We start from the raw sequence: 54,199 nt of genomic DNA on the forward strand, positions 1-54,199 counted from the left end.
CATATGTGTCGTTTGTCTGCACATGTTAAACCAGCTAAGGTCTCAGCTCACTAAAGTACACCAGAGCGCGCACTACGCACACAAAAATCTTAATCCCCCCCTCCCTTCACATGCGGTGCGCATCACGCTTCAAGGTCACGTTAAAGCCCAGCCCCAAAATTTAGATTAGATTGCTAACATCAAAGAGTTAAAATCAGTGTGTAGTTTCCACTCACTGTCTCGCTCACTATTTAACTTAAAACGGCAAAGCCTCTCTGCAAAGCGCAAAGCTCACTCACTAACTCACTGTTCTTTTTTTATTCATTTGTTAAATCTCACTCTAAGACGCACACGCAGATTCAAATCACGAATATAGAGAGAGAAACAAACAAGACAAAAGAAACATAAGAAGGAAGAAAGAAAGAACCAAAAGCATCTATTTCTGTCTCTCTCTCTTTTTTCCGAACTTTCTCTCTCTAGAACCACCATTTTCGAGGTCGCGTTTTCTGGCTCTTTATATGTGGTGTGGAATCCGGGTTTTGTTGTGTGCGCGTGCGATTTGGAATCTGGTGGTGTGAGCATTTGGATGTGAGAGAGGAGAGTTTTTTGGATTCTCGGTTAGATCGGCGATGGCGGAGGTTTCCGGCGACGGTGCGACGCCGGCGACGCTGTCGGTGTCGGGATCGTTCAAGGAGGGGAAAGGCTCGTCGCGGCGGCGCGGCGCTGTGAGGCCGCCGAGTATGGACGCCGACGAGTTCATGAACCTGTTGCACGGCTCGGATCCGGTGAAGGTGGAGCTCAATCGCCTCGAGAATGAAGTTCGAGGTGCGAAAATGCAGCTCGATCCGAATTGTTCTTCAGCTTAATTTTTTGTTTTTCTTTTGGGTTTTTTGTTTTTTCGTTATTATATGTTTATCACCGTGTGCGTGTGTTTGCGCGCGCAGATAAGGATAGGGAATTATCGGAAGCGCAGGCTGAGATCAAAGCCTTGAGGCTCTCTGAACGACTCAGAGAAAAGGCCGTTGAAGAGGTCACCTCTAATTTTTCAATTATTGTTAACTATTGCTGTTCTTTCTAGTCATTGATTGGGGGTGTTGTTTTCTTTCTTTCTTTCTTTCTTTTTTAAATTGTTATTTATTATGCTATTTAGCTAAAATTATTACTAATTAATTAGTGCCAATTGCACGTTGGTCGTGGTGTTGGGGTTAACCCAGGTCTTGTTTTCTTTACTGGTGTGAACACATTATTGACATATTAGAATCTAGAAAGTAATTATGTGTGATTACTATGTTTGAACTTCAAGTTATGTATGTATGAATGTATGTATAGCTAATACTTTTGAAAGAAAGTGTCTATGTTAAATTTAGTGCTCTGGCTCTTATGTCATTGTGATAAGCTCTTACTTGTGTTGACCAAATGTGGAAAATCCATTTCTCAATAACGAGTTATTCTGACTGTAGGATAAAGTACTTCCTCCCCTGATAGATGCTTGGATTACACTTCCCTACCTTCTCTTTTGAAAAAACTACATTCTCCTTTCTTGAGAGATTCATGTGTGCTACACTTTAGTCCATTTCAATGTGAACGAGCTTCTTAAGGATGCCTTTTCTCTCTGTGACTCTTAGCATCATTGACATCTAGTTTTGAATCCCTATTAATATTATCACCTATGGGATATTAGAAGATGAAATGAAGATTCCAGGTGAAGTTTCAATGTCAATTGTAGTAGTATTTTAATTTAAAAGTTAGAACATCATTTCTTCTTCTAAAGTCCTTTAATCAATATTAGGATGTTCTAAACTAGTGTTGTACTACATAATACTAAAAGTTGAAGATAGAGGAATAATGGCTCAGGGAAGCTCATTTATAGTTTTTTTACTTTTACTAAGAGGTTTGTTCACATTAAGATGGACTAAAGTGTAGAATATCTCATGTCTTAGGAGAGGGGTGTGTACTTCTTAAAGTTAGAAGCGAGAACAGCTTTACCCTTGGTATTAATGAGTGAGATAGAAATTAATGAGTCATAATATTATTTTGAATATTTCAAATAAAGTATAATTGAGTAAAATGTTATTTTTCCTTAAAATTGAATCTATCTAATGGCTTACTATTGTGCAACTATCGTCAATGACAGCTAAAAAGAACAGTGGCAGAACCACTTATCAAAAAAAGGAAACTTCTCTCTTTTTTTCTCTCTTGGTTACATGGCATTTTGTAATTGTACACACTCTTAATCTAGTTTTGTGTTGACTTCTTGGTAAAATAGATTTTGATTTTAATGTTTTTGTTCGATACCATAAATGAAGTCTTGAGATTTAATAGTTTTGTTGTCTAATATTTATACTTTATATTTTAGAGTCATTATGTTGCTTATTATATGGCTTGTACTCAGATGCAGCCATTGCATTTTTACCTACTGAACTGCTAGATACTTTAATTTATCCTTTGATTCCTTTCGTTCTTGTATTTCCTTTCTTTTCTTAATAATATTTCTTTTATAAAATAGTAGTTAGATTTTGGTTGCTGGTGGTATTTTGAAGTGGGTTTTGTATGAAGCTTTTCCCTCTACCATGCTCTGATTTATTCATGTTTCATTTGCTTTTTCACATTTTCTTCATATTGCTGGATGCTTTATGTCAACTTGAAATGCAGCTTACTTTTCTGCCTTTTGCTTGTATTTAGCTGACTGAAGAACTGTCAAAAGTTGAAGGAAAGCTAAAACTAACAGAATCTCTTCTAGAAAGCAAGGTATTGCTTGTAGGCTTGGTTGACTTTAGTAATGGGTCATTTTCCTAGGTTACATGGTATGCTTAGTGAATTGAATATTTCTGGCAGAATCTTGAAATAAAGAAAATCAACGATGAAAAGAAAGCATCAATGGCAGCTCAATTTGCAGCTGAAGCCACTCTACGAAGGGTCCATGCTGCTCAAAAAGATGATGACATGCCTCCAATAGAAGCAATTCTTGCTCCTTTGGAGGCTGAACTCAAGCTTGCTCGGCAAGAGGTATATTCTTGTTTTTGGAGTTCATATTGTAATCCCCTGGAGAAAGAATTGATGGAAGGACTGAAGCTGGCTTATAACAAATGATTTTTTATTTTATTACCTTCCATTTATTCCTTGCAGATTGCTAAACTACAAGATGATAACAAAGCTTTAGATCGCCTTACCAAATCTAAAGAAGCTGCATTGCTTGAAGCTGAGAGGACTGTTCAGTTTGCTTTGGCTAAGGCGTCCATGGTGGATGACCTCCAAAACAAAAATCAAGAGCTAATTAAACAGATTGAGATTTGCCAGGTATTGCAATCTTGTATAACTTTTCTCTCTCCTCTCCTGGTACATCAGAACCATGATATTTAACTTATACCTTCTTTCTTTGACATCAACTTTCTCAGGAAGAAAACAAAATTTTGGACAAAATGCACAGACAGAAGGTAGCAGAGGTTGAAAAGCTCACCCAAACTGTGAGGGAGCTAGAAGAGACTGTCCTTGCGGGTGGTGCAGCTGCAAATGCTGTGAGAGATTATCAGAGGAAAGTTCAAGAAATGAATGTAATGCGATAAAGTCTTCAGCAATTTTGAAGTCCCAGTTGCTTTATTATTGGTTATATTCTCCTCTAGTTAATATTGTATTTATTTTTTCATGGTTTATTGATATTCTTTAGGAAGAAAGAAAAACTCTAGACAGGGAATTGGCCCGTGCCAAAGTAACAGCAAATAGAGTTGCCGTTGTGGTTGCAAATGAATGGAAAGACGCTAATGATAAAGTGATGCCTGTCAAGCAATGGCTTGAAGAACGTCGATTCTTGCAGGTAGTATTATTATTTTACTCTGCTAATTCATTTGGATTTAGTGGTTGAGTCTTCTACGTTCTTTACCCTTTTTCTTGTGATTCTTTGATGAAAATTTGCTTGCATTTGGCTTTGCTTTCCATTTATTATTTATTAAATCATTATAGGGAGAAATGCAGCAACTTCGGGACAAGCTTGCTATAGTTGAGCGTGCTGCAAAATCTGAAGGACAGTTGAAAGTAATAATCTGGTTCATATATATTAACTTATGTGATTAGTTCTTTCATTATTCAAGGTAAACTTTTAAAAAATTTCAGGAAAAATATCAATTACGACTTAAAGTGCTAGAGGAGAGTTTGAAAGGAAATTCTAACAGTAATAATCGAAGCACCTCAGATGGAAGAAGTGTGAGCAACGGTCCTTCTCGTCGTCAATCCCTAGGGGGAGCTGATAACTTCTCAAAACTAACCTCTAATGGGTTTTTGTCTAAAAGAACACTATCCTCCCAACTGAGGTCATCCCTATCCTCTAGCACAGTTTTGAAGCATGCTAAAGGAACATCTAAATCTTTTGATGGTGGTACAAGAACACTGGAAAGGAGTAAAATTCTACTGAATGGAACACCTCCTAGTTACACATTCAACCAATCACTTGAAGAAACCAAAGAGAGAGAGGCAAATGATAATTGGAAAGGAAATTCAGATGATAAGCCAAATGACTTCCCAACAGTGGATGCAGAAGATAATAGTGTTCCAAGTGTTTTGTACGACCTGCTTCAGAAAGAGGTCATAGCCTTGAGGAAAGCTGGTCATGAGAAAGATCAAAGCTTAAAAGATAAAGACGATGCTATTGAGGTAAGTGTTGAGTTTATTAACTGTGTTTGTATATAATCCTTGCCTTCTTATTTACAAATGATAGTTCTTGCTAATTGTTTCCAATGATCATTATCTGTCAGATGTTAGCAAAGAAGGTAGATACACTAACCAAAGCCATGGAAGTAGAGGCAAAGAAGATGAGAAGGGAAGTAGCTGCTATGGAGAAGGAGGTAACTGCTATGCGTGTGGAGAAAGAACAAGAGAACAGAGCAAAGCGGTTCAGTAATGTAAAGGGCCCAGTAAACAGTGCCAAACATCAGCTAATTTCTGGGAGGTAATTCTTATTTTTGGGGCTTCCTTCTTTCCTTAATATGCAGTTACTGGCTTTCTTGCTCATTTCATTTGCTTTCTTCTACAAATGGTTTGAGGCTGGGAATTTTAACCATTGTAGAGATTTAATCTGTTACTAGTTTTACTGTTACTTTCAAGGGATATTTTTCCATGGATATAGGTTCAGTTTGGGTAAACTTCTAAAGAAGTTCTTATAGGAGAAGAAACTAGTATAAAAAATGAATAAAACTTCTTTCATAAGTTAGAAACAACTTATGTTTTTTGATTTTTTGAGAAGTTCTTTCATTTAACTTATCTAAAATTTGAAGAGATAACTTGTTTTTAACTTATGAAAGTTCTATTCATTTTTTATATTGATTTTTTTGTCCTACAAGAACTTTTCTAGAAGTTTACCCAAACTGCGCCTTAAATTATTTCATTTTCCTGGATCATGGGCTCCAAATGTGCTTTGGTTTCTGGGTTTTCTCTACTAATTACCACTACAAATCTATGAGCCTGAAAGAAAATGGTTCATTTTTTTTTTCTTTTTTGTATTTTTAGCCTGGGCCTCCTATTTTGGTAATTGAAAATGAATGGGAAAGCCCTTGGCAAATGCAACCAAGTTTTGTGTATTGCAGTTTTTCATCAACATTGAAATTCCATAAAATCCTCTTGGTCATGCATGGTGAGTCTCCTCTCCCCATGACCACATATAACCAAGAAAGAAAAATGGGTTAATTTAATTATTGCAAAGCTGGGTGCTCTTAGGTCTAGTATCTTTCCTGATTTCTTGTCATCTTCAAACAGTCTAGATTTTGACATTCATCAATACATTTTGGCAACATGTTGGTCAATCTACTTGAATCTGAATATTGATATATATATATATATATATATATATATCCATGTGTAATCTTTAGTTATGACTAATGAGTTTTGGGAACTCATTGTTGAACATATAATTTGCCTCCAAAGAGGGTTTGTATTGAATAGGTATGTGGGTTGGCCTGCATAAGCTCATGGTTAAATGTGTCAGTCTGTGTAGACCCACATGTAAATGAGCCTATATTTAATATGGCCTGCATAGGTCCATGGTTAAACGGGTTGGTTGTTGGCTGGCCCGCATAGATATAGTTTTTAATTTTTACTTTTTAAATAATTAAAAAATTTTAAAATTCATTTTATGTTTTATATATTAAAATGTATTTTTTAAAATTTTTAGCAGGTTAATGGGTTGGTCTGCATACTTGCAAGCCTAGGTGGGCTTTGGCCCACATACCCAGCAGTTGATGTTTGTTTAGTTTTCTTGACTAGTTCAATTAGTTAGAACGTTCACATATTTAAAACAAGAGTATGATGGATTGAGAATATGACATGTTTGAATGTTTCTGTTATTTGGACTTCTCAATTAACAAAGACAAAATCTTCTAGTATGGTATATCAATTCAATCCTTTTCCCTTTTGTTTTCTTTTGTCTACCCTTTTCTTTTTCTCTTTTCCTGATTTCCCTTCATAATTTGGGATGACTAATGGTGTCTCATTTGCACTGAAATGTGGCATTGAGTGGATGGACAGCACCCCGTGAGTGGGCATATGGGCTGCAGTCTGCAGACCTGTCCACGTAATCTGTGGTCCACAGGTATGGAGCAAACTAATTATAGTCTGAATAATTGCGGGTCTATGTGGGTTGATCCACACAACCTATGGGTTAATGGGTTTGGTCTGCTGGTTCACAAGTAAGTCTGTTTATCATCATAAAATATGTTTTTTTATAATTTTATTATCCACTTTTAAAGTTAAAATGAAAATCATTTTTGGAAGATCCGCAGGCTACATGGTAGCCAATAAACTTTGCTAGCTTAGAAAAGAAAATGGTATGTGGATCGGTCCATGGTGCCTTTTAAACGCTAAACTGTTCAAATGCAAGCAGATTGGTCCATTTAACTGCAGGCTTTAGTGAACCAGGTTGGGTTAGTCCACATACCCAACCCCCCCTGCTCTTAATCACTTACAAGAAAGGATAAATGGATCAGTTTTACTTTTGCAGTGCAGACTTGCAGAGTCCTCTCAGTATCTTTCTGATTTCTTATATTGAGCTGTCTAGATTTTGACATTCATCAGTACATTTTGGCAACATGTTGGTCAATCTACTTGAATCTAAGTATTGATATTAGTATTTCTATATCATGTTGGTCTGCATGTAAAATCATTTGGGCAGACCTGCAGGCCCTTCGACCTGGTAGCAAATAAACTTCACAAAAAGAAAAAAAAGAAAAGAAAAGAAGAAAGAGGTATGCGACTCGGTTGAGTTCTGCATACCCAAACCCCACTCCCCATAATCACATATAAACAAGAGGGAAGTAAGGATTAGTTTTATTATTGCAATGCTTGATCTTTTTATGTCAAGTATCTTTCCTGATTTCTTATCTTCGAACTGTCTAGATTTTGGCATTCATCAGTGCTTTTTGGTGACATGATGGAAAATATACTTGATTCTAATTATTGATGTTAGTATCTGTGTCCTTGTATAATCTTTATTTATGATTAGTGAGTTTTCAGAAACATGGTCAAATCTACTTGAATCTGAATGTTGATGTTAGTATTTTTATATTCTTGTGAAATATGAGTGATTTGTGCACATGGGTTTGGACCACAAAAATATGGTCTATCTAATTTAGAGATGGGTCAGTCTGCAAAAAACCCTGGGTTAAATGGGTTTGGAGCATGGTTTTATGGGTCAATCCATTTACTTGCATAAAAATTAATATACTTTTTTAATGGTTTTATTAAAACCATTTTTTATAGTTTTATTAGCTGACTTCATCCAATAATAGGATATAACTTGGTTGTTGGTTGTTGTTATTAGCCATTTTTATAGTTAAACGATAAGCAATCATTTGGGGCTGATGCGTGCACCATTTGGACTTGTTAGCAAATGCAGAACTTTACAGACAAAAGAAAAAAGTAGTTGAGCAGACTGGTCCATTGAAATGTGGGCTTAAATGGGTCACCTGTTTAAATGAGGGCTTATACACATTGGTATGTTTTATTGCGGGTTCGAGTGGACTGTGTCTGTCCCCCTAGACATAATCACTAAAAAGCAATGAGGAAAAATGGATTGATTCGACTTATGTCAAGTATCTCCTGACTCTTATCTTTGAACTGTCTAGATTTTGGCATTCATAAATACTATTTTGGCATCATGGTGGTATTGAATATTGATTTTAGTATATCTATATTATTATGTAATCTTTTACTTTTGACACTAGTTTTCAACACTGTTGAACCTAGAATCCGCCTCTAACGGTTTTGTGTTACTCCTTTTGTTTTCTTGACTAGTTAAATTAATTAGAAGCTTAGAATGTTCAAATTTTTATAAATGTGAAATTTTTGTTACTTGGTGAATATTGACTAAATTTTCCCGTGTGATGCACTACTGCTTTTGCTTTCTTTTGTCTGCCATTTTTTGCCCTGATTTCTCCCTCTTAATTTGGGATGCCTAACGGAGTCTCTCATTTACCCAGAAATGTGACACGGCGTGGATTAACACGCAGCACCCAATGACAATTAGTCTATTACAGTGGCGCTTGGGAGTAATCTTTCATAGGCATCATTCTTCTGCCCTTCTCTGTTTTTTTTCTCCTTCTTATCCAATTGATTCTATGATTGTAACTGGCATGCCGTGGACCAGTGTTACTGATGTCGGCCATGGATTGGGGATAAGAAAACAATCGCAGGAATCGGTATGCATCTGACCATTATGTTCTCTGCTTAGAGAGAGATCGGCTAAGTAAGCAGGCGATGGAAGACAATTAACTTGGACTAACTTTCACTCTTTCAGCTTTGCTGAGTGGTTGTGTGGTTGTATAGCTAGCTTTATCCCCCCGCCCCTTAATCCTTTTTGCAATTTGTATTTGTAATACACAGATAGTGTGATTGTGTTGGTTCAGGTTTGTTAATATACTAGTTTGTTAAAGAAATGAATCTACGAAAGTATAAAATCTAGACCATGCCTCGATATAATATCATCTTGCACAAGGATAACAAGTACAAGGAACAAACATTAAGTATTCATGTTTGGTCGAATTGTTTTTACCATCATTCGGACGTACGGTAAAATTACCCAATATATAAACACAAACTTCAACATTTTGAGATGCCATCACATGTACCCAGTCTTTCTCAATTGGAGCACGTATCTTAACAACTTGAAAAAACAATTAATAAAATAAATACACAACTTTTGATTTTAATGAACGCAAAAATATTTGGATCATTGTCAATGAAAACAAATTCAATAGACTCGGAGATATTCGGATCCATAAATGTTGGAACCTTTCAAACATGAATAACTCGCACTTATTTAACTTGAAGAAAGTAATAACAAAGACGTGCATATTTTTGAACGAAAATACATAACTATTTATAACAAAACATTACACTGTCTTTTATGCATTCAAAAAAAATAAAATTTGAATTTAACCAATTTGGAGGGAAATTAGATTAGATCGGATGGATAGCTCTTGCAGATATAGAGTGATATCACGTAATATTTGCGGACACAAGTCACAAACGATTTAACAATACTACTTTATTAACCACAAATATGTGAAAGAAGATAATAACATTATATAAACAGTAGATGATGCAATTCCAATGATATAATTAGAAAATGATGCGTATAATCATTACAAAAAAGAAGAAACCCCAAGAATGAATTAAACTTTGCAAGAGAAAAAAGGACAATTGCGGCGCAAAAAGGTAGGAAATATGATACATATAAAAAAGCAAGCAAATATGAAAAGACAAAGAAAGAAAGAGTTTAAATAAGACTGATAACCTACTTTAGGAAAAAGTACAAAAATCAATTGAAGAAATTAATCTTACACATTATACCTTATCCTTGGTTTCACATGTATCACATCTCAAGTTATTTTGACGTGTAATATTGGAAACTAAAGAAGATTATCGGTTTTAGATGGAAAAGATAAAATCAAAACCTCAAAAATGAAGACACTAAACAAATTCGAATGCCCCTTTCAACTATACTTAAGATACTAAAGTACTCAATTACATAAGTTGTTTAATTGTCAAGCCCACTCCTTTTAATGTAGATTAAATTAATTTTTTTTTTCTATTCAATGAGGTTAAAAAGTCTAGAAAAAGTAAAGACTAGCCACTAATTCTAGTAATATAAACACCTAAAATGTCTAAACTTAACGAGAGTAATAACAAAGGAGGACTCTTATCAAAATAGGAGGCATACTCAAAGATTCTAAGCCCATTTTGACAACTTGCAATGTATTACAATGACAAGAATATCAACACACTTATTTCTCTCTCTTAAAATATGTTTAAACCTAATAAATTTTAGAAGACTTATAATTGCAATAATTAGATGAAAGAGTAGATGATTACAAATTCGAATAATTAACATTAAGTACAAGGCATCCTTAGAGTCTTTCTATCCAAATTAAATGAATATTATTTTAGATCACTTAATGCAGTCCATAGAATATTCTCCACAGTTAAACGACTAAGGGGAGAAAAAAAATTAAATCCCGTGCAGAACTAGCTATAACTTGACCATGAATATCTCTTATTAGATCCCCAAATCTAGCACTTTCATGAGCCTTAGAAACCGCATCATCCACATTAAGTTTTAGATGACCTAGAGGGGGAGGGGGGAGGGGAACTATCTATCCTGAATTCGGTTATCTAGAAGATCCTTAGCCGCTTTTGTCTTGCCCCTGAAATAATGATTCAAACACTCAAAATCATAGCAAATATTATGATTTAAGGAACTAGGAGAAACATATGAAAGCTAAAAAATGGGCTTTTTTTTACATAAATGCAGCTTTTTTAACATTAAATTATACATGTGCCCCTTTTTTTTTCCTTTACATAAATGTCGTAAAACATATATACAGAAGTTGATTACACATGACTTCTACATTCCATTTTTGCCTTTGAAGAAGTTGACTTCAATGGACTTCCATTCTTCAAAGAAGTCGACTTTAATCGACTTTGCGTTGGATCCAAACAAGTCGATTGTAATCGACTTTTATACTGCAAGAAAAACGGCTAAAATCGACTTCTCTTGACGTTATTGGAGACGATTTTAAATGACTACCATATACCTTTAGACCAGAAAGAAGCAAGAAGAAAGTGAAGTGAATAGAGAGAGAAAGGAGGCCAGAGAGAGTGATTAGAGAACAACAGAGATAGTGAAGACAACAGAAATGACGGAAGATGGATAACAATTTATATCGACTTAATTTTGTTGATCATATTGGAAGCAAGCTGTTAACACTGGTAAAATAATTTTTAAATATATTTAGTTAATTTATAATTAGTTATTTTTGTATTTAATTTAATGTATTATTGATTCTGTTATTATATGTAGAAATATGTGCAAATGTTAATACTTATTATCTTTTGAATTAATTATAATTGTTTGTTATAATTATTATATTGAGGAATGTAAATAAAATTCTATTAAATATTTATAATTATTATGATAATTTAGTTTTGTATTATAGTAATTTATAATTATAATAATTTTGATATAATATTTTTATTTAAATCTTATATATATTATTTTGTTATTGTACATGAAGCTTGAATTTTAAAAAGTAGGCATTATAATATGATGGTTCATCTAGATTCAAGAATGGAACCATTTCTTAGGCAGACTAGTTTTTGGCATGTTGCACAGATGATTTCAGTATTTGATTATGATAGGACACTCATACGTGCACTTGTAGAACGTTGGAGGCCTGAGACACATACATTTCATTTTTCATACGGAGAATGTACGATCACTTTGGAGGATGTTGTGTTTCAACTAAGCTTACGTGTGGATGGAATCCCTGTGAGTGATTTCATTGGAGTGTGGGAGAAATTTTATGATTGAAATATATGGGTATTGTGTGAAGATTTACTTGGAGTAATTCCTGATGAGAGTAACATCAAAGAATTTTTTGTAAATTTACAGTGGTTTATTGGAGCATTACCTCACAATACTGATGGGCAAACTATTATCTGTTACACTAGAGCGTACATAATGATGATATTTGGTTGGGTATTGTTTCCAGATAAATCAGGATTTAGGGTTCATATGAAGTGACTACCTCTTTTAACTGATTTTACTAAGATTCCAAACTATAGTTGGGGTTCTGCTATTCTAGCATCCCTTAATCGTGAGCTTTGTCGTGCGATGAAATACAATGTCACCGAGATTGTAAGTTGTTTGCCTCTTTTACAGTCTTGGGCATGGTATAGAATACCTTAGTGAGCCCCTAGGCACCATTATCCTCTCATTTTTTCACTAGCATTGAGGTACAAATTAATTTCATCAATATATTATTTTTTTTGTTATTTATATATGTTAATTTTGCAAGTAAAAACTAATTATGCCCATTTCAGGTGGAAAAGTTATAGGCCATCGACGAGATTAGATACGGATAAATTATTGCGATATAGGAGGATCATTGATTCAATTGACATTATTGGGGTTAGTTCAAATAGGGTGTATGTTACTAAATTATTTTGTTTTAAATAATTATATTTTTGGTCTAATATTTGTTATTTATTATTTCAGTTTAGGTGGACGCCTTATAACAACAATGAGGCGAGGAACATTACACATCTTTTCGTGTATGATGAGGTTGATGTTTGGGCATCTGTGACTGCTCTTATATAGTTTACCATGATTGAGTGACACCTTGTTGATCGCGTAGTTCAACAATTTAGTGGAGCACAACACATACCAATCAGCCCGATAAATATTGATCGGTTGCATGCTAAGGATGGGAGGGGTGATCTAGATATATGGTGGTCTGATTATCATGTGACATGACATGCTAAATGGGAGGCACATAGGGACCGACGAGTTCCATATCTTCTAGCTAATGATGATCGTCCCTCTATCGAGTACTTTCAGTGGTACTTGTCAGTCACTAATAGATTTTTGTTGTTGGATGGAGGCCCACAGGATGCAGAGCTTAGGGACTTACCTGATGGTGTACCACTACATGCCCCCCAGCACCTGGCATAACACACCCTGATGACGTTCCAGATAGACACTCTTTCATGCGTCGTTTGCGTGCAGGTACATGTGCTAGTAGACGTTAGTACCGTGATGAGGTGCATATACGAACCAACCTCCCAGCATACAATGTAGAATTTGATACAAATCCAACTGTACAACATACCTCACACTACGTATAACGCCCGACACCTACATACCCCAGCCACCACTTCATGTCAGGACCTAGCCAACAACAGTACATAGTTGTTCCTTCTCATTACCAGTTCATGTCGGACCCTAGCCAACCATGTATGACTCTAGCTAACATTTTATGGCAGGCCCTAGTCATCAATTCATGTCAGATTCTGAGGTTACTCCTAGTCTTATGCAACATTTTGTCACAGGTCTAGCTTAGGATGATATTGCACGACATATATCTTTTAACCCACCTTTCATGTAAGATGTTGAGGTTATGACTTGGATAAATTCGACGGGTACAAGCAGATCTGTGCCACCACCAGATAATTTATATCGACCATCATCAACACAAATCCGAACTCCCTCCTTTAATGGTTCACTGGAGGAGGAGGAGCATCACACACTTGTCCAACAGCTGGAAGCGAATGATTAGAACATGCACGACCAAAGTCAGCAGGAGGAGAAACATGCACACTGCAGACCTGTACGACATATTGTATATCGTCGTTGTGCAACAGGGAGTCACCTTGTTGGACCCAGACGCAATAGGTGTGGCCCATAGTCACATATGTTGCATGGTAATCTACATATTTTATGGACTATGTACTTTAAAATTTAATTTTCTCTACTTTAGAATTTTAATTTTTTATACTTTAGAATTTTAATTTCAAGTACTTTGGAATTTGAATTTTATGCAGTTTAAAATTTAAATTATATGTCCTTTAAAATATTATTTTTATATTGATATTATTTAATAATTTATAAAATTATTATACAAAAATATTAACAAATTTAATTAAAATTATATATATTTTAATTTGGGTAAGAAATCTAAATAAATTATAAAATATTTACAAATTTAATTAAATTATATATTTTTTAATTTGAGTAAGAATTCTAAATAAATTATATGGGCATGATATGCATAACACGTGAAAAATGCAATGTAAAAGTCGATTATAATCGACTCTCCTTTAACACATAAGTTGATTATAATCGACTTTCTCATTGCATTGCAAAAAACAATTATAATCGACTTCTATATTCGTGTGTAAAATCTATTTTAATCGATTTTTATGCAATTCAATTCACGATATTTATGTAAAATTTTTTTTTGAGACATATACATAATTTAATATTTAAAATGTTTTATTTCTATAAATCCCCATAAAAAATGACATTATTTCTTTCCTTCCAAAGATACCATATTATAGTACCAAACAACATGTTCCAATAGGGAAAACTATTGAATTTAGGATTAGATAAATTATTAAAAAGCCAATCAAATAGACCCAAACTAAAAAAGGAAGCCTAGTTTTTAGGTAAGATAAAGTAGTCTAAGACTTTTTTGGTAAACTAACAATTTCTAAGGACATGTATAACAGATTCAGGGGCTACATCACACCTAGAATAGAGGGGGGAACTATCCATGCCTCTCTTGCATCATTCTTCATTAGTTAACAACCTGCTATGAGACACCTTCCATAAAAAAAAAAACAATTATGGGAGGCCAATCCCACTTTTAGACTATTTTGAAAATATTCTTAGTAAAGTCAAATTACTAATAAGGAATATTAAACAAATTATAAGTCGTTTTAATTGAAAATAATCCATTGTTCGAGAGATTCCAAAAAATAAGGTCCCAACCTTTGCTCAGATTAGGGGGCTTGACTTGGACAATGGAGTCACAAATGGGTGTAGGGAAAAATTTTCTGATCTTAAACCAGTCCCAACTCTCCTGAACAGAGAAGAGAGCCACAAGAATATCCAGTTTCTTCGTTGGGACAGGACACAAGGCAAACTTAGACCTAGACATATGGAACCTAGTTGTCCCCTCAAAATTTGACTGATAATCCATCACTAATCACCCATCCCAACCCTTGAGAAAAGGTATCCCAAACGGTAGTTATATTCCTTCACAAATGGGAGGACTTCATATTATTGCCTAAATTAGGCTTCTTACTAAGGTTAAATGTATACTTTTTGTACATGACCTGGACCAATAACTCATTTGGAGATTTAACCAATCTCCAAAGTAATTTTATCATATAAGATTTATTAAGCAAAGAAAGGTCTCTAAAACCTAGACCCCATCACTTTTAGGCTTACATATTTTGTCTAAACTAAGTAGATGACATTTTCTTTTCTCTAAAGAGCCTTAAATGAAATTTTTGCATATACTATTAATTTCCTTACACATAAAGCTAGGAATGAACATAGATGCATTATATAAGAAGGGATGGTCATAAGGCAAGACTAAGCCAGGGTGACTCTCCCAGTTAGGGATAAAGTATTCATCTTGCATAAAGTAAGTTTTTTTTCCCTAATTTTATCAATAATGAAAGCAAACTATTTGCTTTCTAGTTTTTTTTATTACTGATAGGGATACTTATGTAATTATCAAACTTTGTAGAAAATTTAATTCCTAAACAATTGCTAATTTTCTAAGTAATAATAGGATTAATATTGTTAGAGAAGAATAGGAAGGATTTATGATTATTAATTGAGAGACCCGAAGCAAGACAAAATTCATTAAGGACACTATGAATAATACTAGCTTGATGCTGGTTAGCCTTGGCCACTAAAATTATATTATCCTAAAAGAATAAATAAAAGGTATTAGGGCCAAGATTACTGAAAGAAAAGGGAATCCAATTTGGACCAATAGTCCTATCCTAATTAAATGGGGCAATCTTTCTATGCATAAAATAAAAATATAGAGGGAAATGGAATCCCCTTGCCTAATACCTCTAGTTGGTTTGAAAGGCTGTGTGTTACTATTATTCCAATTGACAGACATAGAAACAGAAGATATACACTAATGAAACAGACATAGAAACAAAGGATATACACTAATGATTAAGATTCAATAATTCAAATTTTAGCCCAATTTTTTTTTAAGGGAATTAACAATAAAATCCCATCTAAGCCTATCATATAATTTTCTAAATTAATTTTAATTATCATGTAACCACTTCTTCCCTTTAACTAGGCAAAAGAATGCAAGAGTTCTTGAAGGATAAGGGCATTATCAATGCCCTGTCTCTTTGGAATAAAGCTTGTTTGGTTGGCAGACATCAGGTGAGGTAATGATCCCCTAATCCTGTTGGCTAACAACTTAATAGCAATTTTATAGCTTGCATTACACAAAGAAATAGGTATAAAATTTTTAATGTATTCAAGGTTCTAAGACTTAGGAATTAGGGTAATGGTAGTTTCATTCACTACAACTATATTTTTATGGTTATTGAAAATGTATAAGACAAAATTAAAAATAGAAGGGACCAACATAATCCACTAGCTTTTAAAGGAAATAACATGTAGTCCATCAGGAACAAGAGATTTGCTAAACAAAGAGGCTCTCACTTCCTCCATGGACAGGCTAAAATAAAGTCTATCTTTATCACGATCCCTAAGAGGAGGGAAGGAAGTTATGTTGTTCATATTAGAGGCATAGGTATTAGGATTAGAGTATAAATTTTAAAGAAGTTCGAGGCCATAGATTTTAATTTTAAAGGGTCACTTTTATCATTTTGTAGGGCTTCTATCAAATTCTTTTGTTTGTGAATTACATCAGCCTTATAAAAAAAACTATTATTTCTATCCCCTAACATAATCCAAGTAGATCTAAAATGATGGTACTATAAGATTTTTTATTGGTTCAGAATTTGCTGATAATCTATCCAGAGAGAGGACATCAGGTTAGTGAGAAAAGGGTTGTCACCAAAGGCTAATTTATTGGAAATACCCTAAATTCTATTCAAAATGCATTTTTTTCTTAGTAAAAATATTCTAAAAAACAAACATATTCCACTCAAAAATATTAGTTTTAAACCTAGCTACATTGTCATTCCAAGGACTAGAAGAAATTCAAGAATTCACGACTTGGTTAGAGAAATCCTCCTCTTAAGCAATCCAAGGAGCAAGAAATTTAAAAGACCTGCCACCCTCTTTAAAATTATCCTTATCTTTAATTTTGAGCTAGAGGGCAAGGTGGTCATATTTTAATAAAAGGATATGTATAAGGGAACTAGCTTGAAATAAAAGATGCCAAGATTCATTTACTATAACCTTATCAATCCTTTCTTTCATATTTCCTTTCTGCCAGTGAAAGGGTTGCCTTTAGCCCCCATGTTTTGGGGACCACAAACATTCAGGCAGTTGGCAAACTCCTGATTATGATTAAGGTTGATCAAACTTCCTTCCATCTTCTCTATTTTAAACAAAATTGAAGTACTCAGCTACACACCAAGGGATATATGTGTTAAGATGAGAGAAAATAAGAAGGCATAAGAGGAATTCCGTGTGTTTCAACTACACCACGATATGTATATTTATATTAATAATCATAATCATGACTACAAAATCAAGGACAAATATATGGTTACCTAATTACTATACTTACATGGATACTATTTCCCTAAATAACACACACACATATACATCTACTAGTTAATCATTTGAATTGACAAAATTTGTGGCGATAACTCTAGATAAGTTCTTTTTATGAAGGAAGTGACAATCAATCTCAATATACTTCATTTATTTATGAAAGACTAGATTTAAGACAATGTGTAAGGCTACCTGATTATCACAAATGAGTGTCATTTGTGTATCTTCTCTAAATTTTAACTCTTTAAGTAGTTGTTTCAACCATATAAGTGGTTGATGCCATGGATCGATATTTAGCTTTTGCATTAGATAGAGAAATCACATTTTGCTTCTTGCTCTTCCAAGAAATTAAATTACCTTCAATCAAAACACGATAGCCAGATAGCCAAAAATGGATCTTCTATTATGAGAGCCTGCATAACCTGCATCAGAATATCTAAAAATCTTATCATGACCCTTGTCCTCATATAAGAGAACTTTTCCTGGAACACCTTTGATATACTTCAAGATGCAAATCAATGTATCTTAATGTCTTTCATAGGGAGTGTTGAGGAACTAACTTACAAAAGAGATGTCGGGTCAAGTAACTGTGAGGTAATTTAGTTTACCGACCAATCTTCTACTTTTCTGGATCAACAAGAGCACCCCCTGACTTGGTAGAAGTTTAAAATTAGGATCCATAGAAGTATTCACAAAATTGGCCCCCATCAAACATGTTTCTTCAAATATATCCAATGCATACTTCCTTTGAGAAATTGCGATACTATGCTTGGATTGTGCCACCTCTATTTCCAAGAAATATCAAAGTTTATCAAGGTCTTTTATCAAAAAATGGTGACATAAGTGGTTCTTCAACTATTTAATGCCATGATAGTCACTACCAGTGATAACAATATCATCCACATAAGCAATCAAGTAAATGCACATGTGGCTGAGTGGTGATAAAAGACTAAGGGATCAACTTCACTCCATATCATTCTAAATTGTTGGACAATGATGCTGAATCCTTTGAACCAAACTCTTGGAGACTATTTAAGACCATATAAGAATTTTTGAAGACAACAACCAAATCTTGAAGACTCCTTTTGAGCAACAAAACCAGGAGGTTGCTCCATATAAACTTCCACAACAAGGTTGCCATGAAGAAATGTATTCTTAATGTCAAGTTGAGGAAGGTTTCAGTGGCAAATGACAGCCATGGACAAGATCAAGCGCACAGAAGTCATTTTAGTGATTGGGGAAAAAGTGTCACCATAATCTAAGCCAAAGATTTGAGTATATTCTTTTTGCCATCAGACGAGCTTTAAGTGATCCACTTGACCATCAAAACTCACTTTGATAGTGTATATCCACCTACAACTAGCAACATATTTAATTGAAGGAAGAGGAATGAGGTCCCAAGTGCCATTGTTGTGAAGTGCACACATTTCATCAACCGTTGCTTGACGCCAAGCGGTGTGTAAGAGAGTGTCTTCTATATTCTTAGCAATAGAAAATAAAGACAACGAAGAAAGACACATATATTAGGAAGAAGGTAGATAAAGATATGATAAAGCAGCAAAATGAGGAGAAAGGTTACTAGCAGAACATGTACAGTTTTGAAGTGCAATGGGAGATCAATGTTGATTGATAAGGTCGAAGAAGACACATGTGTTGGAGCTGACAGAGAGTCACACGGTATGTCGACAGTGAGAAAAGAAAGATCTGGTGGTTGATGATGTGATAGGAATCTCCTAGATGGAATTCTAGAATAGGACCTTTCTAGGTTGAGAAACGCACAAGGGTTGAAGAATTTCGTTGATGAACTCGTAATTGTATCTCAAGTTGTAGAACTCTAAATTGAAGATCAAAACAGGGTGAATCCTCACTTTTTTGGAAGCAGTTTTGACCTAAGAATCATTGAAAAAGGAGTTGCAAAATGGAATTTATGATCAAGACATGTTTTTGGATGAAAATTGAGAAGTTTAGGGTTTTGAAGGAAAGGTGGTGGTGATGATGGGTGGCGCCACTTTTAGGGAGAAAGATAAGCCGCAACGACGCCACAAGGGGATGGAAAGCCCTTGTTAAGTCTAAGAATTGGTTCAGCCAAGAACCTAGGAGAATCACTCTCACACAAAATTTTTGATTGATAATCCAAGCCCTTTTTATTGATGTAAATGTGAATACATATAGGGACTACCACTTAGCAGTCACAGAACCCTAAATGTTATTATGGGCCAACCAGCTTAATTAAAACATAGTAAAAATTAAAAGAAAAACAAAAAAAAATTATTAGGCTAAATTCGTATGCTCATAAGGTAGCCTACTTAAACTTATGACAAATTTTATTTAGTAGCATACAATGCTTTTTCCTTAAAAATAATAAAAAATAAAAATACTAGCAATCCTTCTAGCATCGAGGGTCTTCAATTGGAACAATGCAATGAACCAATTTAGGCTCCAAGTTTTCCAATTTATGGGCAGCTTTAAGAATTGTTGCTACCACTTGCTTTAAAGCCTCCTTAGGCTTCTCACTTCTTGCTCTAGTCATAGGTTCCCTAAGTCCTTCAAGTGCATTGTTTCTTGTCCCTAACCGTGTCCTCATCATATGGTACACCTGTAATAGACGTAGAAGAGGGTCATCTAGAGGAGATGTGACCTCTGGTGGGTGAAAAACAACTAGAACTAGTAGTGAAGGTATGAAAGGCTTTGGTCCTGACTCAGACATTGTAGAAGAACTAAAGAAGGGAATAAACTCAAAGAAAGTTACATTAGCATATATAAAATAATGCTTAAGAGTTGGAGAATAACACTTATAACTTTTTTTAGAATGACTACAACTAAGAAAAACACATTTGTGGGCACGAGGAGAGAGTTTGTCATTACTTGGACTAAGATTGGGCAAAGCATGTGAACCTAAACACACAAGAGGTATAGGTTTCAAGGGATATTTAGGAAACAAGATAAAGTGTGATACGTGGTTAGGAAGAATAAAAGAAGGCAATTGATTGATGAGGTAACAAGTTGTCAAGACGACATCTCCCCAAAAATGATGTAGGACACAACTATGTAAGAGTAGAGTGCGAGTAGTTTCAATAAGGACTCTATTTTTCTTTCAGCAACCACATTTTGTTGAGGAGTATGAGCATAATAAGTTTGATGAAATATACCATTAGAGGCCATGAAATTTTGAAAAAAATATAACAATTACTCATTAGCATTATCACTATGCAAAGTGTTAAGAGGAGACCAAATTGAACTTTAATTTCATTAAAAAACTTTGAAAAATAGAAAATAATTCAAAACAATCTTTTATTAAAAATAACCATGTACAATGAGAATAATCATAATAAAAGTAACAAAATACCTAAAACCTAAAGTAGAAACATTACAACTAGGACCCCAAATATCATAATTAATCAAACTAAAAGGACACACGACTTACTTGGAAATGAACTACGAATATGTTTTCGTAGTTGACATGACTCACAAGAAAGTGTAGATCACTGAGAGAGACTTGGCACCAATAGTTGTAATTTTTTAAGACTCAGATGTCCCAACCTAGCATGCGAAGAATAAGGGAATCCATTGCCGAACTAGCATGTGTATAGGGTTATAGTTGATAAAGTCTATGAGACTCAAAACCGGTGCCAATCATCTACCTTGTCATTTGGTCTTGGAGAAAAACATAATCTTTGGTAAAAGAAACAATAGAATTAAATGTGTTTGTGAGATAACTTATATATATGAGATTAAAAGGAGACCCATGAATATATAAGACATTGTCAATAGATAATGATGGAAGAGGAGAAATAGTGTCGACACCCTGAGATTATGTTTGAGATTCGTTGGCCATAGTAACAGAAGGTAAGTACCTAAATGTAGAGAGGAAAGAAAAGAGGGATTTTTTATTGATAATATAATCAGTGACACCTAAATCAAGCACCCATGAACTAAGAGATGAGTAATGAGAAATACCAACAAAAGAATTACCCGCTGAATAATTTAAGTAGTAGAACTAGAGGCGTAACGATCCCTATACCAACAAAGGAAATCATTGAAGAATGTGGATGAGATGTTGGGAGTGGAAGTAAACTCAGTAGAGGCAGATTGTAGAGCAGATTCGAGAGGAGTCGTGCTAGGCCTGTAATTTATTATTGAGTAATTTATAATATTTTGTACTTATTAAATATAATTAAAAGATTATTTAGTATTAAAATAGATTTAGATAGAGATTGAAATTAATTTTAAAAAAAAGTGAACAGTATTGGTGAATAGTGCAAAATGAGTGAATAGTGGTGGTGTGAACAGTAATTCTGGCGTGAACAGTGCCAACTTTTTTTTTTTCTATAAATAGGGGTCCTTGCACGAAATTTTCACTTCTTCACACTTCTCAAAGGTTCCAAAGCCATATATCACAATTTTCTCTCATACTAAACTCTCATAAGATTTCTCTCTAGATCTGTGATTCTGCATCCATTCTAAGAATTTTGAAGCAAGTTTCTATAAGTTTGAAGTTAGATTCACCATTTGTTTCTCTTATTCTTCTCTTTTTCATAGAAGTTCATGATATTCTTAGGAAAGACTCTGTTCTAAAGCCAAATCTTCAATGAATCTTGTTTTAAAACAAGTAATATGCAGTAGATCTAGTGTGAATCACTGTTCTACGGTAAGGAGAGCTTACTTTAGTCTATGAACTATGTTTTGAACGGTTTGATATGCTATTAAAGAAATGTTTAAGTTGGTTTTGTTAGATCTCTTTGATAAAAGCTGAGATATAAAGGATTTAATACTTGAAAGTTATTTTTCTATGCTATAACTGTTAATAACTGATTTAATAACACTGAGATTTGACTGATTTATTATAAACTTATCTTAGCTGAGCTATTGAAATGATTTTAGCTGTGCTGCATCATGCTAAGATATATGTCTTGCATCATTATAGAGCCGAGTTACACGTTTAAGTGGGTAGACGTGTAACGATAGAACATGCTGAGCTGTGCTGTGTTGTTTGGATCCAGATACCAATATGGGTTGCTCTCGAATTGGCTCAGTTCCTTCTGGATTACTTAGGCTGTGAAACCAGTTGTACATTAGATGGGCTAAGAATGCATGGGGCTGTTGCTGTAAGTAATATTTTGCTCTCTATATATATGATTTTATTTTATTTTTGTAAGCTCACTCTTGCATTTCAGTCTATACTGTTGTGTAGTATGTACTGCGATAATCATATGGTGGTACGTGAGTAGATGTAGCAGGTGTTGCATCTAATTCACAAGCTGAGGGGCCAATAGAGAAATGTTAGAAGCTGGAGTCAAGTAATTTTGCATTAAAGTCCTTTTTTCTTATGTTTTGAGATCTCATATAGAGGGAGCTATGTAGTATAATTTGTGCATTTTGAGTAGTATGAACTAAATGTAATATTATATTGTTCTATTGGATATTTGTTGTAAGAAACTTTATTTTATTTTGAATGAGAAGTGAATTTTATATTTATATTCTCCATTATTTATCTATCTTAAATAAGTAAGTGATATAGAAATAATGTTCTCGGTTCTTTATAAAAAGGGGTCGTGACAAGCCGACTACACTACATTGGCTGTTCTAGGTTGAAGCTTCTAGTTTGGGAGGAGCTTGTGCTATCATGGGTTAGTGTAGAAAAGAGAGAAATGAAACTAAAAAGTGGCAAAATAGGGCAAACAACAGTAGCTGAAACCCAAACAAAGAAAATGACCACAGGTCCAAAACCAGCTTGAAAAGGTAAGTCTAGTCGGTAAAGAAGAAGGCCAAAAGTTTGTTGAACGCGCTGTCATGTGTAGTAGAGGTGGCAATGTAGAGAGAAAGTTGTTGGAGAAGGAAGTGGTGTGGAACACCCTCATTTTGTAATTTATTATTATTATAATTAATGTTAGTTGTTTGTGCATGTTATTTGAAATTAGAAGCGTTTGATTGATGTGAACTGTAGGAAATCTCGCTGTAGCGAGAATAAGGCGGTGAAAATGGAACCTTCTGGAGCCCTCTCGCTGTAGTGAGGAGCTCTCGCTGTAGCTAGAATGACAGACAGCAAAGGAAGAAAAATTTTGATTTTTTCGCTGTAGTGAGAACCTCTCGTTGTAGCGAAAAAGTCGCGAGTTTGAGAGATATTTAAAGAACTCTCGCCCTAAAATCTTCATTTTCAACCAAATCACATATCCCTCTCCATCCTCTTCGTTCTCTCCCTTCTCAGAGAAAACCTCCAATAACTCTGGATCTTCTTTAGATTTGAGCTCAAACATCCGTTCTTCTCAGATCTAAGTAAGTTTCTAGAGCTCATCCCTTGAATCTCCTTCCTATTTCTCTTTTCTCTTTTTCATAATAGAAATATATCTTGTGATGTTAAGAATGACTCTAATCCTTGGGTAGTATGTTAGATCGAGACGTGAAGTTTACTTTAAAGCACACGAAGAACATAGTTTTTTAGATCTATTTTCAGGTAAGGGGAGTTGATCCCAAATCTTAACTTCGGTATTTTGTTTTGGGTAATAGAACCCTAATGATTCTTTAAATTGTATTACTAAAAATGAAATTTTGGGTATGAGGAACCAATAATTTAATTCAAAGATCATTTAGATAAGACTTTATAGTGAAAAGATAAGTAACTAAGCTTTTGGATAATTTTTAAGATTTTACTATTATTTATGTATGGCCAAGTGATATTGAACTTTAGGATAGACCACTTTGTTATTACTGAGAAAGTGTGTATGTTGGGTTGTACACCTCTGACCTCTGGCACATTGTATTGATTTGTGTGGTATGAAATTATTTGAGAATCTTTTGTGCTAGATGAATATTTGTTGATGACTGAGATATGTTGAAATGGATAAAATTAGGTTACTGATGAAAAGTATTATATTATTCTCAAAAGAAGAAAGAGTTTTATATATAAAAGTAAATGATATGACATGATGAAGGAATTATAAGAGATGTGATTGTAATATGTGAGCCAAATGGATTGATGGTTGTTATTATGATACAGGTGTTGTGGTACATCGAAAGGTATACTCATAATACATGTATTGTAATATATAAAGTTGTGTAATCAAAACTCACGTATTATGACACATTGATCTCTGAGAAGGGTATAAAGAAGAATGAGAATGAAAATGAAATGAGAAATGTTGAGAAAGAGAAATAGAATAAGTATAGATAGTTACAGAGATACACTGAGGGTGTGGAAGACAGGGGCAATTGAGAAATCTAGAGGAAATGAGGGTGGTGGATGTCTTCCCATGATTGCGCAAGAATTAATGAAAATAGAGAGAAAAGACACCACATGCCTCACACTTATTTCATGACCTAAACCCTTGACTACACCTTTGCTAAAAGGGGCCGGACTGACACACGTGTGTATTCGTGTTGCTGTCGCTAACTAGCATCTATCTATGCTATGAAGTTCTCAAGGAATCCAAGGGTCAATGAATGTGAAAGTGTGACGAATATGATATAGTATAAAAATTGTATGATTATAGTATATGTATCGTAGCAGATCGATTTATGATGTTATGATATGTGTGTTGTAGTACATCGATGTGTATGACTGGGACACATGTATTGTGACATATTAATTGAAATGATATAATACACGTATAATAACATACAGGTCAATATAGAAATGTATGTATCATGAGTGACTTGTTGTATATGCTTTGATTATGGTTGTCTTATTGTATGTGCTTGGATATGATAATAAATTTGAAGAAAATATTAGGCAATAAATTTAGTTCTTTTAAGATAATTTATAATAAAAAAGACTTAGTGGAGCGGGAAATACTCACCCTTATTATCAGGTAATAAAAGAAAGGAGATAGAGGTGGTTGATCTGTTCTAGGGTTATACTCGTCAAAGATTGTGGGAAAGAAACTGCTCAGATGTAATTAAATTAAATGTAATAGATGTATAAATCTCTTGACGCATTTTATTTCATTGATGGACAAATTTGAATTTGAAAAATGTTATAAATTTGTTAAATTTATTAATTGGTATTCCCATATTGTACCATTTTGACAAAGTTATACAAATTATTACCATTATATATATATATATATATATATATATTTTAATAATGTAAATTATTTAAAGGAATCATTTAAAGAAAAGAAGGATGTTACATGGTACATTTGTGCGCGTGGGAGCTCCATTTTTGACGTGATGACCAAGTTGTGTTACGCATGGTGGGGAACATTGGTGGTGGTGAGAAGTTAGTAGAAAAAGCACATTGGAAAATTCACCGGCGGTGTGAATAGTGGCAGCCAGTGAGAGAAACTGCTGGAAACAAAAACTAAAAACTAGAGATATACACAATTTCTGGAAATTTTTTTTTACACTTATGAACAGTGGGCCTACAGGGAAAGGACAAATTAGGGTTTCCTTGTTATTAGGCTCTTAATACCATGTTAAAATGAAAGAAAACAAGAAGGCATGAGAGAAATTTTGTGTCTCAACTACACCATGGGATGTATATTTATATTAATAACAGTAATCATAATCATGACTAGAAAATTAAGGATAAACATCCGATTACCTAAATACTCTAAATACATTGATACTATTTTCTTAAATAACACGCACACACACACACACACACACACACACACACACATATATATATATATATATATATATATATATATATTTAACACTGAATGAACTAAATTCTATTTGTTCATTTTAGTAGTTCACTCTTTGTCTTTCTTGAGGGCTAGCATAAACAGAGGATAGAATCCAATTATTTTGTCCTTGGTTACTAATTTTTAAATGAATAAAATATCTAGATTTTTTTAAGAACAACTGTAATGCCCCAAATTTTTGTAATAATATTTTGATGTATTAATATAAGGGTATATGTGGATTTTCATGTGTTTGTATGTTTGATTTATGTATATGATGATGTGTATATATGTGTAATGATGTGGACATGTATGAATATGCGAATATGATTGTGAATAGGTCTGTATAGTGTGGTTGAAATGTGATGTAGATTGTGACTGAGCTAAAATTGATTGAATATATATATATATATATATATATATATATATATATATGGGCTAAGTGTAGGTATTGCAGGGTATTTTCACTGTAGCCAGGAGATTCTCGCTCTAGCGAGAAGACCCTAGACGAAGAGCATGAAACTGTGTCGTTCTCGCTGTAGCGAAAGAATTTTTGCTATAGCGAGAAGACACTGGGAGAAAAGGGATGAAACTGTTGCTTTCTCGCTGTAGCAAGAGTTTCCTTGTTGGAGCAAGAGGACGATAGTGGAGGGTACATTTCTAGGTGCAGTCTCGCTGTAGCAAGATTTTGCAGAAACCAGAATGCAATTTCTTCTTGTCTAAGAAAGGATTATCCATACTAATAACTATATTAGTTTGTCAATTTGTATCATGTTTTCCTTGATTTAGATTTTATTATGTGATTTTTTTTACCAAACAATCATAGGATAAGAGATTAAGACCACAGAGTCATTTGCATGGCAATAGAATGGTATATAGCACATGAAAAGAGTAAATTTCTTAAAAAGCACACTCTTTGACGTACACTTTAATTTATTGAGTCACATATAAAATTTCCTATAGTGAAGTGTATGGCTAAATTGTTTATCAAAATGAGAATAATTAATGTTCAATCAATGTGTATGCATTAAATAACATGTTAGGAAAACCCCATTTACTAAAATCAATTTAGATTCATAACAATTGTAGTAAATAGGCACCATTAAACACTTGTTTAAAAATTTTTGGAAGACAAACCTCTCTAGGAAACTCTTTCAACTAATCATCATGAAATGTTGAACTATTAATAAAACATTGATACTAACATCCTGCAATTTTAAAACCATGGGTAAATGCACCATAATGGGGTAAAATTAAAATAGAAAATAGTTTATTGTATCAAAAGCATTTACAGGGCCAACAAAAGATGCATACTTGTATCAATTTAATGAGGACATATTGGTAGCTAAAGGCCAATCATAGAAACAACTACAATTAGATTAAAAAAACTAAGGATTATGAAGACATTAAACAACATTCATGAACTCAAATATGCATAAAATATATCAATTTTCAACATGAAGAAAATAAGTTTATATTTTATAACTTATTGGGTTATTTAAGTTAGCACAACACGCTGTCCCAAATGATTCTACATAGAGAAAAAAGAAAAATATTACCAACACCGACATGCTCTCTAATATGCAAATCACCGCAACACTTCAAAGTCAAATAATAACCAAACTCACTGCTATAATTCCCTTTTTAGATAAGCTATAACAATAATGTGAGGCACCAAAGTTTAACTTTTAATGAACTAATGGATCAGTAGAAGATAAAAGCTCATGAACGAGTGTACACATGTCAAAGCATTTATGAATACCTAGTAACCTATGAAGCCCAGATACGTGAAAACACTCAAAGTACCCATGTCGAACATGTATTCAATACTGATATGTGTTCGATACATCTAGATACATATCCCAAAAGTATCTATAATTTACTATAATTTAATTTATTTTTAAAAATTAATTTCAAACCTGAAATGACTTAGATATGACTAGGATACAACTTTGAATCATCCTATATGGCTTTGATACAACTCCAATTCGCCTTGGCTCAAAATAGTAATAACTTGAGTAAATTTATTATTGAAACAGGGAGTTTCAATCTTTCTTCTCCTATTTTCCCATTTCTCTTACTCTTTCTTATCCCATTTCCACATTTCTCTCATTCTTCAGGAGATAGGGTTGCCCCGACCAAAACCTCGCCCAAAATAAAAAACCAGCTAGGGCGCTTCTTTGAGCTGCAATTCTCTTGGGAAAATGAGAACTATTGAGGAAGCAAGGTGATTCAAAGTGTTTCGAGAGGTCGATTTTGATCGAGCAAGTTCCTGAGGTGTCGATTCTCCAATTCGTGATAGTGGGTGACGAGATTTATGTTTTGATAGTGATAATGAGTGTGTTTGATGGCAGTCAGAGTAACGTCGGCAAACTCAAGAACTGTCTTCGTCACTGCTAGGGCTTCATTACAGTAACAATTCTGAACTTTGTTCTTTTCTCTGGACTTCAGCAATAGTTTTAAACGTTGTTACTCTATTGCAATTACGGTAAATCTCATAAACTTACTTTTTTTCTATTCATTTTACAACAACAAAGTAAAAATATTATTCTTGCATTTTTCAATAGCTGTGTTTGTTGACAAAAAATGAGTTCTGATGCTGAGTCTAATTTTAGCATTCCAAGTAACTTTGATTCATTAGAACTTTAAGATAATCAAACTCCACTTTGGGCATTTGTCACTATAAGAGATAAGTTAGGAGATGGAGGAGGCAATAAGCTATGGAGTTGTAATTTTTGTGAGAAAGTGGTCAAAAGTTCATACTTAAAAGTAAAAGCACATTTACTTAGAATATCCGGTGCTGTTGTTGCTCTTTGTCCTAAGGTCACTGTTGAGTACTTGACTAATTTGAAAAGAATTTCTGAAGAAGCTGAGAATAAAATTAAGCCTAAACTATCCTACTACCTTTAGCTCCAACAACCTTATCCCAGAAAAGAAGAAAAATGTAACACCTTAATTTTAATTTCAATTTAATAATAATTTCGCAAATTAGAATAACCAAATTTTCATAAAATACTTCGAAACAAGGAAAATGTTACAAATTAATATCAAATGATTACTACAAGACTAGTTTAGTTACAACAATTTTAAAATAAAATCTAAGTCCTATAGCAGTGCATCCATCCCTTCACTGAATCTGGTGCTGATCGTCTTGATTACCTGAAAAATGAATGTAAGGGTGAGTACTCTACACTACCTAAAAACACACAATTAACGTAGAGTCTCACCACCAGAACATTTCTAATATATTAAACAAACATAATCACAAGCAGCATTATCACACAGCTCATGTCAATTTAATATCGATGCACTCACAGCATCGACAACATTTCACATTCATAAGTACAATACATAAATCCATGTATATGCACGCTAGCCACACTCACTGTGGCACTGTGATTACAAATTTCTGCTATGAATGGTCGCCAGTTACCCCCGCCTCACGAATATCACGTGGGCAATCATGGGTCACTCAACAAAGATAGTAGTCAGAGGTCTAGTCAGGAAGAGAGTGTGTGACCCGTGATGCACCCGTTCCGTAGTCGGTGTCACCACCGTTCTCTCTTCCCCAAGGTATTTCTACCGTCCTCATCTCCCACATCCCTAGTGTATCGCTGAACCATTCATAGCACATTACAACGGCGCTAACACGCCCATTTACACATATTCCATTCACGCATGCAGTAATCATGCTTACACATAGCACACAACCCACATTCCATTTCACAGCATACAACACGTAGCCTACAATTATCGTTCATATTACACGGCCCTTGGACCCATATTTTCACAATATTCATTCAAATATACGACACAAATGCCCATACTCATTCCATCACACAACATTCACATACAATCTACATCCATCAATTTCAGATCAATACACATAATGTTCATATATCACGGCACGTGGCCCATATTACATTTCTCAGCAATTTCCAACCCACTAACTTAGCCACAACGCAATATTCAGCAAAATATCAACAATTCATGCACAAAAGAGTAGGATAGAGTCCCCCTTACCTTGGATCGAAGTCCCACACTCGAATTCAACCACGAACATGCTCCCTACACAGATTGTGGCCTAAAACACATGGAAGAACTCCATGAGAACCCAAGGAAACCCAGAAACAGAGAAAAGGGGATGAGAAATGGAACTCTGACCATTAAAACTCACCTCCAAGCGTTCTCCACTTGAATTCAACTTTCAATCAAGCTCCTGAACGGCTTTGAAGGTAATTAATCGGTAGAATAGGGCTTTGGATATGAGAGGATCCAAGGGAGAGTAGAGATAACATGAATGTTTTATTCAACTAGCTTATCATTTCATCTTGCTAGAAATTGCCAACCATAACCTTAGTGATTTCCTTCCTCCTAGTTATAGTGCTTTAAGAAATAGTCTTTTACAACAAGATAGATCTCATATTGAAAGGTTGCTCCAACCTATAAAATCTTTATGGCTTATAAAAAAAGTTACATTCGTTTCTGATGGATGGACAAATGTTCAAAGAAGACCATTGATAAATTTCGTGGCTGTAAGTGAATGAGGGCTAATATTTTTAAATACTGTTGATGGTTCTAAGGAGTACAAGGACAAACACTATATGGCCAAAAAAATATAGGATGTAATTAATGAAGAAGGGCCAAAAAATGCTATTCAAATCATAACCAATAATGCTCCTGTTTGTAAGGCAGTTGAGATGTTAATTGAAGTTGAATTTCATCATGTGTTTTGGACTCCTTGTGTCGTTCATACTTTGCATCTAGTATTGAAAAACATATGTGCAGCTAGAAATATTGATGCAAATGAAAATGTTTTCAGTGAGTGTCATTAGATCACTCTCCTAGTTAATGATGCATCTATTATCAAGACTTTCATAATGACTCACTCTTTGAGATTGACTATTTTTAATGAGTTTTCATCTTTTAAATTACTTTCTGTTGTTGAAACCTGTTTTACATCAATGGTTATCATGCTAAAAAGATTGAAGTTGTTAAAACATGCTTTGCAAAATATGGTCATTAGTGACCAATAGAATAGTTATAGAGAAGATGATGTTGGTAAAGGTGCCTATGTGAAAGAACTTGTTTTAAATGATATATGATGAGAAATTAGACTATATTCTTTCTTTCATAGATCCTATATATACTATACTTAGAAAATGTGACACAAATGCTTCCACTCTTCATTTGGACTATGAAATGTGGGATTCTATGATTGAAAAAGTCAAGACAATCATATAGGCATGAGAAAAAGGAAACAAATAAGGTTTTCAATTTTTTAATATAATATACTGAATTTTAGGTGGAGCAAGAGTTGTACTCCACCTCATTGTTTGGCCCATTCATTGAACTAAGGTAAATTTTATTTTAGTTTCTATCTCTTGAAAAATAAAAGTCATACTATACCAAATTTTTAATCAAATAGAGTTCATCCACATCAAGATGATGACGTTTCGAGAGAATGGAACAAATGTTTGAAGATGTATTTTCCTAATGCTGAGGAAAGAAAAAATGTTTTTGTTGAATTCTCCAATTTCTTATCTTGTGTAGATGACTTTGCTCCTTTTGATTCGATTGAAGATAGGTGGACATTGGACCTGAAATCTTGGTGACTAATGCATGGATCTTCTACCCATTTACTTCAAAAGCTTGCCTTAAAGCGTCTTGTACAACCTTGTTCCTTATCTTGCTGTGAGAGAAATTGGAGTATGTACTTGTTCATTCATTCTTTAAAGAGAAACAAAATGGATCCAAAAAGAACTGAGGATTTGGTTTATGTGCATTCCAACCTTCATCTTTTGTCTAGGAAAGAAGGAAAGTATACTAAAGGAGAAACAAGGATGTGGAATATTAATGGAGATGTACATGATTCACTTGATGATGGTGCTGGATTTCTTGAATTGGTTGAATTGTCTCTTGATGAACTAGACTTAGAAGTTATGCTTTTTGTAGACAATAGGGATGAAGGAAATGAGTACGACAATATTAGAATTAAATAGTATAAAGGGAGGACATTCTTTTTATGATAGTTCTATATTTCTTTTGGATAGAACTACCAATTCTTTTGTAGAATTCTAACTTGAATAGGGAAGTAAAGTATGTAATTTTAGGATGTGTTTATAATAGGAGAAATATTTTGACTTAGTTACTTAAATAAAGAAAAGATACGATCACATGTATTTTTTTTGGTTAAAATATGATCATTGATATGTAAATAGAACACATTAATATAAATTAATTATCAATATCTCTTTATAAATATTTTGTATATGTATAAAATATGTTATTTATTTAAACTCATGTTAACATATCTAAGACATTGTATCATAAATTTTAAATTTTTCCCGTATTCCCATATCTATATCATATCATATTTGTGTCGTACTAAGTATTTAGGCTTCATATCACACCTTGTGATATTTATTATGTTTCCACATCTTAAACTTTTTAGAGACTCGTTCTAATCTTGAAAATTGGGCCTCTCTGTCCCTAAATTTTAAAAATAAAATAAAGTCACATTTTTAATATTTCAAAATATCATAATATGATTGTATTTTACAAAATAAGGAATAGAAAAGTTAAACTACTTTATTACTTTTAATAATGACATCCAAACATAATATCAAACTAAAACAACCTTCACTTAAAAAGAGATGCCCTTCTAACACTTTTTGAAGCAAATTCATCAACCAAGTCTTTATATTGTACTTTCTCCAAAAAATCATTTTCGATTGCAATCATCGTTAATCCATTAAGTCTTTTTTGCAACATTGTAGAATGCAAATAGGATTTCAATATCTTCAACTTTGAAAAACTTCTCTAAGCATATGCAAAGTATTAGGGATAGCCAACAAGTAAAGCAATTTTGATAGGCTTGTATATTTGCAGAGGGCCAGCAGGCCTTAGCTGATCTACGGTCCTGTTTCCATTCCCACAACAAATTGATTCCTTTTGGGGGGCTAGTTTTAAATTCTACATCCAAGTACCAAATATATGAGCATAATAATTCAAAATTAATGATAAGTTTGAAATGAAAATGGTGCAACTAAATTAGAGGTTATATGTATGATTTTAAGAAATATTTTATGTTTTCATTCTGTTTTTGTCATCTAAGATTTGTCTAGGAAATATTAAAAATTACTTTCTTTTTTTTCACTATTTCCTATACAAATTTTATAAATAAGAAAACAGAATAAATGCAAGGTGGCAGTTTTGTAATTAAAAAAAAAAAAAAACATTTCTAGAAACCAAATAAACACTTATTGACTCAGTGAGACACCATCTGTTAGTGATATGCATATAAAATGTAAATCAACACATGAAAACAAACATCCTAGTTGCACTAATCAAAGAATAATAAACTAATCAAAGCATTTTACTTAACACAAATATAATATGAATACACTTTGTAAATACAAATTCATGATAAAAAATCACTGTTACAAGACTCTAGAAATATTATAGAAAGGAATAAAGCCTTCAATGTTGAAATGAACAGTGCAAGCCTAAAACAGAGAAAGAGACAAGCAAGTGCATACATTTTAGAGAGATGGCATATAAAATAATTTTTATCATTTCTTTAGGCAAAGCACAGTTGAATTCATTTAGGAAAAGCATATGATATCATTTCTTTTTGCCACCATGTTCATCTTACATGTAAAAACATCATTCTTTTTTCTAATTGTTCTTCTAAATTATGTTATAAAATAGAGTGAGCATCGTAAATTCCGGTTGAGTGATTGACCAGGTTGTGGCAGTGACTTATGTATTTTCTATCAATCTTTTGTTCATTTTTTACCTGCACTCTCCAAAAGAAAATACGGCATATATGCAGCAAAAACAAAGGCTGAAAACATAATCAAAATTTGATAATGCAAATTACCCAAAAAAAAATGAAATATATTCCATTGGGTAGAGTACCATTGAACAAAAAGCATGCATTGAGAGTGTATAAGAATTTATTAATCGACAGATGAAAATCAACAGTTCCTATCATATCATTTACAATCATATTAAAAGCTACCAGAGCTTGACTCTTGAGATGACAACATGCTTAAAAAGTATATCACATCACAAATTGTTATATTGCAAGCATGTGTACTGCCCTAAAACCAACACTACGGACATTACTTGGCCTAATTTCAATTATCATGAATCCACTTCTCAAATGACATGGTTTCTTGTGAAAGATTACAAATAGGTGGTTAAATTATTGAATGGAAGAAAGGAAAGATTTAGATAGCTAGACCTCAAACTATATTATTTTAAATGACATTTTCAAATAAATATACTGGTATTTTTAACAATTTATTTAGTCAATATACATTAGACCATATTCAAATATACAAAAAACAAATATTAGTTTGCAGCGGCAGTAAATAATATTGATTGTACAAGGGTTTCTCAAGGCAAAACAAGGTACAAACTTTTGTTTTAGTCCATAAACAAGTGACCAACTTTAATAACAAATGATAAAATATATCATGAAGTACAAGGAAAGAGGAGCAACAAAATAGAAACTTAACTAGTAAAAGGAAAATTAATGTCAAGGCTGTCACAAGCAGTGAAATGGATAAGCATCATACCTAGAAAGAATGGTTATTTATTGCATTTATATACTAAAATTTTCTCTAACAACATTTTAAATTAAATACTTTTAGGGAGAAAAAAATATAGTTCTTAGATCTAAATACTCATGGGCAATGGCGGATATACTGCACATTTTAAATTTTCTCAATCGCCAAATGAATTTATGAGAACCTTTTATGTTAAGAATAGTATAATGAAAGTTTCCTACACCTTGCGTAAGCTAATAATACGATTTATTAGGCAGCGTGGAAACCTTGCCAACCCGATTACAAAAAGCATGAGTGGTATTGTTGTAATAAGACTTCTAAGAAAATAACATTCGATTAATTACTTAGAGACCCAAAAGATTAGAATATAAAATATGCCCTATAGAATTAATGCATAACTAAATAGAAAGAAATTGAATTTCAAACATATTCAAAAAGCAGAAGTGGATGAATAAGGTTTAATTAATACTGGGTTGCATAACAAAATAATCATAAAAGCAAATAAGTTCAGTGATTTATTTTAAAAAACATAAACATTCCTTAATTTCTAAAATATTAAAAAAATTATAATTTAGAAAAAGTATACAATGTCCTTTCAAATTTACAAATACTTAATAACTACTTTATTTATATTATTACAAACAATTTTTTATTTATTTTTCTAGAAGAAAAATATACATAGTAAAGATAGTAAAACAAAGAAAATTATAATGATTATATATTTTTTTTCTTTTACATAGCACAGTTCATATGTATTATTGATGAATAAAATATCATATTCTATTTTATCATTTATTTTGAAAATGATTGACTAGTTTCTCAAAATTTAAATTGTTACTTTGTTAGTCTTTTAAAAATTTTGTCATCAAATTAGTCTTTAAAAATTTGATAATCTCTTACTGAATTTCTCTCTTCAAAATCTAAAATACCACCATAAAAAAAAATATAACTTATCACTAAATTACTCCCTTCAAAGTAATAATTTTTTAATGTTGTAGATTGATACTAGATTAAATCTTTAAAAAGTATATAAAATTTCACTAAACCAATCCTTGTAAAATTTTGAAATGGTAACAAAAAAAAAAAATTAATGTGGAGACAAATGAAGTCATTAAGAGGCTAATTTAATAACAAAATATTTTAAATGCTAAAGTAATAACAAATAACATTTTTTAGAAACTAATTTAATAACAAAAGTTTTGAAAGATTGATAATAGCACATATAAATTTAAAAGATCAAATTAAGAAATGTCTCTTTAGCATAGGTAATAATAAAATTATTACGACATGTTACATAAAAGGAATTAAATAATAATAAAATATAAATGCGTTCAAAATTCTCATACTTCCGTATAAACATTGTTCTTGCCATTTTTTCTTAGAAATATTTGAAATGGTAGGAGCAAAATTTCTGACATTGGAGCACCTCTTTTTTTTTCATGCACATAAAAGTATATAATGATAAAACTAATAGAAATAACTTTCAAACTATGAAGTTAAATAAACCATTATCTTTTCTTTTCTTTAGGGGACTACCCAGAATTTTTTAGTTTAGTGTTTCGAAATAAAAGTTTTTCTATTTTTAGAGTACCCTCTTTTTACTTTCCGATCATGCTATAACATTATATAACTTGATAATTAAAAACATGTTTTGTTGCATGCTTTATAAAATCTATGAATATTTGTATTATTGTGCAATATCTTCCTATGAGCAACTTTCTCTAAATAATAATTATATATATATATATATATATATATATATATATATATATATGTAATCAGCTATGGAACCCAATCTATTATAATTAATCAAACTCTAATCAATATCTTGCATACTTTCTTTATCACATTCCAAATCAAAAACTCATTACCTATATATGAATCAAATAAAATGTAATCACTTTCTTTTCCCGTAACCTTCACCTTCATATATTGTTGTAGAGGAAAAAAATTGCGTGAGTTTGTGGTTGATACTTTCTGAATTTTACATGTTCTGCTTCTCTATCTTATATATGGAAACATTTTAAATAATTATCAGTTTGTTTCTTTGCTTCTTCCCATTGAAACCAAAAACAAGTGCGGGAAGAAGTGCATGAAGTCTTACTCTATAAGGCTATAAAATTTGAAGAACAGTAAGTTCATGGCTTAATAAGGTTAATTACCCTTAGTCCGTATTTATTCATTGAACTTGTGAATGCAGAAAGATCAAATGTTTCTCTCCAGCATACAGGAAGTCTTTGAATTCACCATATTTTAATGCTACCAATCACTAGTAGATGGCTATTTGAAGCCTTTATGAAATTAAAGACGATTTTTTCAAGTACAAAAATATAATGTCGACTAATTTTAGTTATTGAAATTAATTTCTTGACCAAAACAAATCATTGAAAATAATTTATACGGGTGAAGATTAATTACATACACAGATAGTTATCACGAAGGTGGCATTCTATTTCTTTTCTTTTATTTTCATATCTATTTGATAGTCTTAATGTAGATAAGTGCTTTCTTATATTGGTACAATAATAGTTAAACTCTTCCTCCTTATTTAACTAGTGAAGTGATGAAAGTAGACTCTATTTTCCTTAGTTTTTAGTATGCATATCCTAATCTTGTAGAGTTCTTGTATTTTAAAACTCATTTATTTTATAAGTGATTAATTTATTATTGAAGATTGTCTTTTATTCCTTTTTCTTTGTGCATTTGTCGATGCAACCACCTATATGTGTACCTTTGCAGGTCGATATTTTGGCTTCTTTCATAATGATCCAAGTGTTATTCAATTTTTGAACTATGATAGCTGTGAGAAGGGACGTTATAATAAGATTCACAGCTTTAGTCTTATCTCTGAATTTCACGTCAATTTTTAAACCCTTGTGTGTGTGTTTGTATATATATATTATCAGGACATGTTTAAAAATAAAAGTAAAATTGTTGACTTGTATTACTGCTCGTGTTTATTCAATGAGAGCTTTCAATTTCACCGCTAAATTAACGAATTTTAATGTTTTAAAAATAAATAGAAATTAATTTTTTAATATATGTCTAAAGACATGATAAAGAATTAATAAATAATAATTTTTTGTTTAAAATTATATATTTAATATTCTCAACATATTAAATTTATTGATATAATAAAATTTCTAATAAAAACTTGTACATAAATTCAAGAAAAATGAAAAGAAAATAAAGAACGAAAGAAAAAAGACGAAGTAATAGAAAGAAAGAAAGATAAAAAAAAGATAGACAAATAAAAAGAAAAGAAGAGAGAAAAAGCGAGCCAAATATCAAGAAACGAAAAAAGAAAGAGATAGCCAAATAGAAATAGATCAATAATAAACAACAAATATAAAAAAGAACGAAATGGAAAAAGAAAGGGCAAGAAAGAACAGGGAAGAGAACAAGAACGGGAAAGAAAAGAAAAAGACGGAGGAGAAAAGAAAAAGAGAAAAATTAAAAAGAATAAAGAAAAAACTAAAGAGAGATAAGAAAAGAAAGAGAAACGTAAAGAAAGAATAAAAAGAAAAAGAGGGAGGAGAAGAGAGAGAGAGAAAAAAAAAGGAACTACAGTGAGAAGAGAGTATAAAAAAAAAGAGACAAAGAGGAAAAGCAAATAAGAAATGAAAAAGAAAAAAAATGTAAAATGACAGAAAAAGAAAGATCATTTTATCATTAAATGAACTTAAGCTGAAAAGTAAAAATGATTGGTGTAATTTGAATTTAAGCTTTAGCATCAAAATTTAGAAGCTATAAACCAAAAATTATTTTGTTTTTAAAATCTTCAAAACTTAAAAGTGACAATCATGCCAAATAAGGCCCAGAAATATCGAACTAAATAACTTTATTGAATTTCAATAATTACTGTACCATTGATAAGCATAAAAGACAAAAATGAATGTATATAAAACAAGAAATTGCGTGAGGGGTTATCACTTCTCACTAGCATACACATTGTACATCTTAATGGCGCCCTCGTATTGTTCATCTAGCAAATATCCTGGCAGGCCAAATGAATAACCTCAATGTAACAACAAAAGTAAAATATCAAACTAATAAATAAACATTGCTGATGAATGGAAACAACTTGTAAAAATGGATTTGTGCGAGTGTAAGCAGATAGACACTAGGGTACAAACCAAATTAATGCAGTACACATTGTAAAAACGGAGCAGAAAAAAATGGATTTACTACCATGTAGACTAGACAAAAGGCACAAACCAAATTAAATCAATTGATTCATTTCTCAATTTCACCACCAAGTTCAACATCCTTCAGAGGACTCTTTTCTACTCCATCCTTCAATAGTCTAATTTCTTCTTCCGTAAGGCTGTTTTTTGAGTTAGGAAAGGTCTTTGCATTTGAGCGCTTTTCAACCTCTACAGCCCAACTGTAAATTACCATGCCAACAACTGCTATAACCATTCCCATGATATTCTTGAAAGTTAGCTCTGAATCAAATAGCAGCCATCCCAATGTCAGAACACACACTGTTTTCATGTGGCCTAAAACCTGGAAAGAAACAGCTGAAAAACGCCCGATGCAAAGGTATTGGCTCACATTGCAAAATACAGCTAACGAGCATGAAAGGAGAATGCATAACTGCATGGGTTAAGAAAAATGTTATATGAATAAGCCAACGCTATTTGTGCAATAAAAGATAAATACATAGGGAATATAACATACTAGAGTCAAAAGGGGAAAAAGGAACTTACAATGGCACCAGAAGATATCTTGTAGTTGGTTATCAACTTGCCACTGAGGTAGTAATCAACAAACGGACCAAGAATAAGAAGAAACAGGGCTTGGATGGGAGCAGTCTTACTCAGCAATTCAAAAGATCCAATTGAATATTTCTTTTGAAGAGAACCTATTGACTGTCTCAACAAAGGTGAGAAAAAGAATAAGTTATCAAAGGGCGTCAATCCCACGAACATCACAAATAAATACTGGCATATAACACAAGCGACTTCCACAAACATCACAAATAAATACCGGCATGTAACACAAGCAACTTTAATAGAGGAAAGTACAATCTCTCATACTCATCTTTTAACAATAAAGCCTATCCGATCTAATGACCATATACAGGCAAAAGACAAGTCGTTATTAGACCTAAAAAGGGAAGAAATTATGCTTTTAGTCATGAATCTAGGCCCAGTTTTGGTAACTTTCAAATAAGTCCTTAAAGAAGAAAAAAATCAATATAAAAAATAAATAAAATTTCTCTCATAAGTTAAAGACAACTTATATTTTTCTATTTTTTTAGAAGCTCTCAAATTTTATTTATCTAAAATGTGAAGCAATAAGTTGTTTCTAACTTATAAGAGAAATGTTATTAATTTTTATATTGATTTTTTCCTTCTTTAAGGACTTCTTTAGAAGTTTACCCAAACTAGACCTAAATCTAATGAAGTTGCATCCAGAAGGACCAGAACTCACATAAAACTAAACCAATTCCTTGTATATAAAATGGCAAGGGGAAAAGGAAACCACAACAGAAATTGCAATTAATTATATCTATATCACCAGCATTCTGGAGAAGAATCATTACATAATACTTACAATTTGCTGTAAAGATGTTGACAAAACTGCTAAACAGGCGCACATGAAACCTTTGAGATTGACTTTTACATCAGTTACAGTGCAAACCCCAACACCAATCACCACAACCACCACTGCCATTTTCACTTCCCTTGGGTAGTGCTTACTGTGAAGGATCCATTCCATCACACAAACCACAGGAATCATGCTAAGCTTTGATATCTGTGAACATATGTAACGAGAGAATTAACAACTGAAAAATAGAAGCAATGAAAATTCAAAATGAAGGCATGCATAAGTAGCTATCATTCAAATCATGGGAATGGACACATATGTCCGAAAACAATGTAATGAAGGAAGCAACTCCCGATACATAAGAATTGAGATTTAATTATAGCAACTACTACTTGCTTGTCTAAACTGAAAAGTTGAGCACAATCTAATTATAAGATCACCACAAAATACAAAGGGTTGTAATCCTTGCAAAAGCACTAAGCACCTGACACCATACAGTAAAAAAATGCCATAGTTAACAGCTTTACATCTTAGGTCAGGTAGTGAAAAGGCTGACAGCCCAGTATGAAGGTCCTTACATAGGAAGCCTCATAACCAGATACTCCAAGTCACAGCCCAAGAACACTGCTCTTCACAGTCACCCACTCAAAGCCTAGACTATCTCCCTCTCATTACAAAGGTACATTCTCTCTCTCTCTCTCTCATCCCATCTCATGCACCCAATCCTCTTCCAAAGCATTATCCTTATTCTTGATGTTGACTTATGCATTGGAGTGGGACCTGGGACTTATTGCCTGTTCTGTCCCAAACATAACAGGTCTACATCAAAAAGAGCACTTGAAGACTTAGATTTTAGGCTGCCATAATTATTTTGTCTTACAAAACTTGCAATTATTATTCCTAACATTTAACAATAAATATCTCTTTAGTTAGAGTGTGTTTGGTTGGCTGTTTGTAAAATTGCTTTTGAATAAACTTGATTTTGTAGAATTGATTTTAATTAAAAGTGAGTTTGAAGTAAAGTGATTTATGTTTGAAAACATTTCCCTTGAAACTTGAAAGTAAGTTTAAAGTAAAACTTAACATAATATTTTCAACTCTATGCAAAAGCAACAATTTGTCATGTTGACTCGAGCATTATTTAGAGGCAAAATCAATTTTAATATAGAACTGCCAAACATATTGAAACAAATTCTGAACCACGTTTAAATCTTCAAACGTAAGTTTAGCGGCTTTAAATGGCCATTAAACATGCTATTAGTAATACTCCAAGGGTTGACATTACTACTCACAAGTGCAGATACTTAAAAGGAAAAACCAATGTGCATTGAGGAAATAAAATGTGAAATTCCGCATTAACAAACCAAAACTAATACTAATATGGGATTCATTGCATCAGATTCTCTAGGTAGGCTTTTAAGAAGGTAGATTCATAACCCTAAGTTTGTATTTGCATTTAGTGTTCCATTATTCATACCAAAAGCTCATTACTTTCACAACAATAAATTACAAATTACACATACACAACCCACCACTACGAGCACCTTTCTGAAGGATAGGCTAGGTACACATTATTACAACTTTTAGGATGAAATGATTCAAATAATTGCCCTGGTGCATGCTTGACAGAAAGGATATGAGTATGACGATGATGGAAGATTGTCTGAATTATATGCATGCATTACTTATGTCTGAATTAGATTAAATTCTTAACAAGAAAGAGAGAAAAAGTCAAACTGTCCAAGCCATGAACATGATGTATGATATCCCTATCATTATAAAACCATACTTGGTAGAATCCAACGGAGTTGAGCATGAGGCTAAAATTCATCCCCGTGATAGACATATTGGCAACCAGAGAGAACCAAATAAGCTCCCACATGGGTACATGCTTCGACGCTGAGTAACCAGTAGCATTTGACACTAGACCAACCAGAGCAGTCACAGCAAAGTGGAACCCAGTCAACGTACTCGCTGTAAAAAATAAGAAGGAAAGATTAGTATCAACAACACACAAACACCCACACAAATACATAATCATGGCATGATATCAAGCTGTCAACATTAACAACTCATGAGCAGATGCTTTCCTATGTAACAATATTAAAATTTTACACACAGCGCCAATAAAATAAACGACGGTCAGCATCAAGCATTAAAAAATCAGACAGTATTACGAATATTCGGATCGTGAATGGAAAGACAGAGGAAACAACGCAGAACACAAAAAATGTGGGAGAAATTAGAGATCTGTAACTCTCAGTCTCAGATCCAAACATAGATGAGAAGACGGAGGCTGACCAAAGCTGAAAGCATAGCCATTGTTGGACATAAGCTGTTTGTTGGCCATAATGATTCCGACGGAGCTGACAACGTTCATGGCCCACGCGCCGACGTCAGATATCGCCGACGATTTCTTTTCGCTCTCCATCTTCTGACAACAAAAGCAATTCACATCAATCAAAATTAATTTCTATGCATATAAGAGAGAAAGAGAAGAGAATTGAGCGTTGAGGGGTAACCGCTTTACCGACACCAGATCTGAGAAAAAACGGCACTGCACAATACTGTAGCGGCAGATTCACGAAGGGAGAGAAAGAGGAGTGTTTGGAAATGTGGAACACAGGATTTCACTTTTCCCAACTCAAATTGAATGTGAAGAGGGTTACGGTGTGCTGATTGAGATGAAATGAAATGATTTCAGAAGAAAAAAAAAGAAAAGCGAGAGAGGATGGTTTCGCGCTTAGGCTCTGCTGAGTGCAGCTCGGCGCTTCTCTCTCTCTCTCTCTCTCTCCTCTCTCTCTCCTCCCACAACCCTTCCTTCTTGTTTCCCCCACCCACCTCTTGCCTCCTCCTTCACATCACTCTCTCCTAATACATCATCCTATCTAAATTTCAAAATTATTTAACTCTTTCCTTTTTTATATCCTCATTTCCATCTTTTATGACATGTAAGCACATGTATGGGAATCTATTAAGATTCCAGTGATTTCATGTTTTTAAATATTAAACAATTTCTTATAATATGATTATTTTTCCTTTTAAAAATATATAATATAATATATATGTGTATTATCTCTTATTTAAAAAAGTATTTTTAAAAAGAAAATGAACGTACTCTAAGTTTTTGGTTTTGTTTTAAATAAATTATATAATTGTATCAACAATAATTACTAATGTTTTATTAATTAATATAAAAATTATATCTTAATTAGTTGGGTTGTGTAAAAAAATTTATACTCGCGGTATGCTAAAATTAAACTTTTATTATAAATATCATTCACATTTTATTTATGAAATGCAAACAGAAAATGGGTTTTCAGTGCAATAAAATTTACTTTTTCAAATAAATAATGATTTTAAGGAGCTCTCATAATAACGATTTTTTGTTTTAAAAATATTTATTATGTATTTTAAATTAGTAGTTTTTCTAGAATGATGGAAGACTTCTTTATTTTATTCTTAATAGAGTTTTGAGAAAAGAAAATATATTGTAATTTTATTTCTTGGTTTTTTACACGAAAAAAGAGAGTAATTTTTATATTAAATAAAAAATTCAGTTTAAAATTTGACTTATAGTTAAAAGGAAGTTTAATAGAAGGAGTAAGAAGTGTTAATTTTAATTTACATTGCTGAATAAATAGTAAAATAACTTTTGTGATAGGAAACATATAGATATGTCTATATGATTCAATTTTATCACAACTCACCTTTAGACAGTAATTAACACACAAGTTAATATTAGTTTACTATTCAATTATCTTGAAAAACTTAAAAGAGGGACCACAACAAAGATATACATTATTTCAATAACAAAGAGCCACAAAAAAAACTGATAGAATTTGCTCTATATTTTTAATATCATAAAGTAGTATGAAGACTTGTAGTAGTCAATGTTAAGGTTCCAAAAGAACAATTGTGCATGAATGATCATATCACGATTATGAAATCACATGTACAACAAAATGATGAACAAAGAGACATTCTATTCCTACAAATGCATTTGTAGAAGGTTTACCAAAAAAAACGGAACAACTATTGGGTAGATCAACAAGTCCAAAAATTCCATGCTTCATGACCTGTGAATTTAAATGGAAGAAAATAAACAAGTAATAGAGATTCAGTGGGGCATAGTAAACAAAGTGAGCATAGAAAAGAAGCAATCATATATATCACGAGTTTAAAATTAAGCAGAATATAACTTATGAAGTAATTAAAAAAATATTAATTCAATCTTAAGAAAACTTACCAAAACTCAAGCCTCTTACTTAGCTCCATTCGTTAACCTAAATTTGATTTCAAAATTGCAATTAAAAATTTTCGTAAAATCGATCCTTTGTATCTACATGGGTCATACATTATAAACTATCTAAACATAATTTAAGGTGTAATCTCAACTCATAATGTCTAATATCATACTCATCATAAATAATGAAATTTTGCCTCGCCTAAAATTGTCTTATACAAGTTATACACAAGTATTAATATTATATTTTAAATTATTTGTAAAAATTTATTAAAAATTATAAAAAATATAAATAAAATTATTAAATTAGAAATAAGAAATAGAGAGACTTACATAAATTTTAACATTAATAGTATGTTAATATATTACTAGCAATTTTTTAAGTATAATTTTATCTTTCTTTGTTAGCTAACAAGTGATATTCTTTTGTTTAAGAACTATGAACAAACAATCTATTTGCCGATACAATAAATGGTATATTCTTTCACATAATATATTATGAATTTAAATCACAATATTATATATTTATCAATCACAGTCTAAAACTCTTATTAAATTATTAAATTCATAATTCTTGAAACACAATAATACCTTAAAAAAGATAAAAAAAAATGTTAATATTTTTAAACTATTATATGTTATTTATGTGAAAAATAACTAATTTAAAATATTTTTACTTCTTTCAATGTCATATTAGTATTTAAAAAGTGACATAATCTAAATTGTACAACTATAAAGAGCAAACTCAATCTCTTCTAAAATCTTTGGGATAAGCAAGAGGAGTGTCTTCATGAAAATTTAAACACTAACAAGTAGTAAGGAAGTTAGACAAAAACTTTAATGTATCATACTTAAAGTATTAAAGGAATCTTTAGATAAGTTTAAACTTTAAGCTCTTTATTGTTAAGCTTATTATAAGCTCTTATCAATACTCATTATTTAAAATTACTATACCAAATTACACGAACATGAAGAGCAGTTATTAAAGAACTGATCTCTAAGCAGCATTTGGAGAGCAATTAATTGAAAATTGCTTTCTGAACAACACTTGGAGAATAGTTAAACATGTAATTGAAAAATGCTTTGAAGAGTAGTTAGACATGTAACTGCTATCTAAGTTGAATGTCGGAGAGTGGTTCTTAACTAACCGCTCTCTAAAATTGAACCATAACAAAACTTGTTCATCTCTGCCCTTGCTTTCACTCTCCTCTATGTGGACCCCCATATTTCTCTTTGTTCTCTCTATATCATCTTTGTCACCATTGTTTGCACTATTGTTGTGACCATTATCTGCAAAGTCATTCATTTACATTGTTTGAGTATACTTCTTTGTTATTCATCTGACTTAACAATACTCTCTACTCCCTGTATTCAATCTCATCAATGTTTGAAGTGAATATTGCAATGGTATCCCTGCCATTGACATGAACATCAATTCAGGTCAAAGCAAAGCTAATTCAAGTCAGTAACATTGATTTTCTAAGTTATTTTTATGTAATTATATTTAGGTTTTGCTTATTTTGGCAAATTTGGAACTTTAGGTTAGTGAACTTGCCTTAATGTAGATAATTAGCAACTACATAACACATAGACCATGTAAATTATATAATGATATTAAAAGCATAAGTTATATATAACATAGTCTAATTGAGATATAGATGTGAATATAAAATGCACAATAACACCTGTCATTGCCTATACTCTTTACATTTTGAAAAAATTTGTTCATTTTTTATTCAGATTTCATACTATGTTGTTATAAGCTATGGAGAGAGGGAGAGACAAAAAGAACAAATCTTGAAAATATCATATATAGGTAGCAATTTCTTGTAGCAAATGGTATATTAGAAGCAAGACTTTGAATTTGTCACAATGTCATAAAACAATGAGCCATATAAATTACTTAAGCAATTAATATGACTTAGCAATATAAATAGTGGTAGTAGTTTTCAACTTTGATTTAGTGGACTTAGCAATGTAGTTGTTTTGAACTTTGATTCAATTATATTTCCTTCGTGTAATTTATGTAATAAATGTAAATATTTTCTATTGTATATTGAAGCTTGTATTGACATTTGGCTTAAAGAGTAAATTATTTTGATAGTGACTAATGCAATGGTTTTACAACAAGTTTTGAACTCTAAATATATTTGCTTCATTTTGTTAAGTATCTAAAAATAAAGATTCTTTTTTCCTTTATTTAGCCATACATATAGTCTAATTAGGAGAATAGGAACTTGAACTTAAAATCCTCAAATGTGTTAAATATAGATTCAAGAGCTTGAGTAGTTAATAATTAAGTAATTAAGTTGATATGTACAATAGTACAATCCAAATGAGTAGAATTGTCTTTTGCTTAGAACTAATCACTATATGATGGTTTGTATTTGTTAGTTTATGATTTTCCTTGCTAATGAAATGGTGTGAACATTTTTAATTAAACACTTTGATAGTATCACTAGCATGGTATTTCGTGGGCAAATGCTTATTGTTTTTTAAGGTTAGCATGGTATTTTGTAGGCAAATGGTTATATGTTTTTTTAAGTATGCTTTATGTTTTGTTGTTCAATGTAAATTGTGGGTGCAAATACATGTGGTTTACTAAATATTATGAATATATGTAAATTGTTCTCTAAGGGCTCGTTTGGTGCATGGAATTAGAATTGGAGTTTAAAATTATAATTCTAATTCCAATTCCATTAGAATGTAGAATTATAATTCTAAGTTGAAATCAAATTCTATAGTGTTAGTAAGACGTAATTAATTATAACAATTTTCATCAGTCTCATGATATGATTGCCCCAAAAGTATACTTCTTTCTGTGTCTTTATCACTCTCGTCTGTTGGCTCTTTGGGTATATTTCTTTATTTATACCATAAAGTTATTGTGACCACTATAATAATTGTTGCACCTTGCACTAGTTTTCTCCTTTTTGTTTCTCTTGTACTCTTTATAGTTATTGAATTAATTTCTAATATTTTTTCTAACATCTAACAACTTAAAAAAATTATCAAACAATTTATTATAAAATTAACATAAAACAATATAGTTTGTGTCAAGTGCAAAAAGTGTAGAAAAATAATATAATCTCAATTCCAAATGGACATCCAAACATAATAATTAAAATTCTGAAGCTCAATTCTACACTCAATTCCTACACCAAATATTATGATTTGAATTTAAAATTTAAGTGAAATCTTAGTTTACTGATTGAGATTCAAAATAATAATTGAAGAAGTTATTATGTTGAATCTTAAATTGTTCAAGTTAGACAGTTAAGGAACAAAGTTTTTTATTAAGTAATTAGTAATACTTCTTAAAATTTTGTATGTTGTAACACCCTTAATTTTGTGGCCCTTGTATTGAAGGAAATAGGAATTTTGGTGCAGGGTATCTCGCTATAGCGAGAAAAAGCTTCCATAATCAGGCTTTCTGATGCTCTCTATAACCAGAATTTTGTCGCTGCAGCGAAGAGCTCTCGCTATAACTAGAATGACAGATAACAAAGAGAAATTTTGTCTAGTTTTTTGCTACAACGAAAGAATGGTTTGCTGTAAGGAGAATATCGCGAGTTAAGGGGGATTTAAGAGCTTTCAACTTAGAAAAATTGGATTACAATCCAAAGTTTCGACCCCTTCTGCTATTCTCTTCGATCTCTCACCCTCTCTTCTAAACAATCCTCCTCCAAAATTCAATCTTCTTTTGAATCCAGGCTTGGATGTTCAACCATTTAGATCTAAGTAAGTTTTTTGGAGCTTGGTTCTCTAACTTCATTCTTGTTTCTCAGTTTTATCTAATCTAAAGTTTTATACTTTGTGATATTTAATGAAACCTCAACCTTCAAGGCAATATCCTCTCTCAGGATGTTATGCCTCTTCCTCGGATCTCTAGGAAAACTCAATCTAAGAGACTCATTTTCAGGTAAAGGGAGTTAATCCTAAACCCTAACTCCTTCTTGGTATTTTGGTTTGAAAATACTAAATTTCTATTGGGACCCTAGAATACTAAAGTTTTCTTAAAAATCTAATGTGTAGAAATAGAGAGTTTGACATGAAAACCCCACGCTTTTTTTTAAAACCAACTAAATCCAATTTGTAACAAAAGCTATGAACAAAACTATTTCAAGAAATATTATGATTTTACTAGTAAACCTTGTTTAGAGATAATTTAAGACTTATACATTTAGTATTTTTAAAATAATAGATATACCGTGAATATTGTATGTTGTCAAACTTTAGGATAAACGACTGGATTGATACTAAGAAAGCATGTATATTGAAATTGTACAATTGAGTTGAGTCCGAAGGTGTCCGACCTCTAGCACATTGTGTTGATATGTGTGGTGTGAAATTATTTGAGGACCTTCTGTGTTAGATGGATATAATACTATAAATATGAATGTTTGTTGATGGCTGATGTGTATTGAAATTATTGAAATTATGTTGTTGATGAAAAGTGTTATAATATTCTTAAATGAAGAAAGAGTTTTATGTATAAAAGTAAATGATATGACATGATGAAGGAATTATGAAAGAGGTGATTATAATACAGGAGTTAGATAGATTGATGGATATTATTATGATATTTTTGATACATCAAAATGTATACTCATAATACATGTATTGTAATACATTAAGTTATATGATCAAGACGAACGTATTATGATACGTTGATCTATGAGAATGATATAGAAAAGAATAAGAATAACATAAGAAATGTTGATAATAAGTATAGATAGTCACAGAGATACACTAGAACTGTGGAAAACAGGGGCGATTGTAAAGATCTGAGGGAAATGAGGGTGGTGGATGCTTTTCCATGGTTGCGCAAAATTAATGAAAATAGAGAGAAAAGACACCACAAGCCTTACACTTATTTTCTGACCTAAACCCCTGACCATACCTTTACTAAAAGGGGTTGAGTCGGTACACGCGTGTAATCATGTTGTTGCAGCCAACCAACAACTATCTATGCTATGAAGTCTTCAAGGGATCCCAGGAACAATGAATATAAAAGTGTAATAAATGTGAAAGTGTGGTGAATACGAAGTAATATAGAAATTGTATGATTATAATATATGCATTATAACATATCGATTGATGTTGTTATGATATATGTGTTGTAATACATCAATGGGTGCAATTAGGATATATATATATATATATATATATATATATATTGTGACATATTGATTGAAGTAGTATAATACATGTATTATGACATACAGACTAGTCTGAAAATACCTGTCATAAATATTTGCAAAGATGATTGATTGGTTGGGGTGTATGTGTGCTTTGTTGTGATAATGATCTATATGATTTGAGTGTTATCATTAATCCAATGTATATTAGATAATATTTTTAGTATTATATATATATATATATATATATATATATATATATATATACCTTCTTCTATCGAATAAGAGATTTAGTGGGGCGAGAAATACTCACCCTTACTAACTATTTTTCAGGAAGGCGAACAAGGAGAAAATAAAGATGATTGATCTATTCTAGGATCATAGTCCAGTGATATTAGAAGGAAGACTGCTCTGTAGGGACTAGAATAATTTGAGAAATTATAGTACTTTACTCTAATTACAATTTATGTTGACCAAAAACTGCAAATACTTTTAAACATCAGATTTTAGAATTTATAATATTTTAGAAATTTTGTTGTAATGAATAATTTGAAAATGTTCTTAATGGTATTTTAAACTTATACGTATGCGATATGAACTGAATAATTGTTTGATGTAATTCAAAATTTTATTCATCATTTTAATGTCTTGAAATTATTCTTTTAGAAATTTTAAATACTTTGCAATCTTATAAAATTTTCATAAGAGAAATGTAAGTTTTGCTTTCATTCAATTCTTAAATCTATAAAATAGAACAAAATTCTTCTATTTTTCCCCTTTGTTATAAAAATTTATTTATTTTTAAATAAAAAATTGAGGATATTACATATGTTATACTTAATGAAATTTTGGTTTGGTATATTTCACATTGTCTCTAGTTGCTTGCTTGATTGTGATAAATGATCACATTCAAGTACTCACATTCAAGTTGTGTAGTTGGAAACTAATGTGAAATGTTGTCAAAATTTTGCCAAGTATAAAATATTATGTTTAAGTAGTAAATATTAATTAATGTACTAAAAACGTTTTTGGTTTAAGACCCTTCCAAAATAAGACACTTAAGAAACATGGCTTACAAGAAGATGAAAGTATAATGATTACAATAGTAAAAAGATGAGTTACAAGAGGCATAACATGACCTATATAACCAACTAATTTTCTATCTAATATAACTAATTTCTAATTAATTTTTATATCTTTGAAAGTCACCGCAAGTTAGAAGTTGGAAGGTATGTACTAACACATCCAGCTTAGTAGAAGTGATACAAATGTATGTGAAAGAGAAAATACATTGACCATTGCTAAAAATATATCAATTAGAATGAAAGTCACCAAACTAACAAATCAAAAATCATTTCTTAACCACTGTAAAAGGTAGAAGCCACAAACATTTAACCATTGGATAGAAGGTTCACTAATTATTTAACCATCTAGCAAAAGCAAACATTATCATTAATAACTAAGAAAGACTTTACTACTTAAGCAAAATATGCCATAATTTCTTAACAACTCAAACAAAGCAAAATCATATGAAAGAAACTTAATCACTGGACAACAAAAGTTAAGCCAATATCAAAGATTAACTATTCAATACATTAATTTATTAATTAATTAAGTTTCTTCAATTATAAAAAGAAATAATGAGAAGTTTTAATACATCGTCGTTAAAGAATTCCAAGACATTTTTCAAAATTAGAAGCAATTTGATTCAATACATTAATTTATATCAAATGCTAAATATCTTTTTAAAATTTTAAGTTAATAATTTTATTCATAATCTATTAAATAAAAATATATTAATATTCATGTCAATTTGATTAATAAATGTAACACTTTATTTTTAACATTCATTAAATAATAATTTCGCAAATTTGGAATAATAAAAGTTTCATTTCAAATAAAGTTCTCAACCCATGGTTTCATCAAATATTTTAAAATAAGAAAAAGGGGTTACAATCTTCATCAAAGCACTACTATAGGACCCTTTTAAATACATTATTTTCAAATTTATATCCTAGTCCTATAGCAGTTCCATCCATCATTTTCACTGAATCCAGTGCTGATCGTCTTGTTTACCTAAAAAATGAATGTAAGGATGAGTACTCTACACTACCAAAACACACAACTGGGTATAGAGTCTCACCTCCAGATCAAATTCAATACATTTATGCAGAAACAAACACAGACAACATTATCATTCAATATCGATGCACTCATGGCACCAATAATATTTCACATTAAAAAATACAATTAACAATAATCCCATGTGCACGCACGCCAACCACATCCACTATGGCACTATGATCACAGATTTTCATCATGAATGGTCACTGGTTGATGTGTGTATAAATTGTATTTGCATTCATGTTTAGTTTAGGCTATTTGCATACATTATTGCATTGTTTGGTTGATTTTATCATGCATTATCTTTGTTTCAGATTACACAGTTGGTTTGCTTGTTTTTTCTTGTAAGTAAGTGTTTTAGGTGCTTAAATTATGGTTTGGAGGGAGCAAGTATCAAGTTGGAAAAAAGACAGAGCGAAGAATTAAAATCAGAAGATTCCACAACTGAATTGTGGATCGCTCCATGCCTATAGAAATATTTCAGAGTGAAGATTTGAAGTCAGAAACATCCACAAGCAGGCTGTGGATTTTTCCATGCCTGTGGAAAGGTGCCAGAAATTGAAAAGTCAAGCCAGAGGATTCCACAAGCAGGCTGTGGATTTTTCCATGCCTGTGGAAAGGTGCCAGAAATTGAAAAGTCAAGCCGGAGGATTCCACAGGCAGGTTGTGGATTTTTCCATGCCTGCGGTTCGATAAGTTACAACTGTTAACATATAAATAAGAGGAGAATAACAAAAGAACGGTGGGGACGAGGAGATTACTTGGATGAGATCAATTGCTTCATCATCTGATTTTTGGTTTTTATTTTTACATTATGCATAACTAAATTCCTTTGTGTTAGAGGATTGATGTAGTATTCAGGATTATATGTTATGAACCCTTTCCATTGCTGTTAAGTAATTTAAATTATTTCAGTGTTTTATCTCTGTTTATAATGATTATTCTTTGAGCAATTTTACAATTGGGAGATTGGGGATTGTTTGCGATTAGAGATAGAACAGATTAGATTTTGTCACAATTGGGAAATTGGGCATACTTAATTAGTTTTCATATGAGTTGATAATTGTTCCTCACGATTCTATTGAATTTCGTAATTATCCTAAGGAATTAGGGATTAGGATTCAATGAACAGATTTACTTGCCTAAGGAATTACAGGTAAATAGCTCTCAATCAACTCAAGAGGATAATTATAATTCTTGCATCAGTTAAAAAGGGTAGGAATCTATAAGAAAGAATATGAAATCAATTCTTTAACATCTTTATATTGATTAAATTTTTGTTAATTTTATAATTACGCTGAATTGATCAGTTTTTTTTTATTTCTCAAACTTGATGTAAATTAGTAATCTAGTACTTAACAATTTCAATCCCTGAGGACAATAATTTTATTACTACAGTAACGGTTGGTACACTTGCCATACGTACAACACTGGTTACCCCATTATCGTTCATATTACATGGCCATTAGACCCACATTTTTAAAATATTCATTCAAATATACGGCACAAGTGCCCATATCATTCACAATGCTCGGCATACATGCCCTCATTCTATCACATAACATTTACATACAATTCACGTTCATCAATTTCTGGTCAACACACATAATGTTCACATATCACGGCACATAGCCCACATTATATTTATCTGCAATTTCCTACCCACTAACTCAGCCACAACACAATATTCAGCAAAATAACAACAATTTATGCACAAAAGAGTAGGATAGAGTCCCCAATTACCTTGGATTAAAGACCCACACTCGGATTCGACCACGGACATGCTCCCTACACAGATTTCGGCCTAAAACTCATGGAAGAACTCCATGAGAACCCAAGGAAACCCAAAAACAGAGAAAAGGGGATGAGAAATGAAACTTTAACCATTAAAACTCACCTCTAAGCGCTCCCCACACGGATTCAACCTTCAATCAAACTCCCAGGGCTTTGGAGACAATTTAATCGGTGGAAAAGGGTTTGGGAATGAGAGGATCCAAGGGACTTCGAAGGGAGAGGGAGAATAACCCTCCCCGAACCCTAACCCTCCTTAAATCCTTTTCTAGTCATGATACTCTCACTATAGCGAGAGGACCTCACTGTAGCGATACACCCTGACGCTGCAGCAAAAATCTCAGACGAAACTGCACCCTGGTTTCTGCAGAATCTCGCTAAAGCGAGACTGAACCCAGAAATGCACCCCAAACTTTCGTTCTGTCGCTATAGGGAGACATCTCTCGCTACAGCGAGAAGGTGACAGTTTTGGTCCTTTCTCTCAAGGCTCTCTCGCTACAGCGAGGACAATCCAGAATTACACCCTGCACTTAGGCACTTAGCCCATTTTCAGCCCAACCATTCATGCATACACACACACACATATATATATATATACACAT

The 54,199-nt window shown here is 32.3% G+C and overlaps 2 protein-coding genes across 5 annotated transcripts; one reads left to right on the forward strand and one right to left on the reverse strand.

Annotated features, from left to right (window-relative positions):
* Positions 1-214: 214 nt before the first annotated feature.
* LOC113868490 (microtubule-associated protein 70-2-like) lies at positions 215-8,916 on the forward strand. 2 transcript variants are annotated; one of them, XM_027504116.1, is made up of 12 exons: positions 225-804; positions 924-1,009; positions 2,662-2,727; positions 2,815-2,985; positions 3,106-3,276; positions 3,375-3,530; positions 3,644-3,790; positions 3,937-4,008; positions 4,087-4,623; positions 4,725-4,918; positions 6,490-6,553; positions 8,439-8,885. In XM_027504116.1, exons 1-11 carry the CDS (start codon positions 609-611, stop codon positions 6,497-6,499), a joined length of 1,806 nt encoding a protein of 601 aa, XP_027359917.1. In that variant the 5' UTR covers positions 225-608; the 3' UTR covers positions 6,500-6,553; positions 8,439-8,885. The 2 variants fall into 2 exon arrangements, with proteins under 2 accessions (XP_027359916.1, XP_027359917.1); XM_027504115.1 differs by lacking the exon at positions 6,490-6,553 and having other exon boundaries at positions 215-804; positions 8,439-8,916.
* A 29,650-nt stretch (positions 8,917-38,566) lies between these two features.
* Positions 38,567-43,191, reverse strand: LOC113869054 (UDP-rhamnose/UDP-galactose transporter 2-like). Of its 3 annotated transcripts, none has more exons than XM_027505172.1 (6): positions 42,826-43,191; positions 42,597-42,729; positions 42,085-42,269; positions 40,302-40,502; positions 39,452-39,613; positions 38,567-39,338 (listed from the first exon to the last, which is right to left on the reverse strand). In XM_027505172.1, the coding sequence occupies exons 2-6, from the start codon at positions 42,724-42,726 to the stop codon at positions 38,976-38,978; spliced, it is 1,041 nt and encodes a 346-aa protein (XP_027360973.1). In that variant the 5' UTR covers positions 42,727-42,729; positions 42,826-43,191; the 3' UTR covers positions 38,567-38,975. The 3 variants fall into 3 exon arrangements, with proteins under 3 accessions (XP_027360973.1, XP_027360974.1, XP_027360975.1); XM_027505173.1 differs by having other exon boundaries at positions 38,587-39,338; positions 42,818-43,175; XM_027505174.1 differs by having other exon boundaries at positions 38,664-39,338; positions 42,830-43,071.
* Positions 43,192-54,199: the final 11,008 nt, after the last annotated feature.

The sequence above is a fragment of the Abrus precatorius genome, unplaced genomic scaffold, assembly GCF_003935025.1.
Source record: "Abrus precatorius isolate BTA unplaced genomic scaffold, Abrus_2018 Scaffold6, whole genome shotgun sequence".
NCBI classification, from domain to species: Eukaryota; Viridiplantae; Streptophyta; class Magnoliopsida; order Fabales; family Fabaceae; genus Abrus; species Abrus precatorius.

Excerpts from the sequence above, each read along its gene's own strand:
- LOC113868490 (XM_027504115.1), top strand. The coding sequence starts at position 609 with ATGGCGGAGGTTTCCGGCGACGGTGCGACGCCGGCGACGCTGTCGGTG. Across the intron at positions 3,531-3,643 it reads GGAAAGTTCAAGAAATGAAT|GAAGAAAGAAAAACTCTAGA; the intron begins GTAATGCGATAA and ends GATATTCTTTAG. Across the intron at positions 4,624-4,724 it reads ATAAAGACGATGCTATTGAG|ATGTTAGCAAAGAAGGTAGA; the intron begins GTAAGTGTTGAG and ends ATTATCTGTCAG.
- LOC113869054 (XM_027505172.1), bottom strand. The coding sequence starts at position 42,726 with ATGGAGAGCGAAAAGAAATCGTCGGCGATATCTGACGTCGGCGCGTGG. Across the intron at positions 42,270-42,596 it reads TGGCTATGCTTTCAGCTTTG|CGAGTACGTTGACTGGGTTC; the intron begins GTCAGCCTCCGT and ends TATTTTTTACAG. Across the intron at positions 39,339-39,451 it reads AGATATCTTCTGGTGCCATT|TTATGCATTCTCCTTTCATG; the intron begins GTAAGTTCCTTT and ends TAACCCATGCAG.